Source organism: Sminthopsis crassicaudata, chromosome 1, assembly GCF_048593235.1.
Source record: "Sminthopsis crassicaudata isolate SCR6 chromosome 1, ASM4859323v1, whole genome shotgun sequence".
Lineage (NCBI taxonomy): Eukaryota > Metazoa > Chordata > Mammalia > Dasyuromorphia > Dasyuridae > Sminthopsis > Sminthopsis crassicaudata.
This window is the reverse complement of record NC_133617.1, coordinates 476480379-476552467: the sequence shown is the minus strand read 5'-3', so window position 1 is coordinate 476552467 and position 72089 is coordinate 476480379.

Below are 72089 nucleotides of genomic sequence, written 5' to 3'. Positions count from 1 at the left end.
TGCCATTGGCCAGAAGGGTCCCAAGATTATGATTCTTTAAGATTTCTTTACCTCTCCCAGGTCTGAAACATAAAGATGACTTCCCACACATTCTTTTGGGTCTTAGGTAGGTTTGCCTCAAGTTTGTCTGATTATAGGATGGATTGAAGACTAAAACTCTCAAAATAACCTTTGTCAGGCCTTGGGAGGAGGGGTGTTGGGGAGAGATTGGACAGTAAGGGTTGGAAGATAATTTGAAATATCTTCTACTAACTCCAAATACTATATTAATACCTTTCATCCCTTCCAGAAAAAAAAAAAATATAAAGGAGCCAACCTATTTTGCATCATAAAACAAAGTATGGAGATAGTGATGTCGGCTTCTGTACTTAGAGGAGATACACATTTCTATGATTTTTGAATGCATGCCATTTATCAGCAACTGAAATTAATCTTCAGCTCTTGGGCAAAGCTACAATCCAGTTCATTAATCATATTTTGCATTTTCCCTGTATTACTGTTAAGACTTGTTCCTGATAGAGTTGGAAAATATTTCTTTCATCCTAATGGCTTGATGCCCACAAATGTCTTTTAATTATATTTACCTGGAGTTATCAAATTTGGAATGGTAAGTGCAGGGGACTCATCCTTAAAGTGATCCTGCGTAACTAAGAGCAACTGCCCGGTGATGTTTCCTTTGATGAACTACCACCCAAGTAGCCCTTCCTGGAATACTTGGGGGCCCAAGCAAGGAGACTTTTCCCTGTCCTCTTTTCCTCTCCCATGGACATGACCAGAGCATTTTGGGGGGCCATGGGCTGGAGGTGGGGGATGGAGAATACCAGCTGGATGTTGGTGGTTAAACTTACACCTTTATTTGATGTATAAAAGCTGAAGTATAATTTCCCACTTCACATGTTCTTCTCTTTGTGCACATTTTATCCTATTTGCTGAAACAAGGTGTGGGATACAGACAAAATAGGATTAAACTGGAATTGTTGAAGTAAATGAAGTCAATTTGAAATACTGGTTAGGAACAGAGAGCATCATCCAGGAGCACTGGACCTGGTCCTAATCTTGGATCTGCCATTAATTCACTGTGTGTCCTTATGGGTGAATTGTTTTCTTTCTTTGGATAACAAAGATCAACTAGCAATGACTAATGGATTCTTCTACATCCCCCCCACTATCAGTGGAGAACTCTCCTCTTCCCCCCACTCTTGACTTTCCCCTCTCCGAATATATTCCTTATTAGATATAATTTGATATTATATAGTTATTCTGGATTCTCTTCTTGTATTCAATTTAACAAATAATCACAGATAGTAAAATATAATAGCATTTCTATAAAGCTTTGAAGTTCACAAAGTGCTTTGCATAAATGATCTCATCAATTCCTCATAGCAGATGGGTGGTTACCATAGGTATTATTATTATCCCCATTTTTAAAGATGGGAAAACCAACCTGAAAAGAGCTTAAGTGAAATCCAGTTTCATATAGCCTGAAAGTGTCTGAACCTGTCTTCCAACCCCTATCTTTTGGACCAAAACTTCTTAAATTGTAACTATAATTGAATGCAGAAGTCATAGAATTATGCTCTATTACCAGCAAGTGTTTGATTTGTATACCTATTTTATATACCTATATGCCCAAGGCTTGTAAATATTTCTTGAATAAAAATGGATTGCGAGTGGAAAAGGTTTAAGAAGTTCTTTTCTAGACTCTAAATTCAGCTCTCTATTATTTTTTTTAAACATTCATTAAATAACTATTTTATACCAGGGCTTGTTCTGGGTTTTGAGGATACAAGTTAGAAAGGAAAGACACATACATTAGGCACCTACTCTGTGTCAGGCACTGTGCTAAGTACATTACAACTGTGATCTCATGGATCCTTGCAACAACCCTAAGAGTCAGGAGCTAGTATTGTGTCCATTTTACAGTTGTTATCAACTGAGTGAGGCAGGTAGAGGTTAAAAAACTTGGCTAGTATGACAAAATAAGGAAATATCTGAGGCCATATTCAAACTCTGCTCTTCCTGAGTCATGTCTAACACTATTAGATGAACCACATACAGGCAATATGGAGATTATAAATTCCCTAAAGGCAAGAATTAGGTTTTAATCTAAACTTTATGTATCCTCATGCCTAGTAAAATGCTCTGTACACATCTACTTTTCTTTCTCCATTAGACTTAATATTTTGTTGGTATATACAATGTCTTCTATCAATCCAAGTATATATAGCATGTCTCTGAAAAGAGGTAAAAATGTCCTCAACCTGCATAGACTTCTTTTATTTGACTGGGATTTTTGCCCATAGCATGAGGCTAGGAAATATTTCATGGTTTGGAACTGGGACAGAACTAAAAGAAATTCTCATGATTTAAAATATATTTTAAATTGATAGACAATTTAAATTATTAACTATTAAATTAACAATTTAAAATATAACAAAATAATAATAGGAAGATTTTTTCAAAAAGATATATTTTTATAGATAGCTTTTGTTTAAAATTTATATATTTAAAATATAACAAAATAATAACAGGCAGATTTTTTTATAGATATCTTTTGTCATTACATTTTCCAATTATCTTTCTTTCCTCTTTCTTTTTTACTTTCTAGTCCCAAACCCCAAGATATTTTTTGACTAGGAAAGGGAGCATAAAGAAAAAAAAATCAAATCCTGTAATTCTATGCAGACCCAAGACAATCTTACCCCCTGTAGAGAAGGCACTATCTTATCCATTTTGAAACAATGGGGTGCAAAAGTTGACATCTTTTCTGTTACCAGATTTAGTTGCCTGGGGTTCTGAGTAGATAAGGGTTTGCCCAAGGTCCTTAGCTAGTATATATCAGAATTGGGACTTGAATTCAGTGTCTCAGATAAGCTCATTATTTCAGATTTTCCTGTAAATCTCTAAGCATACATTAGGAACCACAAAAAAAAAAAAAAAAAAAAAAAAAAAAAAAAAAAGTGTTGAAATCTTCTGTTGTTGTTTAGTCATGTCTGATTCTTTGTGACTCCATTTGGGATTTTCTTGACAAAAGTACTGGAATGGTTTACTATTTCCTTCTCCAGCTCATTTTACATGTGAGGAAACTGAGGCAAACAGGATTAAATGACTTGCCATACAGTTAATAAGAATCTGAGGCCAGATTTGAATTTATGAAGATGTGTCTTTGTAATTCTAAGCCCAGTGAGCTATCCACTGAGCGACCTAGCTGCCTCTAGATCATCTATCCTCTAAAAGATGAGGAAAATAAGATTCCTTCTGGCTCCAACATTGATTGACTTAAGCTAGGTTTTACATTAAAGGCCTATGGCAGGAAGAAAAGAAGAGCAGAGTCTTTCCAGGTGAATTTTCACTCTAACCCAGAATTTTTTCTACATGGTGCAAAAAGAGAAGGAAACCCTGTTCAGCGGCACATAAATTGATTTGTTCTTTCCCTGTAAAGCAGCTGCTAATCCTGTTACTCTGATAAGACGGGAGGCTTAGCAAGCACTGGGGCTGAAAGGTGATTCATGCTTTTATGATCTGTTACTGGAGATGAGGGCTTTTACATACTAAAGCCTTTCCAAAACCCTGGTCAATTATCTCAGCCTTCAAAGGACACTTTTGTCAAGACACTGGCTACAAAGAACTAAAGATTAGCCTTTAACTGACCAGCTGGGTGAATCTAATCCTTAGCTCAAATGGCAAAATGGAAATAACACTGGTATTGGAGTCACAGGACCTGGGTTCAAATCCTGACTGATTATGTTGTACTTTTGTGATCTTGTCACTTAACTATGTAGTGTCTCAGTTTCTTTCTGCAGAAAATGAAAGAGTTGGAATGGATGACCTCAAAGCTCTAGCTATCTAATTCAACCCGTATTCTACCTCTCATTTTAACTTCATTCAATTAATGAGGATCTTATGAAGGAGTTAGATGACATAGTTGATAGAATGCTGGGTTTAGAGACAGGAAAAACTGAGTTCAAATCCAGCTTCAGATACTTCCTAGCTGTGTAATTCTGGGCAAGTCACTTAACTTCTGTTTGCCTCAGTTTCCTCAATTTTAAAATGGGGAAAATAATAAGACCCCTCAAAATAATTAAATAAAGAAAAAGGACCTATATTATAAAAATATGTATAGTATCTTTTAAAGTAAAGAATTGAAAATTGAGGAGATGCTCATCAATTGGGGAATTGCTGAATATATTGAGGTATGTGACTGTGATGGCATACCATTGTGCTATGGGAGATGATGAGCAGGATACTCTCAGAAAAACCTAGAAAGATCTCTCTGAACCCAAGCAAAGTGAAATGTACCATGTATAAAAGTAATAGCAATGTCCAAGATGATCAGCAGTGAATGACTTTGCTATTCTCAGCAATACAATAATCCAAGACTACTCCGAAGGACTTGTGATGAAAAATGCTGTCTGTAGAACTGAGTTGTCTGAATAGAGATTGAATCATAAAAAAAGGAAAGGAAACAATATGACCAATTTACCAAGGTTGTCGTGAGAATGAATGAGATAATATTTGTAAAAGTGTTTGGCATATAACTGTTTCTTAATAAATGTTTGCTTGCTTCCTTTCCTTCCTCTGTAAGGTTTAAAGATTCCTCTCTGATCAGCAGGGGTGTGGGATGGGTCGATGGTATCTGTTCTCTAAAGTTCTGGGACTGAGCATCTTTATAGAACAAAGTGGGCATCTTAAAGTTTGTTGCTGAGTCGTATTAGTTGTGAATCCATTTGGGGTTTTCTTAGCAGAGATATTGGAATGACTTTCCATTTCCTCCAGCTCATTTGACAGATGAGGAAACTGAGACAAACAGGTAAAGTGATTTGCCTAACATCACACAGCTAGGAAGTGTCTGAGGCTGGATTTGAACTCATGAAGATCCAGAGTTGGTATTCTGTGCACTATGGCGTCATCTAAGCTGTCCCATCTTACAGTTTACAGAGTGCTTTCCTTCTTATGAAATAGGTAGTACAAATATTATTTTACCCATTGTACAGTTGAGAACAGAGAGGTTTGGAGAATCCTCAGTCCCATAGTTAAGTATTGAAGTCATCAGACTATGAATAATAAGGGTATCTCATAGTGATAATAAGTAACATTTATATAATGTCTGCTATGTTCCAGGCACTGTGCTAAGAACTTTGTAATTATCATCTCATTTGATCAAGGCAACAATGTTGAGAATTGGTGCTACATATTGGATTTAACATATATTTTAACATGTATAACATATTGTATTGCTTGCTATCTAGGGGATTAGGGGAGGAAAATCTGAAATACAAGGCTATGCAAGGGTCAATGTTGAAAAATTACCTGTGCATTTGTTTTGAAAGTAAAAAAAAGCTTAAAAAAAAGACAAGTAGGTGCTATTGTTATCCCCATTTTTACAGATGAGAAAACTGAGATGAAGTGACTTGCTTAGAATTATGTCGTTATTAAATGTCTGAATCTGGATTTGAATCCAGTTATTGATTTCAGTCCTAGCACTCTATCTCCTCTACTCCACTTAGCTGCCCTATATCCAAATTCATTTCTTTTTTCACAGTACCATAGTATTTTTTTTTAAGTCTTTGTCTCTGATCCAGGCACTTTTAGGTCCCTGATAGAGTATCATTGCAGAAATGTCACAAAGGAAGAAGTTTCTGCCCTGAGGGTCAGCCCTCTTTGGGGATCATGATTGAGGGGTAAATTTGGGGCAAGAGAAGGGCAGCATTCCTGGTTCCTTTTTAAGGGTTTTAACCTGGGTCGCTTAGGGGGCAGGTTATAGGATTTCTGTGTCTCTAGTTCTATATTCATTCTCCTCATTTCATGGTTTCCCAGGGAGGCTCTATTGGGGATAGAATGACCAATTATTTCTTTCCAGCTCAGCAGGAAGAGTGACATCAGCAATGGAGAGCTGAATATAGGAGCTTTAATTGAGAACAATTAGCAAGAAAAGCCACATAGAAATGCTCCTACTTACTTCTATCTGAGGCTGGTCTCTCACAGTGTCAGAGTTTTTGTGTGGGTGTGCATGTATATATGTCATTTCTCTGTGACCAAGCAGTTCAGTTAAGCCCCAGTACTTATGATCTCAGGTTATAGGTTTGATTTCCATGTGGACCCATTAGTTCTTGGTCAGGTATACAGTTGGTAACCCTTAGACAGGAGAGCAATCTTATAAATGTATGAGACAGGTCACAAGATCTGAGTGTTCAGGACTCACTTTGAAGCATTCTCTCTACTGGAGAAAGGAATCAAAGCATGTACCCTGTGGAGAGTCACTTAAGAATACCTTCAAGTGAGAATATTAGGCCTGGAAGGGACTTTGGAGATGATATGCTACAACTTTTTCATTCCTAAGGGTTTTTCATTCCTCCTAAGGGAGGAAAATGAAATTAAATTTGAATTTTACATTTTACTGCATTTACTGGGAAAATCAGCCTTTTTTAGCATCAGTTTCTTCATCTATAAGAGGAGAGAGTTGGATGAGATAATGTCTTTTCCAGATTGAAATTCATGATTTATTGCTTAATGAAACTGACCTGTTTTATCTTCTCTTATAGTCTTGGACAAGTCCACAAATATCTACTGAGTGTTTAATGCAGATCAGTTGTATAAACTGTGAGACCAATTTCTCCTCAAAGAGGTAACAATCTATCTAGTTGGAGAAACAAGATGAATTGTTTCATGTGTTATATTCCATGACTCCGAACAAAATTGATCTTCTCTGGCTAACTTCTCACTAGGCTCATGGCTGGATATCCTAACCTGAATTGCTCTACCAATTTCTTTTTCACTTATCTAAGCCCTTCCCTCAGGGCAATGAGGTGGCACAGTGAATAGAGCATTGAGCTTAGAGTCAGGAAGAGTCATCTTCTTGAGTTCAATTCTGGCCTCAGACACTTGTTAACTGTGTGCCTGGGCAAGTCCCTTCATCCTGTTTGCCTCAGTTTCCTCATATATAAAATGAGCTGGAGAGGAAAAAAAAAAAAAAAGGCAAACCATTCCAGTACCTTTGCCAAGAAAACCCCAAAATGGGGTCATGAAGAGTCGAACAGGACCAAAAAATGATTGAACAACAAAAATTTTCTCCCTTCCTTTAGGGACAAGTCAGAACTCTATCCCCTTTCTGAACAGTGTTTGTGATCACTTTAATTAGGAGAGAAGACTTCCTCTTCCAGATTCCTATCCACAGCATAGTTTTTAGTCTGATCATCATTTAATGCTAGTCATGTACAATCATACAATGTTAGTTCATTTTCCACATTTTATCTCCACAATTTTATGGTAAATTTCTCAAGGATGGGGGACAAGTCTTATACTTCTTCATAGGTCCTCCAGGTCCTAGAATGGTGTCTTGTACATATCAGACAGACAATAAATGTTTGCTTAATTGGGAGCTCAGGCATACATTGCAGGAAGGGGCAGTATCAGATTTCTGATGACAGATACTGGTATTCATTGTAGATAACTGCCTGGTCCTTTCTTGGATATAAAACCTTTGTATATAAGGTGCTGTGAGGGACAAGTTTCTATGTGTCATGGCTCACCATGCCCTTCAAGCAATTAAGTGAGGGAACAATTAATTTATGTAACAAGCAAACAAGGAAGTCACTGTGACCTTTCTAAGACACTTTCATTGATCTTTATTCATCTTCTGTAGCTGCTCCCTCTGCTACTGAACTTTTAATATTCTATTTTGCAGTTGGATAAATATACTATAGACATTTCTTGAGCTGACCCCAATCTCTCAGATTCTCTATGGGGTGTAAGTTCTTTTATCAAGAAAAGGTCAACCAAGCAACTACAAACTTTATTCTTCCAAGGGAAAACATTTTGCATTTTTTCCAGTCATTAATACTTGGTTCTTGTTCATTTTGGGAATGACTTAGCAGTGGGCCATTTCTGGATTGCTACCAATCTCCTAAAGAGATTTTTCCATTAAATTCCATTGTTTGGAAGTGATTTACTTCATCACTAGTCTGGACTTTACCATATTGGAGGTAGTGGGGTGAAATGGAAGGAAGGCACAAGGGATTTAAGAAGATGGTCCTAATCCTGGCTCTGCTTTTAGATCCCTGTTCTGAACCATAAAAATCTTCTAAACTCTTCTTTGTTTTACTACTGGAGGCTGGTAAGCTTGCTTCAGGCTCTAGTATTTTGTGATTGATTATTTTAGAAGTTGTCTTGGTGATTAAAAACTGTAACAGAAATGTGCTTCATGCCTGATTGTTAAGGCTAGAGCCATGATATGTTGTTGGCTGAGGGAGATAGGTAAAGGAGAGAAGTATGTTCTCTCTAACATAGTCTTTCATTCCTGCTACCTCTTTCACATATCTTCATATTTCTTCTCTTTCCTACTCTTTTCTTTTCTCCCCATCCTCTTTTCTTTTTTCCTTTCTTTCCCTCATCTTTCCTTCCCTCATCTCCCTTCCTCTCCTCTCCTTTCTTTTCCTTTCCTCTCTTCTGTTTTCCTCTCCTCTTCTTTTTGTTCCTCTCCCCTCTCTATTTTTCCTTCTCTCCTCACCTCTCTCTGCCCTTCCTTTCTCCTTTACTTTGAATCTGCCCCCTATTCTAAACTGAATTTTAAAGAGATATGGCAAAGCCCTATTCTGGGGATTGACTGTTCAGAGAAATCTCCAACCTCTAGTTGATTCCACCAGAATTTCCTGGGTAATCCATCCCATTGATAGCCGAAGGAGAGCTTTAGAGAGAGTTGGCAAGGAGAGAGTTAAGTGGCAGTTGTCTTCTGGTTAGTAATTGCCCTAGTCATCATTATAGTAATTGCAGTGTGGTACTTCAATGATCCGGGAGCTGTAATCCAAGCTCTTAATTAGTCAATGGAGAAAGCTCTGAAGAGAGCAGAGGGAAAAAGATGCCTTTAAAGGGATCCTGCTGAGTGATGCCTTAAAACTTCACATAGTTATCTGCCTCATTGGGCCAGTAACCTCCCTGTCTGTCCTAAGATGCAGAAAAATGCAGCTATCTTAAAAAAAGAAAATCACCAGATGGGCAACTTTCCCACTTGGAAAGCTCATGTGTCTTCCCCACCCCCGGACTGGAGCCCCAGCAGGGAATTTGGAAAGAGGCTGAAATCTTCCCTCTGCTATATCTCTTTCCTATAGAGAGATCTCCTCTGTGATAGGAGAGGAAGCCTGTATTGCCTCAGGAATCCACCTGGTTGAGAAAGAACTCTAATGGGGAGGGGAGGTGACAGAATTCAGCCTCCCTTTTGGTTCTTTCTTCCTTTTTCCTCCTTCTTGATGATGGGAGGCTTCTAGACCCCAGTCCCTGGGGAATGCCTCTGCCCAAGCTCATGCATTCACCAGTTTCCGGCCACTGATTGATCTACCCTTAGACTTTTGGCTTGGAGCCCAGGGCAGGAGTTAAGTGACTGACCAATGTGTAGTTGTCCCAAATTGGATATAATGGGAAGTCTGCTCTGTGACTGACTTGACCTCTAGGTGGGGCAGGTGGCTTCCAAGGTAGTATTATTGAAAAGATGTTAGGAATAGCCGGCCCTGATCAAAAATATTAACTTCACTGTTCCTTCCAGTTGACTGAAATTCCTACAAGATTGTCCTCTCTTTAAATCAATGAATTCAAGGCCTCTGTTAATGTGTTACCTCTCTCCCCTCTAATATTTTTCATTTTATCAACTATTAACAGGTTGCTAAATTTAATGTTTTAGTTAATAACAACATTTTTATTCACCATTTTAAGGTTTGCAATCCTGAGAGGTAAAAGCTATTATTATCTTTCTCTTAGTTGCTATAATTACCATCCACATTTTACAGATGAAGAAACTGGTACTGAGAAAAGTTAAATGATGTGCTGGGAAGTGTCTGAGAAAAGATTTGAACCAAAAGCTTCCTAGCCCCAAGTGCAACACATTTTTGCTCCACCACAGTGCCTTTCACAATCAGTCATGGAACCAAAAACTCTCTTAAGTGTTTAATATGTTCCAGGTATTGTACTACATGCTGAAGATTTTGCAGAAAGCAAAAGTAGAATAGTCTTGAATTCAAGGAGTTTATAAAATGGCTAGAAGAGAAAATATGCACATATGGAGGACTATATAAAATAGATATGTTACTTTTTGTTTCTAATTTAAAATATTTTATTATTTTCCACTTACATGTAAAATTTTTTGTAACTTTGTTTTTTTAAAAAATTGAGTTCCAAGTTCTCTCTTTCCCCATGAGAAGGCAAATAGTTTGATACATATTATACATGTGTAGTCATGCAAAGCATATTTCCATATTAGTCATGTGACACAGGATAATTTTGATGAAAAGGTACTAACAATAGATGATAGACTTGGAAGAATGCTACAAAAGGCCCACTTTGCTCAAAATCTCTCTGTCAATGGCTCTTCCAGTTGTCTAAAAATCCCATGAAAGAATCATCCCCTGTACTAATTCATTCAAAGCTTCCATTACTGTTCAAGGAAGCAGGTAGTTTCATATAGAAGTTGACATTTGATTTGTGCTTTTCAGGATACTAGGGATTCTTAATCTTGAGGGTGGGGTGAGGAGAAGGGAATGCATGTCAAATATGGTGGGGATAGTCAGCAAAGGCCTGGAGATGGGACATGAAGTACCATGTGAGACCAATTTGACTAAACCAAAAAGAGTATGAAGGGGGAGTTATGTGTAACAAGGTTGACAGATGAGTTTTGGTCAGGTTGTGAAGGATTTTAAATATCAGACAGAGGGATAATGGGCAACCTTGGAGTTGTATAAGAAGGGGAGTGATTTGGTCTGAAATTTAAGGAAATCACTTTAACAACTGTATGGAAGATGGGATGGTGTTGGAAGAGACTAAAGACATAGAGATTAATTAGGAAGCTATTAAAATTGTGCTGTGTAGGCATTGGATGATGAAGGCTTAAACTAGAATGGTGGCTATGTGAGTAAAACAAAGTGGAAAGAAGTGAGAAGTGTTAACGGATGCAAACACAGCACTTGCTGTTCAATAATTTGTTGTTCAGTTGTGTCCTATTCTTTTTGACCCTATTTGGGGTTTTCTTGTTTTATTTGATAATAGATATTTATTTTTAAAACACATGTGGATAGTTTTCAACTTTCACCTTCACAAAATCTTGTGTCCCAATTTTTTTCCCTCTCTTACCACCTCCTCCTCCCTTAGAAATAAAGTAATCCAATATATGTTAAACATGTGCAATTCTTCTATACATATTTCCACATTTCTCATGCTGCACAAGAAAAATCAAATCAAAAAGAAAAAAAAAATGAGAAAAAAGTAAGCAAACAACAAAAAAGGTGAAAATATTATGATATGATCCACACTCAGTCCCCATAGTCTTCTCTCTAGGTGCAGATGTCTCTATCCATCCCAAGTCTATTGGAACTGTTCTGAACCACTTCATTATTGAAAAGGGCCAAATCCATCAGAATTTATCATCATAAAATCTTGTTTTTATTATGTATAATGTTCTCTTGCTTCTACTCACTTCACTTAACATTAATTCATTTAAGTCTCTCCAGATCTTTCTGAAATCATCCTGCTGATCATTTCTTACAGAACAATAATATCCCAAAACATTCATATACCACAACTTATTCAACCATTCTCCAATTGAGGGGCATCCATTCATTTTCCAGTTCCTTGCCACTACAAAAAGGGCTGCCACAATCATTTTTGCACATGTGGGTGCTTTTTTTTTTTTCTTTTTTACGATCTCTTTGAGATACAGACCTAGTAGAAACACTGGTAGAACAAAGGTTTTGATAACCCTTTGGGCATAGCTCCAAATTGCTCTCTAGAACAGTTGGAACAGTTCATAACTCCAACAACAATAGGTTTGGGGTTTTCATTTTATAGCTTTTTTACAGATGGGGAAATAGAGGGAAACTGAGTTGTGTTTTGCTCAGGGTCACACAGCTAGTGTCTGAAGCTGGATTTGAACTCATGACTTGGCATTTTGTGCATTTTGGTGTCTCCTAGCTGAAGCAATACTTAACAACTAGACAAATATGTGAGTGATAAGTGAAGACTGAAGCATAAGGACACACAGTAGGGTCTTGACAGTGTCAAATATGAGATCAATAAGATTTGAAGAAGGAGTTAAGAAGGAGGGAAAGGGTTAGAATGAAGGATTCTGACCATGCCCAATGGACATGATCTAGCAAGGTACTGGAAGGAGTTGGGAAACACAAGAAAGGTGAGGAAAAAGAAAGGGGCAGAAGAATGCTGAAAGCAAATGCCACCAATTTGCCTTAAGACCATTTCTGCCTACAACATCCTGCTTCTTTTTTCAGGATACTTATACAGCCAATGCTGTACCTAGTGTCTATGATGCAGCAAGTATTTTGTTAAGTACAGTGGGAGGAAACAATATAAGAGGCACAGGAATTAGGAGCTCTGCCCTTAGAGTAGATTTCCATTCAGTGGGAGAAATATGCCTAAGGGAAGGGGCTGAAGGTATGTGACAGTCTGACAATTCAGGGTCAGTACCCTGGTGATCCAGGATGTAGGTGTATTTGTGCTTAAGCCCTTCTGGATAAGGACAATAGAGATGGCTATATTTCCTATTTCAAAGGCTAGTGTTAACCCAATTACGTGTGTGTCAGTGAAGAGCCCTATGTCTGTGGGAGTTATAAAATACTGAAGTGGATAGAGTATTGGATTTGAAGTCTAGGAAGACCTAAGTTCAAAATCCTTTCAGACATTTATATCTGAATGACCCTGGCCATTGACTTAGCTATACCTAAAATTTCATATTTGTCATAGGATAGCATTGGACTTTCTACCTCTAAATTTATAATTCCATGGTGGAGAAGAAAAATCCAAGAAAATGAATCAAACTTTAGACAATGAAGATGAAAATTTTTTGCTACAGGATGATGACTCTTGGGGTGAGGTAAAGGGAGCTGAAAAAAAGAAATTTCATATTTTTAGGGAAATTGAGCTAAGAATAAAAATGTTCCTGAGAGGGAGCAGTTCAGGAAGTTGTATGTCCAAAACAAAGGGAAAGGCAAGTTGTGGAAATTCTGTGGGCAGAAATCAAAGAAGATACTGAGTCAGAGTTCAAGGAGAATGCTTTTGACCTAGAGAAGATTTCTGGATCCTGTACAGAAAAGGCATAGTTTTTCCTAAAGACCACTTCAGCTGAGCTGAACAGTTTTGACTTTGGAACAGATGCAAAAGTGAGAGTGAACTAGGAAGGGGAAGAAGAAAGAACAATAAAAGGCCATGTCAAATCAACAAGCATTTATTAAGTATTTATCATATGCTAGGCACTCTGTGTACATAAATAAAAGCAAAAGCAAAGATGATTCCTGTCTTTAAGAAAGCCTGATTGCTTTCAGAATCTCCATTTTAGGGACATCTTCCATTTCCCACCTTACTACCTATGTTCTGTCCTTACTCAATCAAAGATAGTGGTGCTCACTGATTGGTCCTGATATTGGAACTTCAAAATAATGTTTTTATTTTTATGGGTATAATTTTTTTTGAAAGTTATACTTAAGATTTTGCTCCAGTTCCTCTAACCCTCCTCTCCCTCACTTGCCAATCATCTTCCTCCTAGTTGTTTGCATTTCCATTCTGTCCCATTTTGTCTGTCTTCAACAATAATAACCATGTGCCTATTTTCTGACTCACAGATTTAAATTCAGTATTGCATGACTGGGTGTATTTCACTTTCAAAAACACTCCCTGCTTTTTCTGAGTCTCCAAGACATGGAAATAGAGATTTTGCTTTGCTTTCTTCCCTCCTCCCTCCCCTCCTCTCACTCCACCCCAGCTGTCAAAATACGGATGAGCATCTCCTTCTTTATGCTGCCAGATTAGAAAAAGAGAGAAATTTATTGATGCAAACCTGTGTCAGCTTCAGGCCTGATCTCCCAGCATAGGAATGTGGCATAATTAGGAGCAGAATCCTGTTTCTGCCTAGAAGGCTATTGATGGAGTTGTTTAGAAATCTTTTATTTATCTTCTTTGTGGCTGATAAGAGAACAACCTAGATTTGTCATCCATAGATACAGAACAATGGTGAATTTGCCTTTTGACCAAATGTCCTGAAAAACGAATAATGTCAAGTGGAATTTTGATGACAAATTTAAAAAAAGTCTGTCCTTACTGCTGCAAATATTTTAAAAAGCTGTGAGTTCAAAAGATAGACTCAATATATATGAAAATATTCCTAGCAATGATTTCAGAAAGGCTTGGAGAGACTTACATGAACTGATGCTAAGTGAAATAAGCAGAATCAGGAGATCATTATACAAGGCAACCACAAGATTATATGATGATCAATTCTGATCTCTTCAACAATGAAATGATTCAAACCAGTTCCAATTGTTCGGGAAAGAAGAGAATCAGCTACACCCAGAGAGAGAACTATGGGAAATGAGTATGGACCACAACATAGCATTTCCACTTTCTGTTGTTTGCTTGCATTTTAGTTTTCCTTCTCAGAATTATTTCTTTCTTTTTAGATCCAATTTTTCTTGTGCATCAATATAACCATATAAATATGTATACATATATTGTATTTAACATATACTTTAACATATTTAACATGTATTGGACTAGCTGCCATCTAGGGGAGGGGGTGGGAGAAAGGAGGGGAAAAGTTGGAACAGAAGGTTTTGCAATTGTCAATGTTGAAAAATTGCCCATGCATATGTTTTGTAAATAAAAAGCTATAATAATAATAAAATAAAATATTCCTAGCATCACTTTTTATGATAGAAGGGACTTGGGGTGTGGAAGATGCCCACCATTTGGGGACTGGCTAACCAAATTGTGGTACATGAATATTATTTGTGCCAAAAGGAAGAAAGAATATGATGAATACAGTGACTCCTGGAAAGACTTACATGAACTGGTACAGAGTGAAGTCAGAAAAGTCATGATAATAATGTATATCTTAGCTTCAAACATGTAAATGGAATGAATAATAACAACAAAACAAATGAAACTCCATGTGGTCACAATGAAGAAATATGAGAAGACATCATTCTTTGCAAAGGTGGGGGTCCATGGGAGTAGAACACTGCATATAATGTCAGACTTTTTTATTTTTCTCCTTCTTTCAAAAAATTCTTTTTTATAAGAGATGAATATTGAGGAGAGGGAAAGGAGAGTTATACAAAAAGAAGGTAGGTGATGTAAAAACAAAAGTATTCATAAAAATCTATCTCAAAAAATGTACAAATGTACTTTCTTGCCTCTGCCTTCAGTTTCTAGTCTTCTCATTCACCTTTTATCTACCTCTGTCTAATATCACTGCCAGAATAATCTTCCTGAAATCTAGCTCTTATCATGTCACCCTTCTGTCCAAAAACCTTCAGTTATTTCCTACTAACACTGGCACTCAAAGCTATCATAATGAAGAGGAAATGATGATGATGATGATGATGATGATGATGATGATGATGATGATGCTATGTTCACTAGAGGGTGTTGATTGTACTATGCTGCCAAGAAGGGGTATGAAGATAATTTCTCTTTTCCATGTCCTAGCTTCAAGCTTCCTTGAACTCTTCCTAATCTTCCATTCTTTCTCCACAGATACCCAGTGTATTGATAAATTGGATTACTTGATACTCATTGAACATCTCCTGAGATTTCCCACCTCTGTGTTTTTGTTTATGTTGTTACCTCCTCTTGTAATACTACCTTTACCCATCTTTATCTGCTGAAATTTTATCTAGCTTTCAAAGCCCAGTTCAAATGAGTTCTTGCACCCTAATGCCTTCATCCTTATCAAATCAAGATTACAAATACCTTCTTCAAAACTTCACACATTGCTGCCTCTTCTAAAAGATTCTTAGGAACATCAATTCATTCTCCAATTAATTGCTTCCCATGTCTCATCCAACTATGAGTAGGTCACAGTTATTCCCAATTCACCAAAACAAATGTTTCAAGTAAGCATTCTTTGAATGAAGTACTTCTTGTTCTATCCTATTCCAGCAGAAAAGCTGGGGAGTTCTGACTTCTTGTTAAGGTCCCTCCAAATGAATTTCTTTCTCCAGGACACCCAGCTAAATCCTTCTTGGAAAAGTAACATGAGATCATTGGGGAGTGTGCGGTCACCACTTTTGCTGACCATGATACCTTTGTCATGGCCTGATCCAGTGCTGTGAAATTTAAATAAAAAGTGGGACTACTAATGTCTAGAATGGCATACTAGACTCCACTCAGGACATCTCCTCATTCCTTTCACATTTCACCCTTTATAAGAATTTTTTTCCCAGTGCTCTCCTGAACCTTCTACTTGTATAACTTTATGGACAATCTCCTAGGAAGTACTACTATGTCAAGGACTTAATGGTGACATTATTTCAAAGACCTAGGATTTTGTCAGTAAAGAGCTTCCTTTTAATAAAAGAGAGAGAGAGAGAGAGAGAGAGAGAGAGAGAGAGAGAGAGAGAGAGAGAGAGAGAACAATCTACCTATAACATTTAGTCTTAGAAAGTTACCTTGAAGTTCAATTCATTTTTGGAAGCAGAGTTTGAATCCAGCTTTTCCTGATTCCAAGTTCAGCATTCTGTCCATTATGCATCTAAGTCTATGGTGAATAAAGTATTGGATCTGAAGTCAGGAATCTGACTCCAAATCTAGCCTCAGAAACTTACTAATTGTGTGACTCCAGGCAAGTAACTTAACCTCTTTCTGCATCAGTTTCCTTATGTGTAAAATAGGGATGGTAATAACACTTACCTTCAGGGTTGTTGTGAAGATCATATGAGGTATTTATGAAGAGCTCATAAATTTTGAAGCACTATATCAACTCTAGTTATAACAATGAAGATGAAATGATGATTCTATGTCCTATAGAGGATGTAGCTTCTCTCCAAACCATGGCATTTGTACCTATACATGACACACTTTCAAAAATCCTAAGAGGGTTCTTGATATAAACCCATAACTGTTTAGCAATCTTATTCTCTCAATGATGCTATTGGGCACAAATCATAGAATACCTCAGTTTTAGAAGAATCCAAATTTCAAGTAAACTGAAAGGATGGAGACAGAAACAGTGAGTAAATTGGTTGTATTTTGTTGCCAAGAAGGGGCATAAAAATATTCAATCATGAAATACATGGTAGAAAAAGGAGGGCGATTGTAGCAAAGTTGATGGCAGTTGGGTAGGCCCTCTACTCAATAGCGTTTTGGGAAGGAATGAATTAAGATGGTATAGGATGAGAATCTATGTTGTAGGAAAAGCTCACAGTGAGGGCCTAGACCCATTGAAATAGAATTAAAGTTTTCTACCATGGGGGAAGGTGGATGGTAGATGAGAATACTGAAATTATTACAAATGAGGTTATTAAAGACTCAAGAATCCAGAGACCTGGCACTGCTATCATTACACCATTTCACTGAGAATGTCTTAACCTACAAACAGAACTCAGATGCTGAGTAGCCTTACAGTTAAAATAGATTGGCATATCTCACTGCAATTTTTTCCAAGATGTTTCTTCCCTCATTTACATTCTTATCAGTTACTTACTCACCTGTAGGCTCAGCCTCAGGCAAAATTGTAAAACAGAAGAAGTTTGGTTTTTGTGACTTTTTCCAATTTCATTTCCATTCCTGAAGGTTTACTGTTAATTGCTATGGTGCTAGCTGCCTAGGGCTTAAGATGTTACTTCTCCAAGGCCATTATATTATAACAGGTGACTTTGGAAGAACTTTTCCAAAAAAATACATTTCTAAGTGTGGATTTCTGCTGCAGTAACAAGTAATAAGGGAAGATGATTTGGGGCAGAAGAACTTCCTGATGACTCTGAAAGAGAGACAATTTGGTAGAAATAAGTTCTATGTCCCATGAATTCAGGGAACAATTGACATAAAAGTCCTCAAGCTTGGCTCACTTACCTGCCACATGACCAAATGAATTAGGAAATTTTTTCATTTGAAAAACTGCCTTTGATAGGATTTATTGAGAGTTTACTTATCATTCAATAGCAATTCCTCCTTGTAATTCTAGTTCCTTTCATGATCAAAGATCAAGTTGGCACATCTAATTCCTTTGAAAGAAGTCTCCATCAATTGTACTGCTTCCATCAGGTTTTTTTTTTTTTCTCAGTTTGCAAGGGTGATTTTTAGTTAGAAAACTTACAATAGGATATCAAGAATGACTCAAGACTCTGATTCCCCAGGATCCATTTTGGATTCAAGGCAATTTGTTTTTCTAGTTTTCTTAATAAATATTCACTGAACCTCATCAAACATTTCTTCATGTGCTCTTAATTCTATGCCAGGAATTGTGCTGGATACTGAGAATTATCAAGAAAAAGAACAAAATAATCCCTGTCTTTGAGGAGCTTGGGGAAACTATGTATAGAAAAGGGAACTTGGAGTCATAGAAGGATTTGGATTCACAGTCAGAGGACACTTCTTCAGGCCTCAGTTTCTCCATCCACAAAATCTGTGGTTTTAAGTAAATTTAAAGTATGTGTAGAGTAATTTTGGTGGTTGCAGTAGGGGGAAAGTCAATGGTTTAATATGAAGGGTAATTTTTTTTAACAATGGAATGGGAATTTCAGAGGGCACAATAGAAGGACAGACAATAGTGACATAGGGACAAGAAGAATGGAACTTCATGGATAAGTCTGAGAAATAGGGATCAAGGAAGGGTTTTTTTTTTTCTTTTTAAATAAAGAGAACAATAGATTATAATACTTTTCATAGTAGCATTTTGGGGATTGGATTAAGAGGTTAGAGGCACATAGGTGGCTCAGTTAATAGAGCACTGACCTTGGAACCAGGAAAACTCATTTACATGGCTTCAAATCTGGCCTCAGACTAGATGTGTGACTCTAAGAAAGTCACTTAGGGGGCAGCTGGGTGGGGAAGTGGATAGAGCACCAACCCTGAATTCAGGAGGACCCAAGTTCAAATCTAGTCTCAGACACTTAACACTTCCTAGTTGTGTAACCCTGAGCAAGTCATTTAACCCCAGCCTCAAAAAAAAACAAAACAAAAAACAAAAAAGCAAGAAAGTCACTTAGCCTTATTTGCCTCAGTTTCCTTTTTTGTAAAAGTGAGCTGAAGAAGGAAATGGCAAATCACTCCAGGATCTCTGCCAAGAAAACCCCAAATAGAATCAGGAAGAGTCAGAGATAACTGAAGAACAACAAAAATTATTGTAGGCAGATGGCAGTTGCTGGTCCCATCTAATGATGGTGGCAGGAGAACCTGGTAGAATCCTGGTGCTTGGTGATTAGAAAGAGTAACAGTGGGGACAGCTAGATGGTACAGTGGATAAAACATGGGTCTTAAAGTCACATTTAGTCTCATTAACACTTACTAGGTAGGTGACCCTAGACAAGTCACCAAACCCCAATTGCCTCACCAAAAATAATAATAGTAACAGGGAAGGACATTAATTTAGAGTCTGGGGTCCGGGGTTTGAATCTTGGCTCTGTTATTTGCTACTACTCACAATGCAGGAACAAGATAAGTTTGAGATATTTACTCTAAAAAATTTAGCCATGTCAGTTCTGTCTCTTCCAGCGTAATGATGGGGGAGTTCAGGAGCATCTTTGTTTTTCTACCAGTGGCTGATGAGGAGGGGGAGAAGAGGAAAGCAGATGGCAAGTCTCTGATTCTCCCTATTGGCCAAAGCAAATGTTATATTTGCTGGTATATGATTCATTTTGAAAAGTTAATGCAAATTCAAATCTAGTCCAAATGTTTAACCTTTAGGAACCTTTCTTTGAGGTCTCTCTCTTGTTTATGGTCATCTGCACTTAAAAGGATTAGCAAATCATTCTGTCTGGATTCCCTGAAGGTGTCAGCTAATTTTGAACTATTAATAGTAGTCAATCCTCAAAGGCTGATATTATTTGAAAATAACATAGTTGGCTTCTTCCCAGACAATAACACTATTTTGTTATGGGCCTAATAAAATGGAAATGGAAAAAAATATATCAAGATAACAGAGTCAATGAAAGCTTTCATTCTCACCAATGCTCTTTGACACGCGGTTATAAACACAGTAAATGAGGAATTTAGCAAGCTCTGAAATCTAAATTGGGTGTAGAATGTTTATATGTTGCTTGTGAAAAGCAAACACACATGTTCTATAGAATATGATATGCTTCTTTTTTAATTACCCAGGGGAATGAGTACAAGGTTGTCCAAAGTAAATGGTTACCTCACTGGGCCTCAGTTTCCTTCAGCTATAAACCTGAAGGAACTGTATTTAGAGTAAAAAGAGATAAGCATTTATATGGTACCTGCTATGCCAGGCAATATGCTAAGCACTTTTTACAAATATTATCTCATTTGATTGTCACAATAACTCTGAGATAGAGGTTATTATTATCCCCATTTTATAAAAGTTGAGGAATCTTAGGAAAAATGGGATTAAATGTCTTGCCCAGAATTACATAGCTAGTAGATTTGAACTAGTCTTTCCTACTAAAGGCTCAATATTCTATCCACTAAACCACTGGCTTTCTAAACTCATCTCATTTTAATCATTCTGAATCATTGCAATATCTGGGTTTTTTGTGTTTTATTGTATTTTGTCAAATATTTTCCAGTTACATTTTTTTTTTAATTAAAGCTCTTTATTTACAAAACCTATACTTGGGTAATTTTTCAATACTGACCCTTGCAAAAACCTTCTGTTCCAAATTTCCCCCCTTCCCCCTACTCCCTCCCCTAAATGGCAGGTACTCTGATACATGTTAAATGTTAAAATATGCAGTATCTGTTCTAAAAGATTTGCTCAAGAGGCTGATTTTAGAAAAGCCTGGAAAGACTTACATGAGCTGATGCTAAGTGAAATGAACAGAACTAAGAGAACATTGCAGATAATAACAACAAGATTATGGGATGATCCACTAGATTAGATTTGGCTCTTTACAACAATAAGGTAATTCAAGGCAATTACAATGGAATTGTGATGGAAAGAGTCATTCACATCCAGAGAGAGAACTATGGAGACTAAATGTGGATCAAAGTATAAAATTTTACCTTTTTGTTGTTCTTTGCTTGTTTTTTTTTTTTCCTACTTTTGATCTGATTTTTCTTATACAGCATGAGAAATATGGAAATATGTTTAAAAGTATTACACATGGTTTACCTATACCAGATTGCTTGCTGGTTTGGGGAGGAAGGGAGGAGAGAGAAGAGCAAGAGACTAGACTAATGTGCTTGACCAAAGTGTGAAAGCCTCCTGTCTACTTGGTTCTTAGTGCTGGTCTCTTCTGCTTTGTTTTGTGGTAGAGAATGATATGAAGTTAATTTAATCACATTCTGCTGAACAGCTTTCCACTTATCAAGTGGAATATATAATATACCATTTTAAAAAATAATTCTAAGAGATATTATTGGTAACTAGTTCTTTAAACAACTATTTTTAACATGTTAATTGTTTCTCTTGTATTAGATATTATAATTCTCAGAAGGATAGACCTCTTTTGTTAGACCACATGTCTACTGTCAGAGAAGGAGGCCCAGCTAGTGGTTTATCATCATCAACAAATATGTATTGTGTTTCAGCTGTGTATAAAGCCATCTGCCTTTAAGGAAGTTGCAATCTAGTTGGGGCAACATTTACCATTTTGACTCGTCCTGAATATAGGACAAACCTGCTAAAATAAGAGTTTGTTAAAATGGAAGTCATGCAGCTATGTATTTAAAAAAAAATACTAATCTTAGGCTACATTTGGGTTGGGAGAGAACCTGAGACTTTTACCTCTGATGCTTGCTACTTCTGTGATCTGAAGCTCAGTTTCTTTATCTGTAAAATATGGGGTCTGGGCTTTGAGATATCTTCCAGCTCTAAATCTATGATCAGCCTTTGATTCTATGACTTCTAAATTTCTTTTTAAGTTTTCGCATCTGTGATTCCATGGCCAATGCATATTGCTGTTTTATCTTGTTATTTAGCTGGGTTTTTTTTTTTATGTCTAAGTGCCAAATGAATGAGACAGATAAAAAAATGGCAATTTCCACTTCTCAGAAAAAAAAAAAAGATGGCATGCCACAGGTAAAAAATATTGCACATGACTTGACTGGTTTTTGCAGCTTATGTATTTTCTTTGTTAATTTTTTTTGTTTGTTAATTTCTTTTTTTCTTTTCTTTGTTGTAAGGAGGCATTGAGACATAAAAATGAAAAGGATTAATGAAGTATTTTAAAAAGAGAAGGGATACTGGCTTTAAGAAGAAGAGATATTGCTATGTGCCAAGATGGTTACAGACAGCTTCCTGGAGAAAGTGAGATCTGAGCTGGGCTTTGAAGAAAGGAGAGAATTTTGAAAAGGGGGGGAGGACGAGAAGAGGGCATTCTCATTTGAGGAAATGGTCTGAACCAAAGCTTCTCCACCTGTCTCACTGGAGATAATAACACTGAATTGTTTGTTGTTAAATCCATCCCCATAAGGTTTTTGGAGAAACTTAACTCAGCTGATTTATCCTGGGGCTTTGGGCAGAAGTTGAAAGATGGAAGCATCTTGGGAGGATGACGGAGGGGGGTAGTGAAGAAAGGAGGTGGGGAATATGTATAGCATTATTGGGGCTAGTTAGACCAATTTGGATTTTCTTGCTAGCAAACATCCTGGTACTAAAAGGTCCTGGCAAATGTGTTTGTGACAGTTAGATATTCAATTAGATATTTCCTAAGGTGAGAAACCAGAATTTTGACAGATTTGAAGGTGAGAAGCCTAAAAAGGAATAGTTTCATGAAACTACATAATCCAGAAGGGATAAGGACTGTATTGGGGTGTGTATGTGTGTGTGTGTGTGTGTGTGTGTGTGTGTGTGTATTTAATCTCCACATCCAGTCATAACTCCAAGAGCAAAAGAATCAGATCATTGTTTGTTTAGCTGAATTTTTATAGTTCTAATTGGCTTTTAAAATATTTTGCTTTGTCTTTTACCTTTCAAGCAAGGCATAATGTTTGCACTGTGTGCATGTCACTGCATGTTTTGCCTCTCAGTACAATGGACAATTCAAGTGTCTGAAATTGATGAGTTTTTTTGGGATAGATTTATGCTACCTACTTACCAATGAAGCAATGAGCCAAGATCATTGATTAGTGTCTGATGACATTCTTTTGAAAAATGAAAAGATTTTGGAAATTGATTTCTTTAGATGTAATTAAAATACAGACCAGGCAGCTAATTATGAGTTCTATTAAGAAAGGGAGCAAACTGGTAAAAACAAAGGAAGAATTAATTTCAACACCCATGTGTGTAAAAGTATTTCTAGCAGCTCTTTCAATGGGGACAAAGAATTAGAAACAGAGAAGCTGCCTCTGATCAATTGGAGAATGATTGAATAAATTATAGGATAAGAATGTAAAGGAATACTACTGTGTCATAAGAAATGACAAAAGGGACAGTATCAGAGAAGCTCTGGGAAATTATGAACTGATACAGAGTGAAGTGAACAGAAGCTAGAGAACAGTTTCAAAAACAAAAACAGCTTTGTGAAGACAACTTTGAAAAACTTCAGAACTTTCATATACAGAATAAGATACACACATTTGGACAAGGCCAATATAAGAATTTGTTTGACTTGGCTATGGATCTTTGTTCCAAAGCTTTCATTTTCTTTCTTTCTTTTTTTTTTTTTTGGGGGGGGGGGAGACAGAATGATATAAAGAGAAAAAAGTGCCTTTTAAATGAAAAAATTGAACAAAAATATTTTAAAATTAAAAAAACTAAAAAATTGATCTAATCTACTGGAAACAATTAACAGCTTTAGCAAAGTTGCAGGATATAAAATAAACCCACACAAATCATCAACATTTCTATATATAACTGACAAAGTCCATAAGCAAGAGATAGAGAAATTCCATTTAAAATTATTGTAGACAAAATAAAATACTTGGGGGCTCTTCCTGCCAAGATAAATCCAAGAACTATATGAATATAATTACAAAATACTTCTCACATAAATAAAGTCATATTTAAACAATTGGGAAAATATCAATTGCTTATGGTAGGCCAAACTAATATAATAAAAATGACAATTCTGCCTAAATTGGCCTACTTGTTCAGTGCCATACAATAAAACTACCAAAAAAAATATAGAACTATAAATGATGATAACAAAATTCATCTGGAAGTACAAAGGTCAAGAATATCAAGGGAATTAATTAAAAAATACAAAGGATAGTGGCTTAAGAGTGTCAAACTAAAACTATGTTATAAAGTAGTAGTCATCAAAACCATTTGGTATCTAAGATATAGAGTGGTGGTTAAGTGACATGACACAATAATCAAGACCTATAATAATCTAGTATTTGATAAACCCTCAAACTCTAGTTTCTGGAATAAGAACTCACTATTTGACAATAATTGCTGTGAAAACTCAGCATAGACCTACATTTCATACCATACCAAAATAGGGTCAAAATGGGTACATGATTTGGACATAAAAGATGATATCATAAACAAATTAGGAGAACAAGGGATAATTTATCTATCAGATCATTGGAGAAGAGAGGCAATTATAACCAAAAAAGAACTAGAGAACTTATGAAAGATAAACTGGACAACTTTGATTACATTAAATTTTAAAAAAGGTTTTACATAAATAAAACCAATAAAAACAAGATTAAAAGGAAATCATAAAGAAGGATCCACATGTGATAAAATGTTTATAGCAGCTCTTTTTGTAGAGATTACAACAAAATGTGACAAGTCCTAAAGAGATGGGAATATCAACTCATTTTCAGTTAAAGTGAGCATAGAACAATTGATTGGTTTCAGATTGGAAAAGCAATACAGATATAAGGCTGTATATTGTCACATCATTTATTTAACCTATTTTTAGAATATCATGTGAAATGTCAGGTTCCATGAATCAAAAGTGGTTGCTAGGAGAAATAGCATATATACAGTCATGTCATATATACAGATGATACCACTCTGATAGAAAATAAAGAGAAATTAAGAAGCCTTTTGATGAAAGGAAAAGAAGAGATTATAAAGTCTGGCTTGAAGCTTAACATCAAAATAATTAAGATCTTAGTAACTGAATCCCATCACTTCCTGGTAAATAGAAAGAAGAAATAGAAGCCATATCAGATTTTATAAAAGATCACTGCAGACAATAACTGTGGACATAAAACTAAAAGATGCTTTCTACTTGGAAGGAAAATCATGGCAAATCTGCACAGCAAAGTAAAAAGAAGAGATATCACCTTGTTGACAAAGGTCAAATAGTCAAAGCCATGGTTTCCTCAATATCTATAGATATGAGAGCCAGATCACAAGGAAAACTCGGTGCTACAGAATTGATGTTTTCAAATTGTTGAGCTGGAGAAGTTTTTAAAGTCCTTGGACATAAAGGAAGTCAAGTCAATCAATTTTAAAATAATTAATTCAGGCTATTCACTGATTGGTCAAATACTTTTTTTTTATTATAGCTTTTTATTTACACGATATATGCATAGGAAATTTTTCAGCATTGACCCTTGCAAAACATTCTGTTCCAACTTTCCCCTTCCTTTGTCCCACCCCGTCCCCTTAGATGGCAGGTAGACCAATACATGTGAAATATGTTAAAGTATATGTTATATACAATATATGTATACATGTCCATACAGTTATTTTGCTGCACAAGAAGAATCAGACTTAGAAATAAGGTAAAAATAACCTGAGAAGGAAAACAAAAATGCAAGCACACAATAACAGAAAGAGTGGAAATGCTATGTTGTAGTTCATACTCATTTCCCATAGTTCTTTCACTGGGTGTAGCTGGTTCTCTTCATTATTAAACAAATGGAACTAGTTTGGTTCATCTCATTGTTGAAGAGAGTTATGATTGATCATCATATAGTATTCTTGTGAAGAATATAATGATCTCTTGGTCCTGCTCATTTCACTCAGCGTCAGTTCATGTCTCTCCAGACCTTTTTGAAATCATCCTGCTGATCATTTCTTATAGAACAATAATATTCCATGACATTCATATACCACAACTTATTCAACCATTCTCCAATTGAGGGGCATCCATTCACTTTTCACTTTCTGGCCACTACAAAAAAAAGGGCTGCCACAAATATTCTTGCACATACAGGTCCCTTTCCCTTCTTTAAGATCTCTTTGGATATAAGCCCAGTAGTAGCATTGCTGAATCAAAGGGTATACACAGTTTGGTAACTTTTTTTTTTTTAATTTTAATTTTATTTTATAATTATAACATTTTTTTGACAGTACATATGCATGGGTAATTTTTTACAACATTATCCCTTGCACTTACTTCTATTCAGATTTTTTCCCTTCCTTCCCCAACCCCCTCCCCCAGATGGCAAGCAGTCTTATATATGTTAAATATATTACAGTATATTCTAGATACAATATATGTGTGTAGAACCGAATTTTTTGTTGCACAGGAAGAATTGGATTCAGAAGGTAAAAATAACAGTTTACATTCATTTCCCAGTGTTCCTTTTCTGGATGTAGCTGGTTCTAGTTCTGTCCATCATTAATCAATTGGAATTGGATTAGCTCTTCTCTATGTTGAAGAAATCCACTTCCATCAGCATACATCCTCGTACAGTATCATTGTTGAAGTGTATAATGATCTCCTAGTTCTGTTTGTTTCACTCAGCATCAGTTGATGTAAGTCTCTTCAAGCCTCTCTGTATTCTTCCTGTTGGTAATTTCTTACAGAACAATAATATTCCATAACATACCATAATTTACCCAACCATTCTCCAATTGATGGACATCCATTCATTTTCCAGTTTCTAGCCACTACAAAAAGGGCTGCCACAAACATTTTGGCACATACAGGTCCCTTTCCCTTCTTTAGTATTTCCTTGGGATATAAGCTCAGTAGTAGCACTGCTGGGTCAAAGGGTATGCACATTTTGATAACTTTTTGGGCATAATTCCAGATTGCTCTCCAGAATGGTTGGATTCTTTCACAACTCCACCAACAATGCATCAGTGTCCCAATTTTCCCACAACCCTTCCAACATCCATCATTATTTGTTCCTGTCATCTTAGCCAATCTGACAGGTGTGTAATGATACCTCAGAGTTGTCTTAATTTGCATTTCTATGATCAATAGTGATTTGGAACACTTTCATATAAGTGGAAATAGTTTTAATTTCATCATCTGAAAATTGTCTGTTCATATCCTTTGACCATTTATCAATTGGAGAATGGCTTGATTTCTTATAAATTAAAGTCAATTCTCTGTATAATTTGGAGATGAGGCCTTTATCAGAACCTTTAACTGTAAAAATATTTTCCCAATTTGTTACTTCCCTTCTAATCTTGTTTGCATTAGTTTTGTTTGTGCAGAAACTTATTAATTTGGTGTAATCAAAATTTTCTATTTTGTGATCAATAATGGTCTCTAGTTCTCCCTTGGACACAAACTCCTTCCTCCTCCAAAAGTCTGAGAGGTAAACCATCCCATGTTCCTCCAATTTATTTATGATTTCGTTCTTTATGCCTAAATCTTGGACCCATTTTGATCTAATCTTAGTATGTGGTGTTAAATGTGGGTCCATGCCTAGTTTCTGCCATACTAATTTCCAGTTTTCCCAGCAGTTTTTGTCAAATAATGAATTCTTATCCCAAAATTTGGGATCTTTGGGTTTGTCAAAGATTAGATTGCTATTTTTATTCACTATCTTGCCCTGTGAACCTAACCTATGCCACTGATCAACTAGTCTATTTCTTAGCCAATACCAAATGGTTTTGGTGACTGTTGCTTTATAATATAGCTTTAAATCAGGTACACTTAGACCACCTTCCTCTGACTTTTTTTTTCATTAGTTCCCTTGCAATTCTCGATCTTTTATTCTTCCATATGAATTTTGTTGTTATTTTTTCTAGGTCATTAAAATAGTTTCTTGGGAGTCTGATTAGTATAGCACTAAATAAATAGATTAGTTTGGGGAGTATTGTCATCTTTATTATATTCGCTCGGCCTATCCAAGAACACTGAATGTCTTTCCAATTATTTAAATCTGACTTTATTTTTGTGGCAAGTGTTTTGTAATTTTGCTCATATAATTCCTGACTCTCCTTTGGTAGATATATTCCCAAATATTTTATACTATCGACTGTTATTTTGAATGGAATTTCTCTTTGTATCTCTTGCTGTTGGATTGTGTTGGTAATGTATAAAAATCCTGAGGATTTATGTGGATTTATTTTGTATCCTGCGACTTTGCTAAAATTCTGAATTATTTCTAATAGCTTTTTAGCAGAGTCTTTGGGGTTCTCTAAGTATACCATCATGTCATCTGCGAAAAGTGACAATTTGATTTCTTCATTTCCTACTCTAATTCCTTGAATCTCTTTCTCGGCTCTTATTGCCGAGGCTAGAGTTTCTAGTACTATATTGAAAAGTAGTGGTGATAGTGGGCAACCTTGTTTCACTCCTGATCTTACAGGGAAAGGTTCTAGTTTATCACCATTACATATGATGTTTACTGAAGGTTTTTAAATATATGCTCCTTATTATTTTAAGGAATAGTCCATTTATTCCTATACTCTCAAGCGTTTTTAGTAGGAATGGATGTTGGATTTTATCAAATGCCTTTTCTGCATCTATTGAGATGATCATATGGTTTTTATTAATTTGATTATTAATATGGTCAATTATACTAATAGTTTTCCTAATATTAAACCAGCCCTGCATTCCTAGTATAAATCCCACTTGGTCATAGTGTATTATCCTGGGGATGATTTTCTGAAGTCTATTTGCTAATATCTTATTTAAGATTTTAGCATCAATATTCATTAAGGAAATTGGTCTATAGTTTTCTTTCTCAGTTTTCCATCTACCTGGTTTAGGTATCAGTACCATGTCTGTGTCATAGAAGGAATTTGGTAGGACTCCTTCAATCCCTATTTTTTCAAATAGTTTACATAGCATTGGAGTTAGTTGTTCTTTAAATGTTTGGTAGAATTCACCTGTAAACCCATCTGGTCCTGGGGACTTTTTCTTAGGAAGTTGGTTAATAGCTTGGTCTATTTCTTTTTCTGAGATGGGACTATTTAGACTACTTACTTCTTCCTCTGTTAATCTGGGCAAGCTATATTTTTGAAGGTATTCTTCCATTTCATTTAAGTTATCGAATTTATCGGCATAAAGTTGAGCAAAGTAGCTCCTAACTATTGTTCTAATTTCCTCTTCATTAGTGGTGAGTTCATCCTTTTCATTTTCAAGACTATCAGTTTGCTTTTTCTCTGTCCTTTTTTTAATCAGGTTTACTAAGGGTTTGTCTATTTTGTTGTTTTTTTCATAAAACCAACTCTTAGTTTTATTAATTAATTCAATAGTTTTTTTACTTTCAATTTTATTAATCTCACCTTTTATTTTTTGAATTTCAAGTTTTGTGTTTGTCTGGGGGTTTTTAATTTGTTCCTTTTCTAGCAATTTTAGTTGTAAGCCCAATTCGTTGGCCCTCTCTTTCTCTATTTTATGCAAATAGGCCTGTAGAGATATAAAACTTCCCCTTATTACAGCTTTGGCTGTATCCCACACATTTTGGTATGATGTCTCATTATTGTCATTTTCTTGGGTGAAGTTATTAATTATGTCTATGATTTGCCGTTTTACCCAATCATTCTTTAGTATAAGATTATTTAGTTTCCAATTATTTTTTGGTCTATTTTCCCCTGGCTTTTTATTAAATGTTATTTTGATTGCATTATGGTCTGAAAAGGATGCATTTACTATTTCTGCCTTACTGCATTTGATTTTGAGGTTTTTATGCCCTAGTATATGATCAATTTTTGTATAGGTTCCATGAACTGCTGAGAAGAAAGTATATTCCTTTCTGTCTCCATTTAGCTTTTGCCAAAGATCTATCATATCAAACTTTTCTAGTATTCTATTTACCTCTTTGACTTCTTTCTTATTTATTTTGTGGTTTGATTTATCTAATTCTGAGAGTGCAAGGTTGAGATCTCCCGCTATTATAGTTTTGCTATCTAATTCCTCTTGCAGCTCTCTTAATTTCTCTTTTAAGAATTTAGATGCTGCACCACTTGGTGCATATATGTTTAATATTGATACTGCTTCATTATTGATGCTGCCCTTTAGCAGGATATAATGCCCTTCCTTATCTCTTTTAATTAGATCAATTTTTGTTTTTGCTTGATCTGAGATGAGGATGGCTACTCCGGCTTTTTTGGTTTTGCCTGAGGCATAATAGATTCTGCTCCACCCTTTTACTTTTAGTTTGAATGTCTCACCCTGTTTTAGGTGTGTTTCCTGTAAACAACATATTGTAGGATTCTGACTTTTAATCCAGTCTGCTAACTGCTTCCTCTTTATGAGGCAGTTTGCCCCATTCACATTTATGGTTAGAAGGACTAATTCTATATTGCTTGCCATCCTATTAACCCCTGCTTATGCTTTTCCCCTTTCCTTCCCTTTTACCCTCCTATCCAGTATTAAACTGGTGAACACCACTTGCTTTTCACAGCCCTCCCTTTTTAGGATCCCTCCCCCACCTTAAAGATCCTCCCCTTATTTTACCCCTTTTCCTCGAAATTACTGTATTCCCTTCCCCTTAGCTTACTCCTTCCCTTTCACTTTTCAATGAAGTGGAAGAAGTTTCACCATAAATCGAATATGTCTATTGATACATACTATGTTCATCTCCCTCCTTTCTTTCTCTCAGATATAATAGGTTACCTTTGCCTCTTCATGAGATGTAGTACCACCACTTTACACTTATTTATGATATAATCTCCTTTCCACCTCTAGTTTCTAAGACAAATTGTACATATGTTCTTTATATATTTTTTTGACAGAAGTATAGTTCTCAAGATTTCTTTTTACCTTTTTAGAAATCTCTTGAGTTCTGTATTTGAAGATCAAACCTTTTATGTAGGTCTGTTTTTTTCATCAAAAATAGATGGAATTCATTTATTTCGTTAAATGTCCATCTTCTTCCCTGGAAAACGATGCTCATTCTTGCTGGGTAAGTTATTCTTGGCTGCATACCAAGTTCCTTGGCCTTTCGGAATATCATGTTCCAGGCCCTGCGTTCTTTTAATGTGGACGCTGCTAGATCCTGGGTTATCCTTATTGTGGATCCTCCATATCTGAATTGCTTTTTTCTAGCAGCTTCCAATATCTTTTCCTTTGTCTGATGGTTCTTGAACTTGGCCACTATATTTCTTGGCATTTTGATTTTAGGGTCCCTTTCAGTAGGTGATCGATGAATTTTTTTCAATGTCTATTTTACCCTCTGTTTCCAGAATGTCTGGGCAGTTCTCTTTGATAATTTCCTCAAAAATAGTGTCCAAGCTCTTTTTTTCCTCACATTTTTCAGGGAGTCCGATTATTCTCAAATTGTCTCTCCTGGATCTGTTTTCCAGGTCTGTTGTCTTTCTGATAAGGTACTTGACATTCTTTTCAATTGTTTCATTTCTCTGGTTTTGCTTGACTATCTCTTGGTTTCTCCTTGAGTCATTCATTTCTACTTGTTCCAGTCTAATTTTCAATGATGTATTTTCTTCACTCACTTTTTTTATATCTCTTTGTAATTGTCCAATTGAGTTTTTATCTTCTATGGAATTTTTTTCCATTTTATTTTTTAGAGAGCTGATTTCTTTTTCCAGCTCACTAATCCTGTTTTCCTTGGAGTTGTTTACCTTTTCCAGCTCACTAATCCTGTTTTCCTTGGAGTTGTTTACCTTTTCCAGCTCACTAATCTTGTTTCTCAATGATTTGATTTCTTTATCCACTCTGTTTTTGAATGCATGGTATGACTTCTCCAGGCTCTCTTGCCAAGCTTCCCTTTCCTTTTCCCATTTCTCTTCCAGCTCTCTTGTGAGAGCCTTTTTGATTTCCTCTATGAGGTTCTTTTGTATTGAGGAGCAGCTTATATCCCTCCCAGGGGATACATCTGGGGACAGTCTGTTCCTAGTCTCCTCAGCGTTTGAAATCTGCTCCCTCTCCACACAGAAGCTGTCAATGGTTAGAGCCCTTTTGAATTTTTTGTTCATTTTGTCAGAGCAGGAATCAAAGAAAACAAACTGACAAGAGAAACAATTGGTCTGTTTTGCGGGGGATGGGGCTGGATGGTATTAATGGGCTTCCTCTACAGACTGGGGGTAGGGCAGCAGAGAGCCACTAACAGAACAGCAATGACTGTACTGAGTCTGCGCTCTGAGGCTCCGAGAACGCATTGAGTCAGTCCAGGTCGGGGTTGGGGGTGGCCGGGCTCTGAGAGATGCTGGCTTTCTGGGGTTTTAATCTTCACCTCCGGTGTTTACACCCTCTCTGCTGCTCCTGGCTTGCTGCCAAGATGGAGCATCCACACTGGGGCAAAAGCCCTTTCACAGAAATGGCAGAGATCACACCCCTCCCCCTCTGGTCTGAGCTGTGTGAGCTGCCTGTCTTGCTCTGGCTGCCTGCCCTCAGTCTGCACCCAGTCTGATTGACCCTCCCCCAAGCAAACACAGACCTTTTCTGGCGACTTTCAAGGATGTCTTCTCTTGGTGATTATTTGTGGATTTCTTTCTGGGTCAAGCATTAAGTCAGAGGCTTGTCATGAAGTAAGTTCTGAGAGAAAACGAGGAGCTCAAGCAGCTGTCTGCCTCCAAGCCGCCATCTTGGCCGGAAGTTCTTGGTAACTTTTTGAGCACAGTTCCAAATTGCTCTCCAGAATGGTTGGATGCATTCACAATTCCACTAACAATGAATCAGTGTCCCAGTTTTCCCACATCCCCTCCAATATTTGTCATTATTTTTTTCCTGTCATCCTAGCCAATCTGAGAGGTGTGTAGTGGTATCTCAGAGTTGCCTTAATTTGCATTTCTCTGATGAACAATGATTTGGAGCATCTTTTTATAATAGTTTCTATTTCTTCATCTGAAAAATGTCTGTTCACATCCTTTGACCATTTATCAATTGGAGAAAGGCTTGATTTCTTATAAATTAGAGTCAATTGTCTATATATTTTGGAAATGAGGCCTTTATCAGAACCTTTGACTGTAAAGCTTCAGTATTTTTACAAAAAATTAATTACATATGTTTATATATTTATGTGTGTGTGCATATACATATATTTGTGTACATTTATATAATGAGATTTCAGATCTTCAGACCAAGAATGTAAAGATGGAAATCTAACCTACTTATTTTATAGACAAAGAAACATAAGCTGAAGGACTTGACAAAGATTGTGGTGGTAAATATTGGAGACAGATTTTGAATCTAGGTTTAAGGCATCCAGTCAATATACTTTTCTTTATTCTATACTTCTGTCCTAGAAGATGTCAGCCATTTTCAAAAATATGGCTTCTTACTCTTTCTAACTTTGTATCAAAAGCATTTAAAATGAAATTGCAAGCACTCAAAACAGTCTTTAGGTCCTCTTGAAATTGAAGATTTTAAGTTAAAGCCTAAGAAATTAGGGTAGAGAATAAAGGAAGCAAAAGCAGAGATTTTCCATCAAGAGCTGCTATAGGTGGTATGGATCTGTCCTGTAGATAAGATCACCAATCTTGACTGAATTTGGACTGTGGTTTGCTAGGCTTTGCCAGTTGACTTTGTACCCTATTACTACTTTGCCCTCAGGATTTTCAGGCATTTTGAATTGTGTCCAAGTCTATTGGGGTTTTCTTGGCAGAGATATCGAAGTAGTTTGATATTTCCTTCTCCAGCTCATTTTACAGATGAGGAAACCGAGGCAAATAGCATTAAATGATTTGTCCACAAGGTTATAAAGTTAGCAAGTTCCTGAGGCTAGATTTGAATTCAGGAGGATGAATCTCTCTAAATCCAGGCTCAGTCCTCAGAATGCTTGTTGATAGAAGATGCCTTATAAGGATGGAACAACTGGTAGACAGAAATCTAGCACTTTATCTCCCAACTTCTTTATCATAAATTCATCTATCCTCTTTATTCATTTTACAGTTACCCCTAATCAAAATGGATAGTAATTCATTTGGCTTATCTCCAAATGTGACATTGTTATTACCTCTAATCCCTGTGAAATATAAACTCTTTGAAGGCAGAGAATGTCTCTTAATGACTTTATGTCCATAATATAAGGGGTAATGTATAGTGGATAGGAAATCAAACTTATAGTTAGGAAGACCTAGGTTCAAGCCCATATGCCTTTGATATATACTGAATGTCTCACCTTTTACCTCACCTTAACCACTCAATTCTCAACTCTCTAAGACTGTTAGATACAGTTCAGTTCAGTTGTGTCTAATCTTTGTGACCTCATTTGTGGTTTTCTTGGCAGAGATACAGGAGTGGCTTGCCATTTCCTTCTCCTGCTTTTTTATAGATGAGAAAGTTGAGACAAACAGATTTAAGAGACTTGCCCAGGGTCACACAACTAGTAAATGTCTGAGACTGGATTTGAATTCTGGGAGGTAAGTATTCCTGACAGCAGGCCCAGTACTCTAGCCACTGTGCCATTTAGCTGCTTATCATAAGTTACAGAGCAGATGTCAATCTGAAAAAGGAAATTTACTTCCTGGAAGTTTCTTGTGTCAATGAAATCACAGGCCTGGTTCAATCCCCACAATTGTAGTAGATGCTTGATAAATATTTGTTGAATTAATTTATTAAATTGAAGGATACACATGATAGTGACATCTCTAATATTTTAATATTTCTAAAATCTACTAATCATCTCACAACTCTTAGGAGATAGAAAAGTATATTGATAATCTAGAAGATGTCCTGAGAGGATAATCAAGATAGGAAGGAGAATTAAGTCCATTTCAAATGAAAGAACTAGGGATGTTTAGCCTGGTGAAAATTCAGGAGGCAAAGAATAGTTTGGTTCAAATATTTGGAGGGCTGTCATGTGGAAGAGGGATCAAACTTAATTCTTTTTGGCCCCATAGGACAAGACCAGAAAGAATCCTTGCTAGTTGCAACATTGGCAATGTTAGGGAAAACTTAACAATTACAGCTGCCCAAAGTGGGGCTGCCTCAAAAGCTGGGGCCTTCCCTCATTAGAAGTCTTTGAGCAAAGACGAGATAAGCTCTTGCCAGGTATGTTATAGTGGTGATTCCTCTCAGACATGGGTGTTTTCCAGCTCTCAAATTCTGTAAGTAGGCCAAGTATTCAGAGATGGGCTTTGCACAACAGTAGGTGAGTAATTTTTGGAGGGGTTGGGGGGGTTGTCTTATTTTTTTTTCCTGAACTCCTATCACCTCCTTGTTTTTCAACACAAGAACCTGGCATGAAAATTTATGCTTAGGAGTGGCTATCTAGAGATATGTGGGGTGCATGCTGGGGAGAAACAGAAGCAGTCAGAAACCTTGAAATCCACAGATAATCCCAAATCTCATGTTAGTCTCTCCTTTCAACTCATTAACCCCACCTAACCCTAGGCTTTTTGTTAATACTGGCAATAAGTAAGCAAAACCAACTGGTTGGATATTTTATGGGGGTTTGGCAGGGGTTCGAGACAAAGATAAGTGTGAATAAAGAAAAATGACCAAGAGAGGGAAAAGGAGAGAATGGGGTATGATCGATAATCCATAAAGTGGCTACTATACTCCTCAAGAAGATTGTGTTTAGTGAACAGTTATTGAGTCTTCAGCACCCAGGAGGTGCTAGTTAGAAAGACCAAAGTAATTGAAACTAGGTGTTTATTAACAGACCTGCTCTGGAATGGTTAATCATTCACCGGTGAAGTTACACTTTCAAAACACAGAGAAAGCCAGCAGGCTTTGAGAGATTCTTCTGCTATTTGTTTAGCCTGTAGCTCTCTGGACTTGTAATTGATAGGTTTAAGCACAGAAAATCACAAATTCCCTGGATGTTTCCTTAACTCATTAGCCAGGATGACTGCTTGTGTTTGATAGCTGAGGGAAGTGAGCTTGGGGGGGAGTGAAGGTGACAAATCATTGGAACAGGACAAAATGGAATGGCAAAGAGTTCACTTAAATTTGCAATGATAAAGGGAAAATTGGGAATTTCTATAGTAGATGAGCCACTGACTGGGATCCTGGCAATAAGAATCTGTTTTGTCTACGGAGCAACCTAATACTTTCTTTCTCTCTATCTTTTTCTCCCACACAGACAAATGAGCACATATACACACACCCACTTAGGACAACTTCCAGCTTCTGGGAGAGTCACAAGGCTATTTTATACTTAGCAACAGTCTCACCCACACAGAAATAATAAAGCCTTCTTCTGGGGAAAAGTCCAAGGTGTGACTCTAAAATATTGGATTGTGGCATTGGGGATATCTGAGTTCAAATTCTGCCTCAGATAATTACTATCTGTGTAACTGCAGGCAAATTATTTAGCCACTCAGTCTCAATTGCTTCATCTATAAAATGGGGATAATAACAGTATCCATTTACCCTCATAATATTGTTTTGAAGATCAAATGAGAAAATATATAAAGTATTTGACAAACCTTAAAACATTACAAAAATGCTATTATCTTGTTCAGTCATTTTTTCAGTCATGAAAAGCTCACTCTTGGTGAGCTTATTTGAGATTTTCTTGGCAAAGATACTGTAATAGCTTGCTATTTCTCTTCTCCAACTCTTTTTACAGATAAAGAAACAGAAGATATCAGTGTTAAGTGATTTGGCCAAAGTCATACAGAGAATGTCTGAGGCTGGATTTGAACTCTTGAAGATGAATCTTCATGATTTCAGACCTGGTAGTCTATCAACTGTGCCATCCAGCTGCCATAAGTGCTATGATTATTATTAGTTGTACTGTTATTTGATAGAAGGGAACTGAAGTCATTTGAATTCATAATTTTTGGTGTTGGTTTTTTTTTTTTAAATCAAAGTAGTCCCCTTGATAATTTATATACTTATTTAACAATGACCAGTATTCACAAATATTACTGAAATTGTTTTTAGGGCCTTCTGTATATCCCTCTAAATGTACTCCATGGTGGCAGATGATCACCCTATGAGTACTTAATTTTTACAAGCAGCCAAAAGTCATTTGGGATCAAGCCTGGTGAATTAACTGTGTAATATCATTTTTGGTCAGAAACAAAGTAAAACAAAAGTAATCAGGGTTTTTCTTGTGTGTGGCTCATTAAAGTGACTCTATAGTAAAGAATAGGAAAGTGGTTCTACAGTGGATCTAAAGTAACTTCAAAAGATGAATTTCTGAATATATTTGAGAAATGGCTGCATTCCAGTCAGAGGATCATAGGAGTTGGAAAGGACTAGTGATTGCTGAATCCAAATAACTTCTCCCACCCCCATTTTTTTACAAATGAGGAAAATAAGTCTGAGATCTGCTCAGAATCACTCAACTAGTAAGTGTTAAAGAAGGGAATTTAATCTAGGTCTTCCAGATTCCAAATTCAATACTCTATTCATTGAGTGACTACTTTATATGAGAATATATGGATAGGATTTGGCCTGAATTTTTAAAAAAATCTCATTACTTTGAAGCCACATTTACCACCTTCCTACAGATTAGAGTCTAACCTGTTGCTAAAATCATCTTTTTCTCTAGGTTTCAAAATAAAGACTGGCCCTTCAGATCATCTGGGGCCTGGTTCAATTCATGGAGCCAAGTTTGCCTGCCAGTGAGCATCATGAATGTCAATGAGAATTTCGCCTAGAGCCTAGAGCCCCGAGCCCCAAGCTCCTGGTTTAAATAGGTGAGATCTCCTTGTCACAGGACTCTGAATTTCAGAATCCTCTACTATACCTTCTTTGCCCTCTGGGCTGTCTTTCTCTCTCTCTCCTCTTTCATGATGGGACATGACAAGTGATTAATTCACATTATGGAAAGTAGGCTGGTAGGTAATAGGAGAAGGTGCTGTAGCCATCATATTCATGCATTCTGCCTGTCTTCACAGCATTTCGTGAATTAAGAAGAATTCCCTAAACTCAGAGCTGCTTGATCAAGATTTTTCACCTTGAAATGTGGGGCTACAAGGCAGGTGGAGAAACCTAATAAGAGCTTTCCAGTTTTAATTTTTTCCAAATGTGACTTCCTGGAAAGTTTCCAATTTTCTTATTAATTATATTTAATATATTTGCACAGAAGGAAAGGGAAATAGTATTTTTTACACTATAGATTTTTTTTAGAAATACTGGTGAATGAGGAAAATGTGATGTATCCCTATGTATGGAATGTGTGGAAGATGTGTTTCTAAATGGGAACAGAGAGGAAACTGAAAACTAACTTCTGAGAGGATAGGGGAGGGATAGAGGGAGAGTTTTAGGCAACGTAAAAGAAAAATAAATATCAGTAATTTTTTTTAAAAGAAAAGTACTTTTGTTACAAGAGAATTTTGATAGTAGGGATTAAAGTATGAGAGAAAGGATTATGTTCTGATTTGTTTAGAGCCATTTTTGTTTATCAATTAATTCATTAACTTTTTAATATGCCTCTAATAAATAATATCACACATTAAAGAAGTCATTTTATATGTCTTTCTGGGGCACTTTCTTTCCTTTAAAATAAATGTTGGATTAGACCAGTGGTGTTAAATTCAGATAGAAATGAGAACTTCTGAACTATATGTAAATGTCCTTTGGGTCATATACTGACCTAGTCTTAAAATGTAATATTATCTATATTTTATTGTTTTTATTTATCTTGTCAAATATCTCCCAATTACATTTTAATCTGGTTTAGGCTTCTCAGAAGTATTATGAGCCATCACCCTCTAAACAAGAAAATCTCTAAAAATTAGAAAGAACGAACTTCAGGTGTCAAAGAAGCACAAAAATATTATAAAAACCATTGTATTAGAGGAAGTATTATATAATATAATATTATAGTTGGTACAAAGATGTGTCACCAGAAATATCTGAGTTCAAAACCTGCCTCAGTTGTTTACTATCCATGTGTCTCTGAGAAAGACTTAGTCACTCAGCCTCAGGCTTTTCATCTATAAAATGAGGGTTTTGGAATTAATGTTCTCTTAACTTCTCTTCCAACCTAAGGCTATGATCTGATATTGAAGTGTGTGGCCCTACTCCCATTATGGCCCAAAGTAATTGATGGAATAGCAACTTTAAGCATTCCTTGACTATGTGAGAAATGGAAATTAAAAATAAAAATTCTAGGCAAATATAAAAATGGCTTATTCCCCCATGAAGCAGTTTTAAATTGTGCCTGAATCAAAATGAAGATTATTCATAGTCAAGCTCTACTTTCTAATTTGAAAAATCCCTGAATTGTCTTGAAAGGTAGAAGATATGAGACATATTGATTAGAAAGGTCTCTGGTTTCTGTTTGAATATCTATTCTATTCCTAATCTCTTCAGTAACCTTGGGCAAAGTCATAACCTTTCTGGGTTTAATTTTTCTCTTCTGAAGGAGTTAGATTAAATGAAGATTGCCTAAAGTCCCTTACAGACCTAAATCTATACTCCTATGAATTTATGATTGGGGTTTTAGTCCTGCATCAAACCCAGGAAAGTTATCTTTTCTATTCATAAGAGAACTTCTTGAGAAGTTTTCTTTTTTCTTTTCTTTTTTCCTCCCTCCCTCCTTCCTTCCTTCCTTCCTTCCTTCCTTCCTTCCTTCCTTCCTTCCTTCCTTCCTTCCTTCCTTCCTTCCTTCCTTCCTTCCTTCCTTCCTCCCTTCCTTCCTTCCCCCCTTCCTCCCTTCCTCCTTCTCTCTTTCCTTCCTTTCCTCTCTCTCTTTCCCTCCCTCTCTCCTTCTCTCTTTCCCTCCCTCCCTTCCTCCCTCCCTCCCTCCCTTCCTTCCTTCCTTCCTTCCTTCCTTCCTTCCTTCCTTCCTTCCTTCCTTCCTTCCTTCCTTCCTTCCTTCCTTCCTTCCTTCCTTCCTTCCTTCCTTCCTTCTTTTTTCTTTCTTTCTCTCTCTTTCTTTCTCTCTCTTTCTTTTTTCTTTTTCTTTTTTTTCTTTTATACTTCTTTATTTAAAACTAAATACAGAATAAGAAAAAAACCAGAAAGACAAAAGGAAAATAAAACAAAGCATTGTCATGTGCCCAGCAGAATATCAGGGAGGTTGCAAAATATGTAATAAAAAAATTTCCCTTTCAAGAAAGCCTATATAATAATAGAAGAGATTGATTATATTCATGACTGTCCATCTTTTCTTCGTTTCTTTGTAGGTTATTCTTTTGCTCTCTACTGTGGACTTTTTACTTTATTCTTTTTTCCCATTCTCATTTCTCTGTCACCTCCTCCAAGTGGGCTACAGTTAAGCATGGATATATTTACATATACATATATGATATGCCTTTATAGTATATATATATATATATATATATATATATATATATATATATATACACATATATATTCACACCCACATCCACACCCATACTTATATCTATATACATACATACATATACATATAAATATACATACATATATGCATATATTCATTTATCTAAAACAATATTAATGTGGCTGACATACAGTGTAGATTTCTCTCTTGATTGAATCTTCAAGTTTGACTACCTGAGGTCAATGATTACTAGCCCTACCATTTTTTTTTTTTATTAGATTTTATCTTCTTCACAATCAGGATCATATTAATGCAGAGAAACAGCTAATCTCAGGGGGGAAAAACAACTGCTATCAGGAACGTACAGAATCTGCAATTGCCTTTTCTCTCACTCAGATTGGAGAATTAAAGTTATCTCAAATCACACAATGAAAATCCCATTAGGACTAATTAAGCTTCATGTCTGTGTGTCCCACACACAGCTACAATTTAGTGAAGGATTTCCTCCAGCAAGCCAAAGCTCCAAAGAAATAACCTGTTCATATAACTCTGAAGTAGACGCTTCCCTTTTGCACATCTTCAAGAACTGTTGCCTATTATCAAAGCAAAAATAAGTGTATTAATAAAATGTCTCTAGCCCAGGAAATTTCTAGAGATTTTTAGCTGTATCAATTTTTGAGCTGTACCTGTGGAATTCTGGAAACAAGTCTATATTTCAAGTCAAGACATAAAGAGATAATAAATCTTATCTCTGATACTTAAGATGATAGATCTGGAGCTGGAAGGTACCTCAGTTTGACTGTTATGCTTACAAATGAGGAAACTGAGGCTGAGAGATGAAATAACAGAGATAAAAGCATCAGAGATATGATTTGAATCCAGGTCCTCTGACTTGAGAATCAGTTCTCTATTATACTAAGCTACTAGCTAAATGAATTGACATATTGCTTGACTTCTCTGACTAAGGCCCAAAGCCTTATTCTTTCATGGAGATAAACTGGGCTTTCAAGAATTATTTAGAATGCAAACTAAGGCAGGTTCATAGAAGGGAAATCTTTTGAGTCTGAGTCTGATGATTTGGAAAGCAGACAAAAGGTAGAGGAAATCTCATCACAAAAAAAAATTAGCCTCTAGGCAATAGTGAGTGACCTATGAAACAAAAGACCTCTTCTTACCTCTTCTTCTTTGGTGGCAGAAAGAAGTGCTAAGAATCTCACATTTCTTAGACCCCTGAAAAATATTATATGAGAAAATGATCCAAACCCCTTGGAGACCTTGAGCCTGGCTTTATCTACCTGTGAAAAGGCCAGGAATGTAGCCAAACAAGTAGTTGAGATAATGCCCTTCATCTCTGGGCTTTCTTGGTCTCTTTATCTTTTCCCTACCTACTTAACTATATGGGCGAACCAAAGAGAAGTTGTGCTTCAAAAGATGGGGAACTTGAAATCATAGAACTTTTTGGGAGCTGAACAAATAATCATTGCTTGGTTTATGGTCAAGATTTCAAAAAAAAAATTGGGAGTTATATAGAATACTCAACCCAGGTCAGGGTAAGATCTCTTATAGAAGGATCCAGTATCATGGGCAAGTGTAAAGAAAAGACTAAACTAGAGGATATTAGCTAGTCAGGAGGACATTTTTTTCTATCCCTCTCAACTTTGTTTTAAAGAACTGACAATTTTCTGGGAGGTTAAGAAGTCTCAATAGCCAAGAGTCAAAAGGCATAAATCAGGTACCAGAAATATTAGCTATGCTAGAAATTGGAGGTTTGGGAGAATATAGACAAACAGCATCCAAAGGAGAGGACATGGAAGCAGTCTCCAGCAGAGTAAAATTCTGATAGTGAATCATCAGGAGTCCATATCCTATTAAGAGGTGTTCAGAGGAGACAATAAGACAAATAGAGAGCTAGTCTGAAGGGAGCATACTTGAAGGGAGCAACAAGATGACATTGCTAAAATATATCAGTGAACCTGTAGCATAGAAAACATGACTTATCTCTCTACATATATACCCTGGTCACTCATGTTCTCTCTGTGTACATCTGTTTAAATGTATGTTCTGGCCATACTTATTTCCTATATGCCTACATCTCCATTTACATTCCCTATCATACCTATGTGTGTCTACTTTTTCACTTATGATGTGTATATCTGTGGGAGAGAATGCCCCTGGTGTGTATGGGGAATATTTTGTTGCTACTTTTATTGCTGTAATATTTAATTTTCTTTGCTTTGAACCAGTTGTGGCCTCTGCCTGACTATTAAAGGCAATTGCATTGGTGGGAGTTTATGAGCTCTGGATTTAGAAATGATGAACTCATAAAGTGCCTCTAACTTGGGATAATCAGTCTCTGGGGATTCACTCTCTGAGTTAAGGGTGGGGAATCTGTCTGTGTGCTACAATTAATGTAATTGTTGTTATTCTTAAAGTTGTTTCCCCCCCCATAACTGAATTGATACATTGTTGGAAGAATTGAACTATATCTACATTGACATTACTGATATAAATGAAGCCAGAAGATAAGAAAGGAATTATAACTCAAAGATTTCCACAGATCTCCATAGATTTGGTCCATAGATTTGGTCCATAGATTTCCCTCAGAGAGGTTAGTAAAGAATTGGCAGTTAGTCTGAACACATGGCCCAAGGATATAGAGATTGTCATTTCGTGGGATATTTGACCATCTTGTCTTGAACATAGGTTGTTCATAATGATGAACATAAACCACCATGACTATAAAGATAATTGCAGAGTATGTGCTAATATCTGTTATAAAAGATGAAGAAAATTGCATGAAGAACTTGATAAAAATAGCTCAAAGTGTCCATCTTGGCTCTAATTGAGGGAAATGGCAAAAACTTGTTGAAATCTTGTAACGAGCTGTCGTCTCCAGAAGCTGCCGGATCGCTCTCTGGGAAGAGATCTGCTGTGTCTACTCAAATCTCTCTGACAGATTCTTCTTCCTGTAGTGAACCGTTGTCTCCAGGCAGTTGCTGTTAACTCTTGTCCTTAGAAGTGACTTCCCTTCCTGCAGAGAGCCCCGTCAAGCCTGATGCAATGCAGATCTTCTTCTTGAATCCTGGCTCTGAATCTCCTCCAGCTCTTATCCTTCTCCAGGCCGATCTGCTCTCTGAGCCCAGTGCTGTCTCTTTTATCCTCCCAGAGAATGGGCGTGGGATAATGCAAGGGCTTCTGGGAAGAACCACCCCAGCCAATGAGCTTGCCCCCTCTATCAAGTCAACCTGAGTTCTCACCTTGTAATTGTCCAGAAAACCTGAATTCTCACCTTGTCACTATCCAGACCACCTCAGTTCTCACTTAGTAATCCTAACATCTCCCCCTTTCTTTTGATTTAGAACATAGGACAGTCATGACCTTGAAACATAAATCCATCAATATGGGAAGTATTACAGATAATTACATAAATTACATAAGCACATAGTAACATAGTAACATAACACATGCTAGAAGTATATAACATAATCATAATCAAATAATCATAAATTGAAAATTTATAAATGTCCATAAGTCCATTGTCCATTAGTCTCATCTTGTGTGAGGAAGTCCAATGATTCCTGCTGGTTTTTAAAGTTCTTTAACAGTCTTCTTATTATCCATGCTCTTTCAGTGTCAGATGTTTCTTAGATCTTCTTCTTTATTTTGAGGTTTTTCTCTTTTTCTGTCTCTCTCTGATGGACAAGGCGAATATGACTCGTTGGCACCCATCTGATTCCTTCTCCTGCTGAAGAAATACAAGCAAACCCTCTCCCCCAGGCAGTTAACCTATCTGGTCCCTTCCATTCACCACTTTCTGGATCTCTCCACATCACCTGGCGATTATCTAAGGACAGTGGAGATGCTCTCACTGGACACTGCCCTTCTGGTGGGTTATAAAACCTGTCTGCTGGAGCCAGTGCATCTTTGTCAAAAATTAGAAAATTAATGGTATAGAGAACTAAATTTAGAAGTTCCCTAGGGCTACCTGTGGCTCCCCCTTTCTTTTGTTTTTGGAGGAGTGTCTTAATATCTCTGTTTCTTCTCTCTACTATTGCCTGCCCTTGAGGATTAAAGGGTATGCCCGTGGTATGTAAAATCTTATACTGTGCACAAAAGTGTGTAAAATGTTTGGACGTATATGCAGGTCCATTGTCTGTTTTTATTGCTTGCGGCACACCCATAATTGCAAAAGCTTGTATAAGGAATTCAGTGACCACTCGGGCTGTCTCTTTTGCTGCTGGCACTGCAAATGTGAATCCTGAAAAGGTGTCTACCACGACATGAATAAAAGATAGACGACCAAAAGATTTATAATGGGTCACATCCATTTGCCAGATTTCATTGGGTCTCAAACCACGAGGATTCTTCCCTGGAGGGAGTGTAGGAGCATGGAAAGGAAGACAAGCTGTACAGCTTTTTACTATGCTCCTAGCTTCCTCTCTTGTGATTCCAAATTGTAAACGTAAAGCTCGTGCAGCCTGATGATATTTAGAATGAGATTCTTGTGCTTCCTGAAATAAAGGACTACTGGCTAACATGGTTAGAAGGCTATCTGCCTTTGAATTTCCATCAAAAATGGGACCTGGAAGTCCACTATGTGAGTGGACATGCAAGATATAAATCTTGCCTGGATGTTTTCTCACTTGCTCTTGAAGTTCATACTTTGGGCAATTCAAAAGGCTGCTGCTAGAATATGCCTCTTTCCTCTTGGGAAAGAGGTGATTGACTAGAATATGACATACCTTTTCATACCTGGTCAATGTATTGATATATTTTGACTGTAGTTCTTTATTATAGGGAGATCTCTTCTTTGGGGGGAGGGAATAAGCTAGTGTGTACACATAAGGATAGAGATAGACCAAAAAACTAAGAAAAAAAGCTTTAAGACATAAAATACAGGGGGCAGCTAAGTGGCACAGGAGGAATTCAGGAGGACCCAAGTTCAAATCTGGTCTCAGACACTTAACACTTCGTAGCTGTGTGACCCTGGGCAAGTCACTTAACCCCAGCCTCAGAAGGAAAAAAAAAAGACATAAAATACATAGTAGAAAACAAAAAGAAATTTGTAAGACAACAAAGATATGGCAACTTTGTTTCTTGCTAACTTTGATATATACTTAAAAAACAAAGTATATAAGAGGAATTCATGATTTTATATTCTATCTTATTCTTTGCTTTTTGAATATTTAAATACTTGTGCATGTTGCTGATTATTAAGTTTATAATAGAAAATTTACAAAAACATGGCTCATTTCAAAGAAAGTAAAGAAGTACTGAACTTGTAGACTATCTAAAAATTATGTCTGAAATATATATATATTTTTTGAGTAGAGAGTCAGAAACTGCTGCACATGTCAAGTCCCTAACAACATTAAAAAAAAAAAAATTGGCTATGTTTTTGTGGACAGGAAAAAAAAAAGATTGATGACATAAGTATCAGTTCTATGTGCAATCAGAAAATCAAGTTGCTAAAGTAAAGATCAAAATCAGTATCAAATTGGAAGACAAGATAAAGGTGCAAAAATACATTGCATGTAATCACAGCACTTATTAAATTTATTTAAATAAACTTTTGATTCTGAAAAATTGACACTGATACTCTCATCCTTCCTTAGAGAAGCTCAAGCACTGCATACAAATTACCACAAAGAAGAGGCCAAGAGAGTCAAGAAATTTAACTCAATCAGAAAATAATTGATTTCTTTGTCAAATGAAGAAACGTTCACTTGACAACTAAGGACAACACTGGTTTGTGCTCATTTGAAATCCATAGAGGAGGGTTCTCATGTCCAAAAACAATCACTACCAAGTGGTTAGCCTATTGGTGAAGAGTTTCTCTTTATTTAGGCTAGTCCTTGGAAAACAGACACATTCTTATATGTCAATATTTTTCTAGAGATGTCATATGTCTGTAAGTTCCAGAATACTTGAATCTATTAAGATTTGAGATTAAAAATCACTCAATGACAATGAAGAGGTACATGCTAAGTATGTTAGGGAAGCAATAAAAAGATGTCATTGAATAAATCCATGACTGAATAAGAAGATGGTTTGATCATGAGGTGAGAATGAGATATAATTGATGAGATAGCCTAAACACTCCCATTGTTATCCTTGAAATATTACACACACACACACACACACACACACACACACACACACACACACAAATTTAGAAAGACCACTAGCATTTACATTCTCCCTTTAATTTAAGAAAGGGTATGTGAGCTAAGAATGGTAGTGTAAGTTTGTAATTCTAATTACTGGGGAAGCTGAGGCTGGTGGATTTCTTGAGCTTAGGAATTCTGAGCTGCAGTGGGCTAAGCTGATGAGGTGTTTACACTAAATCCAGCACCAATATAGTGAGTTTCTAGGAAATAGGAGGTGGGTGGGGTGAAGGATACCAGGTTGCCCAAGGAAGAGCAAATCATAGTAGGTTAGAAACAGAGTCCCTGTGCCAATCAGTAATAGGGTCAGTGTTTTGAATCGCCTCTAAATTTTTAACAAAGGTAAGAGAGGGAGACACAGAAGAAAAGAAAGAAAGAAGGAAGGAAAAAAGGAGAAGGAAGGGAAGGAAAAAGGAAGGAAGGAAGAAAGGAAGGAGGAAAAGCATGCAAGTAGAAAGGCAGAAGAAAAAAAAAAGTAAAGAAGGAAGGAAAGAACAAAAGTACTAAGGAAGAGAGGAAGGGAGGGATGATAGGAAGTTATGAACAAGAGTTCTACCAGATGCTCAGAAATGGCTTATGATTTACATCAATGGAGAGAATTGTGCTGGGTCACTATGTTGGTCAAAGTTCTTAATATTTTAAAATTGTTAACTTTTGCAATCTTGTTATAGTTAAATTGGTTCTCCTAATTTTGTTTACTTCATGTTGCATCCCTTTATACAAGTCTTCCCAGGTTTCCCTGAAACTGTTTCTTTCAGTATAATACTGTTCCATTACATTCACATGCTATTATTTGTTCAAATAGTGCCCAATTGATAAGCATCTCAAATCTTTGCTGCTACAAAAAAGAGCTGCTGTAGAGATTTTTTGTACTTTCAGAATCTTTTCTTCATTTTAAAAATACTTCTTTGGATATAGGTTATATTACTGGGTTGAAGAATGTGCACATTAGCAATTTGCAAGGCAAGTATTGACTTACAATTTTCTACAAAAGACTATATATTTAGTCACACAACTAACTGATAATGTAGAGAATATAGGATATTGTTGTGTCTATTTTGTTGTTGATTTCTTTTTTTTTTTTTTTTGCTTTAGTAGAAAATAATGTATAGTATATATAAGGTTCTCCTCAAAGAAGATAATCCCTATATGAGTGTATGTGTATGTGTGCTAAAATCATATAAATGACTTATTATGTGTAATTATTTTTGACCTCTATTTGTGATTTCATTAACTTAAAGAACTGTTAGTGAAGAAACTCCTATTAATGCAAATAAGTTTATTTGCAATTTTTGCAATATCTGCAAACATTTAGTCTAAGAAATTTGCCTGTAATACTAAGAGAGATTAGATGTCTTGTTCAAGGTCACAAGCCAGTGTGTATCAGAGATGAAATTTAAGAATATGTTTTTCTTATTCTGAGATTGGCTCTTTATCCATTACACTGTATGGTTTCTCATGATACATGTACAACACTTGTGATAAAAAATCATTTATTTGACAACTCTAACCATTAAAATAACTTTGATCAATGATTCACTATATCAAGATCAAACAAGGCAAAAATCAAGCAGGCATATGCTTATTTAAAGTATATATATAATCCTGTGTCATAGAGAATATCCTGAGCAGAAGTGGGATTCTTTATCTATGGTGAAGTTAGTTCCATTCCTTTTTAGCTCCTTAACTCTTATTTATTTATTTATTTATCTATCTATCTATCTATCTATCTATCTATCTATCTATCTATTTATTTATTTATTTATTTATTTATTTATTTATTTGTTTATTTATTTATTTATTTATTCTGAGGCTGGAGTTAAGTGACTTGCCCAGGGTCACACAGTTAGGAAGTGTTAAGTGTCCGATACCAGATTTGAACTCAGGTCCTCCTGAATTCAGGGCTGGTGCTCTATCCACTGTGCCACCTAGCTGCCCCCTCATTAACTCTTATTTAAATATTTTATTTCAAAAGTAATGAGCAGACTCACCTTTGAAACCCAAAGACATTTATTAGGGATCCAGCACCAAGATAGTCAGTTTCATGTTTTCTGTGGGCAGGATGTATTAGTTAGATAAACTCTCCCATCCTTTCTCCTCTCACCCTTCTCCCTTTCCACACCCCCCCCTGCCGTGTGTGTGTGTGTGTGTGTGTGTGTGTGTGTGTAGATATACACACAAATGGGCTCAGAGTAAAACAAGTTTACTATCTGTGTAGTATCAAGAGGCCATCAATATGACAAAGATGAGGTGCATTAGAACAAAAAGGGTAATCTCCAGGTGATATTGGAAGATTGCCCCACACATGTTGTAAGCTAATTCTCTAAAGCAGCAATCTTCCATGTGAGCTGTGTGTATATCTCAAGGATTACACAAAATGAACCACTGAGGTGGAAGAAGAAAATATCAGAATTCTTAGTTTTATTTCATTTGATCTAAAAATAATTAAACTGTACAATTATTTAGTGTATAGATTGAAGCCCATATCCTTACTTGATCCTATAATTCTACTACTTTCTCGCTATTGATTATTTCCATATCTTGTAGATAGCTTGCTTGTTCAGAGTTATATGTTGTTTCCCTAGTTAGATTGTGAATTCCTTCAGAGTGGTCTTTTACCTTTTTCCCTGTCCCCAACACTTACTGTGTCTGGCATGCAGTAGCTGCTTAATAAGTTTTTACGGACTGACCAATCACATGATGGATCCTGAAGGAAAAGTAGAAAGTCCTCAACAGGACAGGTTGCTCTTATTTGTTAGTTTTACAATGCAAAAAATGTATGTTTCAATCTGTATTCAGACACCATCAATTCTTTCTCTGGGGATAGATAGCATTTTTTAAAATCATCCTTCAGAGTTGTCTTGGATCATCATATTGCTGAGAATAGCTAAGTTATTCACAACTGATCATCTTACAAGTTACAAAGTAACAAGAGTTACTTTGTACAACAGCACATTTCACTTTGAATCAGTTTGTGTATGTCTTTCTAGGTTTTCCTGAGAGCATCCTGCTCATCATTTCTTATAGGACAATCATATTCCAGCATAATCATATACCATATTTGTTTAGCCATTCCTTAATTGATGGCCATCCCCTCAATTTCCAATTCATTGTCCCTAGAAAACAGCAGCTATAAAGGATACAAAATAAATCCACATAAATCTTCAGGATTTTTATACATTACCAACACAATCCAACAGCAAGAGATACAAAGAGAAATTCCATTCAAAATAACTGTCGATAGTATAAAATATTTGGGAATATATTTACCAAAGGAAAGTCAGGAATTATATGAGCAAAATTATGAAACACTTGCCACAAAAATAAAGTCAGATTTAAATAATTGGAAAGACATTCAGTGCTCTTGGATAGGCTGAGCGAATATAATTAAGATGACAATAGTCCCTAAACTAATCTATTTATTTAGTGCTATACTAATCAGACTCCCAAGAAACTATTTTAATGACCTAGAAAAAATAACAACAGAATTCATATGGAACAACAAAAGGTCGAGAATTTCAAGGGAAGTAATGAAAAAAAATTAAATGAAGGTGGTCTAGCTGTACCTGATCTAGAACTATATTATAAAGCAACAGTCACCAAAACCATTTGGTATTGGTTAAGAAATAGACTAGTTGATCAGTGGAATAGGTTAGGTTTACAGGGCAAGATAGTGAATAAAAATAGTAATCTAGTGTTTGACAAACCCAAAGATCCCAAATTTTGGGATAAGAATTCATTATTTGACAAAAACTGCTGGGAAAACTAGAAATTAGTGTGGCAGAAACTAGGCATGGACCCACATTTAACACCACATACTAAGATAAGATCAAAATGGGTCCAAGATTTAGGCATAAAGAATGAAATCATAAATAAATTAGAGGAACATAAGATAGTTTACCTCTCAGACTTGTGGAGGAGGAAGGAATTTGTGTCCAAAGGAGAACTAGAGACCATTATTGATCACAAAATAGAAAATTTTGATTACACCAAATTAAAAAGTTTCTACATAAACAAAACTAATGCAAACAAGATTAGAAGGGAAGTAACAAATTGGGAAAATATTTTTACAGGTAAAGGTTCTGATAAAGGCCTCATCTTCAAAATATACAGAGAATTGACTTTAATTTATAAGAAATCAAACCATTCTCCAATTGATAAATGGTCAAAGGATATGAACAGACAATTTTCAGATGATGAAATTAAAACTATTTCCACTTATATGAAAGTGTTCCAAATCACTATTGATCATAGAAATGCAAATTAAGACAACTCTGAGGTATCATTACACACCTGTCAGATTGGCTAAGATGACAGGAACAAATAATGATGGATGTTGGAAGGGTTGTGGGAAAATTGGGACACTGATGCATTGTTGGTGGAGTTGTGAAAGAATCCAACCATTCTGGAGAGCAATCTGGAATTATGCCCAAAAAGTTATCAAAATGTGCATACCCTTTGACCCAGCAGTGCTACTACTGAGCTTATATCCCAAGGAAATACTAAAGAAGGGAAAGGGACCTGTATGTGCCAAAATGTTTGTGGCAGCCCTTTTTGTAGTGGCTAGAAACTGGAAAATGAATGGATGTCCATCAATTGGAGAATGGTTGGGTAAATTATGGTATGTTATGGAATATTATTGTTCTGTAAGAAATTACCAACAGGAAGAATACAGAGAGGCTTGAAGAGACTTACATCAACTGATGCTGAGTGAAACAAACAGAACTAGGAGATCATTATACACTTCAACAATGATACTGTATGAGGATGTATTCTGATGGAGGTGGATATCTTCAACATAGAGAAGAGCTAATCCAATTCCAATTGATCAATGATGGACAGAATCAGCTACATCCAGAAAAGGAACACTGGGAAATGAGTGTAAACTGTGAGCATTTTTGTTTGTTTGTTTGTTTGTTTGTTTTTCTTCCCAGATTATTTTTACCTTCCGAATACAATTCTTCCTTTGCAACAACAACAACAACAAAATTCAGTTCTGCACATATATATTGTACCTAGGATATACTATAAGATATTTAATATGTATGGGAATCCCTGCCATCTAGGAGAGGGGGTGGAGGGAAGGAGGGGAAAAATTTGGAACAGAAGGGAGTACAAGGGATAATGTTGTAAAAAAAAAAATTACCTATGCTTATGTACTGTAAAAAAAGTTATAATTATAAAAATTAATTTAAAAAGCTGCTATAAATATTTTTGTACATATAGATTCCTTCTAAAAAAAAAGTAGTGGTATTTCTAGGTCAAAGAGTATGCATGATTTAATAGCCTTTTTGGGTATAATTCCAAATTGCTCTAGAGAATGTTGAATAAATTCCCAATTCCCCTAACAATCTATTAATCTTATTTTTACTGCATCCCCTCCACAATTTGTTTTTTTTTCCTTTTCTATTATTTTAGCCAATTTAATAGATATGAGTTAGTACCTCAGAATTGTTTTAATTTGCATTTCTCTAATTAATAGTGAGTTAGAGCAATTTTTCAAATGGCTTTTGATAGCTTTGATTATTTCATCAGGTAGTCCAATAATTCTTAAATTATCTCTCCTGGATCTATTTTCTAGGTCAGTTATTTTTTTCTAATGAGATGCTTTATATTGTCTTCTTTTTGTTTTATTCTTTTCATTTTGTTGGATTATTTCTTGATTTCCCATAAAGTCATTAGCTTCCATTTGTTCAATTCTAATTTTTAAGGAATCTTTCTTTTAGTGAGATTTTGTACCTTTTTTTCCATTTGACCAATTCTACCTTTGAAGGTATTTTTTTTCCTTGAGTGAATTTTTGTGCCTCTTTTTTCATTTGGTCAGTTTTATTTTTGAAGACCTTCTCATTGGCTTTTTATGCTTCCCTCACATTTGGCCTACTCCATTTTTTAATATGTTTTTTCCCCTTTACTAAGATTTTGACTTTTAACTCTTTGTTAAATTAAAGTTCTACTTCCAAGGAGTTTCAAGTGCACTGTCCAAAGCGTCAAAGATTTTGTGCAGATATTTTCAGAGATACTTCTATAGATGTGTAAATTTTCAGTTTTTCCATGGTGGTATGATCCAAGGAGAGATGTTTACTACTCTCTTGTACTCCATTGGTCTGTGAGTGATCACAAGCACTCTTTTTTTTTTGCCCCAAAACTGTGAGAATGATTCCTGCTATACTGTGGTTGCAAGCTCTTGTGTGTTAGTATTCTTTCTCACACTGTGGCTGCCATCCAGAACTGCAACCCAGATATGTGTATAGTCAAAGCAATAGTACCTATATAGAAACCCTTGTAATCTCCTTTTTCTCACTCTTCATCACTAAAAGTTCATTTGGCCATTGTGTGTCAAGGCTTTATTGAATCCAGATCTTCCAGTTTTTAAAGTCAATGTGAGAGAGAGAGAGAGAGAGAGAGAGAGAGAGAGAGAGAGAGAGAGAGAGAGAGAGAGAGAGAGAAAGAAGGGAGGGGAGAGGGGAGGGAGAGAATACAAAAAAAACTTATTTATGGATAGGGATGCACAATAAGTTTGAAGACTAATATTCTAGAATGTCTTAGATAGCCTTTAGCAAGAGAATTCCTTCTTACTGACACTGGACTCCAGTCATTCTCCTTCTGGTTCACATTAGTCATAGCTCAAGGCCAGGCATCACCTCAGGCCAGTGATTGCTAGATAAATGATTTTACCAGTCCAAGACATAGCTCAGTTTTCAAAATTCTCCTGGAAGCCATGTCTGTATCCACTTGGTCTTTTCAAATACTGTAGCTTATCCATTTGTTGGTATAGCCCATCCTACTATTATAAAATGTCCTTATTAAGATAATGCAAATCATTTAAACTGATCAATTCCCCCTCCCACCAGTAGCCCTTACGCAATCAGTTAGAAAGTCAGTGTTAAATATCTGAATGCAATTCTACCAATTGCCAAACTGAATATTTTCAAGTTACAAGCATCACATAGTATTATGTATGGTAAACATTGATAAACACTGAGTATTAACTCAGAATGATTAGTTTACCTACTTAAGACATGGGGTCTTCCACAAATTTCCATGAACTCAAGTTTATGGAAAACATTGTGCTGTTTGAAAGTAAGTAAGGAAAGGAAAGAAAACAGAATAAGCATTTATGAAATGACTATCATGTACCAGGCACTGTTCTAAATGCTTAAAAAATACTGGATTACCATATGGTTTCCTAATGAGATCTATGGTCATTGAAAAAGGAACCAGACTTGTCATCCTCACAAGAAAATAATAATGGGTAATACTAAGATAGCACTTTACCTATCTCATTTAAATCTTACAATAATCAAACAAAGCAGGTAATACAATCATTGTATCCACTTTACAGATGAAAAAACCGAGATCCTGAAAGATCAGGTGACTTGCCCAATGTCACTTATTAAGTATCAGGGCCAGTATTTGAACTCCAATCTTCCAAACTACAGGTTTAAATCTCTGTTACTATACCACTGACTTTTTAGCGAAGTGAATGGGAAACATATTACCTAGATTAGAACATTCATTTGGAAAAGCTTCTTATTGAATTATTGCACTAGTATGTATATCTTGGGCAGGCACTTCAAATGAATAAACAATGAGAAAAAGAGCTCTGGTAGGATCCCAATTGGGAGACAACACTGGGCTTTCAGTGATCTAAGCTACTGATGGAAGAAAAGGTTCATCTATCTTTTTAATATGAATGCTCTATTGTTATTTGACTATGAGTGTTTAGACAGCACAATCTCAGAAGATTAAAAATTCTTCATGATTCTATAAGCATATGTAGGAAAATGAATTTGACCAAGATTGCCTTGATCATGGGAGAAATGATAAAAGACATTATTAAGGACATGCATGATTCAAAAATGAGGTAGACTGGTCATGCATCTAAAATGAGGTGTAGTGAAGTTCTGTCCTCTCTCTTCCAAACCGCAGGTATGTTATAGGAAGTGGGATTTTCAGAGGTAGTCTGACTATATCTTCCCTTGGTTGTTCAGGATAGAGAGATGGACAGTGGCATTACCTTTCTCTAATGTGATAGCCTCCATTCTGGTGTGTTCTCACTTCACCATGAATGATTAGCACCCCAATTCCATTTAACCAATTAAGATGAACTTTTATAAAGTGGTATTTATAATGAAGGTATTACAGAAACAGAAAAAGAAACATTTTCTGATCTTTCTCCTAGGGGTACATTTTCCCCTATATCATATCATTCCATGGGAAGAATATGATAATATTCTCAAACTTAAAACATCTTTAGGGGAAACTGATGTTTCTTGTCTCACCTGTTATGGAAGTACCATGACCATTCATACCCCTAGTCCCATTACTGATCAGCACAGAAGATTTAACTTGCTCTATTTTCCCAAGCTGGTTAAGTAACCTGAAGTTTTCTGCTCCCAGGAATTGCCCATATTGCCCATTAGTATAAATACTCAATTGACTTTAGTCCTGTTATAATTTAAGACCCCAAACTCAAATTATCTACTGTTCTCAGTAGCAAAACCTACAGAGTGTAGTTTAAGGCATTTCCTACAGAGCATTGGTTTCTCAAAGTTCATTTCCAAATTTGGCTGCATGATTCCACATTTTAGGTATTGGAGAGCTGGGTTGAACTGGTCATTTTGCATTTTTATCTTCACTACTTGACTTTCTGTAAATTCCAACATGAATTTAAATTCCTAGATCTCTGTTGCCTCGCCATTATGACTTTATTATGACAGTCTATGGTGACTTCCTATTGCCTCTAAGAACAAATACAAAATGCTTCTTGACATTCAAAAACTTTTCAAACAGCCTCCTTTTGCCTTTCCAGTTTTTTTTTTTTTTTTTTTTTTTTTTTTTTTACACCTTCCTCTCACAGGCATTCTCAGTGACACTGCCTCTTCCCTGGTGGTTCCACAAACAAAATACTTACTACCTCAGCTCTGGGCTGTCTTCCATACTTTCCTCTTCCATTCAGACTATTGAATTCCCTGGCATCCATGAAGTCCCAACTAAAATTCTACCTTAGATTAGAATCTTTCCCCAATACCTATTAATTCCAGTGCTTTCCCTTTATTAATTTTTTTTGTCTTATATATAATGTGCTTTCAGTAGATTTGTTTGCATGTTCTCTCCCCTTTAGATTCCAAGTTCCTTGCTCTTTTTGTATTCCTAGCTCTTGGTACAATAACTAGGACATAGTAAGAACCTAAAAAAATTATTAATTGATTTTTCAAAATCATAGTATTCCTTTATTTTAAAAAATAGGAAAGAATAAATACAACATCAACATAAGTTATAGCATAGTCATGAGTTCTCAGTTTTATGCTGGCTTTGGGAGAGAGCCTGAGGCCCCTTCCTCACCTGGAGATCTATAATTAGTTATTGTCTATCTCCAATGCCTATTAAGGCCAGAAAAAGCCAGAACCAAGAGATTCATTGTGGTTGACCAGTACCTTTTAAACACATTCCAGTTCTGCCTCCACAGTCAGTCAAAAAGGCTTCCTTTCATCACATGATTAGCAGATCAGAACCAGTTACAGAATGTCTACACACTTCAAAGTCTATGGAGAAATTGTACCAACTAAACATTCTGCCTGTGCTCATAAGGACTGGGTTCATTGGATACTCACTCCTTTAGGGAAAATGGAATGGAATGAGTCTGAATCCTGCACTGGAAGCCCCAAAATATTAAAATAACTAATAGAAGTCCAGACAAGGGAGATTTTTTGGGCAGTGCCAACCTTGGGTGTTGCCTTGTAAGTACTTGTAAGTTCAAGTATTTGAGGCCTGACTCTCTAAAGAAAAGGGAAGTTCCTGAGTAATATGCCTCTTCAAAAAAATGAGATCATCACACACATGACCTCTGATCTTAGAGGATCTTAGAGGAAAATAAAAGGTAGGGGAGCAGAAGACCTGTACTTTTCTCCTTTCTACCCTTGGGAAGGGGAAGGGATTCCTACAGTACAAATTTAGTGGTAGGAACTTGTTTGCCTTTCAAAAAATCCCAAAGTATTTGCCTTTGGCATTGGGGAGGGGATAGAGTCTAAGGGTAGAAGACATCAAAAATTTGGGAGTAGTCTAGAACCCTACGGGAAGATTAGATATTAACTGGAATTTTAGAGTGTTTTTTACCACTGGCAATCCTGAGTTCAGTTCTTTCTCAGAGGAATTATGTGAGAGTTTTATATGTTTTCTATATTTATTTATAGACTTCATTGGGTCCTTTCTAGACCCTAGATGCAGTTGTTACTTTGAATGCTTGTATAGGAACTTTGGATCTTAGTCCAAAATTTTGTGGAAACTTAAGATACATGCATATTTGGTGATTTCCCAGTGCAAACTCTATGTAGCAGCATGGTGATTTGAGAGAGAAAATAAGCTTTTCTGAATACATCTTCAAGATCAGGCTTGAGTCACATGAATGCAGAGGTGAGGTGTCCTTGTCATAAGTAACAGGAGATTTATAGAAAGACTCAAAAAATATGAAAAAGTATAGAGAATTTGCACTCTGAATCAATGGAGATGGCTCCACTTTGAGGAGATCACAAATTAATTTATTAACTATAATTCTGTTTTACATCAAAGGAATTTGGATAATTTAGTCCAAAAGGTAAAAAAATATGTATTTTTTTCAGCATCAAAATTCATTGTTGTTGAGAGTTTAGTTTGGGGATTTTTTTTTCTTGAATTATTTGTATAAAAATCAAAATTAAGTGTAGTTAACTCCAAAAGTAGAATTAAAATCTTCAGGATTGGAAACATTGACTAAACAAATTCGTTTGATAGTCAGTATTCATTTGTTACCTTGAATGCTTATACAGGAATATAGAACCTCAGTAGAGGAGTAGAAAACAAGACATAGGCATATATGAAGATTTCCCACAGTATAATCTGTATGGATTTATGCTCAACTCTTATTTTTAACATTGTTTGGATAAGAAAAGCTACCCTTTTTTCAGCTCTTTCCCTTTAATAATTCTCTAAAATATTTTACCTTTTCTTTTCTTTTTTTTTTCCATATGAGTCAAATGGGTATCAAGATGAGGATCATCATTCCAAAGGCTTTAAAGAAGGTAAAACCCTATAGCATTTGAGCTTAAGCACTCTGTTTCTTCCAGGATAGAAGGCTGGACTGAGAATTATATACCTTGAGTTGACGCATACCAAAAGGGAGATCCAGAACATTTTATAATTCTTTTTTGCTGCTCTACTGAAGTTGTGGGTATAAATTTTCAGCTGAGCTATGAGGTCATTATTTGGCTTAGATGGTTATAACCATAAAAGTCACCTCCAGAGACTCACACAAGGCATGGCTTTGGGGTTGAAGTGAGATAGGAGGGTGGAACTGTTTCAGCATGTATACCTTTCCTGACCTAAGGAGCCTGAGGGATGGGTGAGGATTGCCTCACTCAAACGTCTCTTTTTTAGTGCAGTAGTCCAGAGAAGGTGGCCATTACAGGCCTCTGTATTCTATGAAACTTCTGACAGTCTGTCTCTCTTAAAAAAAAAAAAATCCCCAGTTACTTGTAAAAACAGTTTTAATATTTTTTTCCTTTCAAGTTTTGAGTTCTAAATTCTCTTTTTCTCCCCTTCCCTCCTCATTGAGAAGGTAAGCAATTTGATATAGGTTATACATGTGCAATCATGCAAAACATATTTGCGTATGTCATTCTATGAAAGAAAACATAGATTAAAAAAAAACAAGAAAAATAAAGTAAAAAAAGGTATCTTTCATTTGCATTCAGGCTTTACCCATTCTTTCTCTAAAGATGGGCAGCATCTTTCATCATAAGTCCAAAGAATTGTTGTGAATCATTGTTTTGCCGAAAATAGCTGTTATTCATAGTAGGTTATTATACAATATTGCTGTTAGATATACAATTTTCTCCTGATTCTGCCCATTTAATTTTGTATCAGTTCATGTAAATCTTTACACGTTTTTCTGAGAGCATCTTTCTCGACATTTCTTAAAGCACAATAGTATTCCATCACAATCATGTAAAACAGTTTGTTTCTCCCTCAGTTTCCAATTTTTTTTATACCACTGCTAAAAATATTTTTATATACATAGGTCCTTTCCCATCTTGTTCTTTATATCTTTGGGATATAGACCTAGTAGTGATATTGCTTAGTCAAAGGGTATGCATGGTTTTATGGTCCTTTGGATATAGTTCAAAACTGCTCTCCAGAATGGTTAATCCACTATACTTCATTAATAGTACATTAGTGTTTTAATTTTCCCATATCCCCGCTAACATTTGTCATTTCCCTTTTCTGTCATTTTGGCAATCTGACAGGAGTGAAGTAGTACCTCAGAGTTGTTTTACTTTGCATTTTTCTCATCAATAAGTAATTCAGAGTATCTTTTTCATATGACTATAGATAGCTTTTATTACTTTGTTTGAAAATTGTCTTTATATCCTTTGACCATTTACCAATCGAGGATTGGCTCTTATTTCTATAAATGTGAGTTTTCTATATGTTTGAGAAAGGAAACCTTTATCAGAATAAATTGTGATTTTTTTTTTTCACAATAATGATTATCAACTATGTATTTCCCTCCATCCTATTACTCCTTGGTTTATCTTTCTCTCCTTTTACACTGTCCATTCTCAAGCATGCTTTGTTTCTGAATTTTACTTTCACCTCTCAGTTGTCCTTCCTTCTACCAGCTTCCTCTGCTTCTCTTATCCATTTCCCTTCCTACCTTCTGTATGGTAAGATAGATTTCTATACCCAACTCAGTGTGTATATTATTCTCTCTTTGAGCCAGTATGGAAAAGAGTAAGGTTCATGTGCTTCCCTCCTCACTAGCCCCATTTTCCCTTCTATTTTAAAATCTCTTTTAGGTATCTTTTATGTCAGATAATTTATCTCATTTTAGCTCTTTCTTTCCCTTCTCTCAGTGCATTCTTCTTTCTCATCTCTTAATTTTATTTATTTTTTAAGATAATCATACTTTCATGTTCAACCCATACATCTGCTTTCTATCTATGTATATACTCCTTTCAACTGCCCTATTAATGAGAAAGTTTTTAGAAACCATAAATATCATGTAGGAATATAAACAGTTTAATTATATCAACTTTTAAAAGATTTCTCTTTCCATCCTGGAAAGATTTACATGAACTGATACTAAATGAAGTGAGTAGAATCAAGAGAACACTGTATACAGCAGCAACAAGATTGCATGATGATCAACTGACTTGGACTTTGCTCTTTTCAACAATAAGGTGATTCAAGGCAGTTCTAATAGACTTGTGATGAAAGAGCCATTCACATCCAAAGAGAACTATGGAGATTGAATGTTGATCAAAGCACAGTATTTTCACTTTTGCTTTGTTATTGTTTGTTTTTTTTCTTTCTCATTTTTTCCACTTTTGAAGTGGTTTTTCTCACACAGTATGACAAATAAGGAAATATGTTCAGAAGAATTGCACATTTTAAACCTATATTGGATTCTTGCTATCTGGGGGAGGCGTGGGGAAGGGGAAGAAAGGAAAAAAATTGGAGCACAAAGTTTTGCAAAGGTGAATGATGAAAATTGTCTTTACATGAATTTGGAAAAATAAAAAGGAAAACTAATATTTTAAAAATATTTTTTCTCTCCTCTTTACCTTTTTATGCTTCTTTAGTATCTTGTATTTGAAAGTTAAATTATCTATTCAGCTCTGATCTTTTCATCAAGAATGCTTGAAAATTCTTTTATTTCATCAAATATTCATCCCCTCTTCCCACCTCCCTCCTGCCCAAAGGATTCTACCCAATTTTGCTGGGTAGGTAATTCTTGATTGATTGAAAAAAACTTAATTCTTGATTGAGTGACATGTAGTAGATTAACCATTTTAGAGAGCCATTTTAAACTATATCCAAAGGACTATAAAACCATGAATACCCTTTGACTAAGCAATATCACTACTAGGTATATATCTCAAAGAATTCTTGATTCCTAGCTCCTTTGCCCTCCAGAATATCATATCCCAAACTCTCTGATCCTTTAATATAGAAGAAGCTGCTGAATCTTGCGTTACCTTGATTATGGCTCTTATGAATAATTGTGTCTTTCTAGATGCTTGTAATATTCTTTCCTTGACCTGCTATCTTCCTCTAGAATTTGGCTGGGAGTTTTCATTTTGGACTTTGTTTCAGATGATGATGGATGGATTCTTTCAATTTCTATTTTACTTTCTTGTTCTAGAATATCAAGGTAGTTTTCCTTGATAATTTCTTGAAAGATGATAGCTAGGTTTTTTGTCTTTTGATCATGGCCCTCAGGTAGTCCAATACTTCTTAAGTTATTTCTCCTGTATCTATTTTCCAGGTAGGTTATTTTCTAATGAAATATTTCACATTTTCTTTTGTTTCTCCTCTCCCCCATTTTGTTTGGTTGTTTCTTAAGGTCTCATAAAGTTATTAGCATCCATTTGCCCAACTCTAACTTTTAAGGTATTATTTTCTTCAATGAGTTTTTGTACCCTCTTTCCCATTTGGCCAATATTGCTTTTCAAATCATTCTTCTTTTCACTGGGTTTTTATGCCTCTTTTGCCATTTGACCTGGTCTGTTTTTAAGGTATTGTTTTCTTTAGTACTTTTTTTGTGTCTCCTTTGTCAAGCTGTTGATTCTTTTTTTTTTTTTTTTCATTTTTCTTAATTAAAAAAAAAAACTTTTTTGAGTTTTTTCGTAGCTTGAGACCAATTCATAGTTTCCTTTGAGGTTTTGATTTTGTTGTCTTTTTCTGAATATATGTTTTGATCTTCCTTGTCACCATGGTAACTTTGCATGGTCAGAATTTTTTTTTCTTTTTTTTACTCATTTTCCAACCTATTTTTTGATTTTTATTTCTATAATAAAGTGAGATTCTGCTTTCAGGGTTGAGGGGGTAATTGTTTTTTTAAGAAGCAATTCTGGGTACCTATAAGCTTTTCCAAGGTCTTCCAAGATCTAGGGAGAAGTATGTTTACTACTCTCCTGTACTGTGTATTGATTTGTGAGCAACGACAAGCACTTTTTTCAACCCTGAAACTGTGACCAAGGTCCCTGCACTCCTCTGACTATAAGTTCTGCTGTGCTGATTCTCCATCAAAACTTAGTACTGCAACTAAGACCCAAAGACTATGACCCAGATCTATGTATAGGCAAAGCAACAAGGTCCTGTCCCTTGTGCCGGTAAAAGGACCCCTGTAAATTTCCTGCTGATCTACTGTTTGATTCCTTTATCATTTGTGGGCCAAGAGGTTTGGAAACTGCCACTGCTGCCATTGATTCCATCACTCTGATGCCTGTTCTTGGTTTCCTGGAACCAGAGCTGTGTTGGCTTGGCCTTCATTGGATTGATTGTATTCCTCTCTCATCCGGGGCAACAGACCTTTCTAAGTTGTTCTAAGACCTTCTAAGTTGTCTTGGGCTGGAAAATTGTATCTTTTTGTAGGTTTTGCTTCTATAGAATTTGGTTAAAATCATTACCTAAGGATTTTTGGAGGGACTTGGGGGAGAGTTCAGGAGAGTTCCTGCCTTTGCCACCTTGCCTCTGTCTCTCAACAATCAATCTCTGTTCATGATTCTAAGTCATGGTTCCCCATCACTTCCTGGTATTGTCCACTTTTTTGTGCTTTAGTCAGTCAGTCAAATACTTATTAAACACTTACAATGTGCTTCCATCAATGTGCTTCCACCTACCCTGTCTTAAGAGGAAGAAACTATAGTTCTGTAATTTGGTTAATTTATCACCACATGTTCTGACTACATTGCTTGTAACACAACTGCCAGAGCTTTTCTCACTGAAAGCATTCTATAATACTGCTTTGAAATGGAATACTATTTTTAATTCTGTAGGGTTAATGGCTAATTGGTTGGGGAAATATAACCTTCACTTGAGGTATCAGAAATTGTGCAAAAACCCTGTACATTCTGTTCCAAGTTCAGTGACCTGGTTTTGGATGGGAGATTCACTGAGATGAGCATCAAAACCAAAGAATTCCTGTTGGTATTTAACCAGACAGAATTGTAATATTGAATTTTAATGCTGATTCTGTATGTCAAATAGTCTTACCCATCACAAATGTCACAAGAGGTATCTTGAAGGTAGAATGGCAGTTCCATCAAAAGGAGGAAGTGATAATCATGTCCTCTCTTATTTGTTTTAGCTTATCATAATGGATTACATTTTATGTGTTAAATGAACTTATATTACCTAGTTTTAATTAGACTGTTCCTTGTAAAATAGACAACTTAGAATGTAATCCTTGAGAGTAGGGATTATTTCATTCTTTGAATTATTAGTGCCTATAATTGCACTTGGCACACAGTAGGTAATTAATAAAGAGATATAAATTGTGTAAAACAAAGGGACAATGCGTCAGGGTAGAGGGATACAGGAGTACTGTTTCTTCTCTGAAGCAATTGCCTTAAGGTCCTTTATTGGATTATACAACCATATCTTTCCTTTCATGGCTCAGGCTTTTCACTCTGGTCTTTCAGACCTACCCACCCCCCAAAAAAGCAAGGTCAGTCTCTGAGGGAAAGGATCACCCCTTCCCCAGTGCAACTATTCCTGGTTGGACAGTCTCCTGAACAACTCCCCCCAGTCCTTATTCCAACTGTTTTTGCCCCAGGTGAAAATATTTCTAGCAATGGTTTCATTGAAAATCATACCCACCAGTCAACTAACTGTGAAGTCAATTATTCCTTATAGAACATATTCCTTATAGGCTCTCACAATTCCCAGTGTTTTTGAGATCTGGAGGCCTGAACTAACTCCTGTGTTTTTATCCTTCTTTGTATAGTCAATGCTTAGCCCATTGCTAGATACATAGTAAGAATTTCATACTTATATGTTATCTGTCTGACTGGAAAAATACACATGTTCCTGATGGGTATCCCAGAGAGTGGACTCCTTTTTTGAGTTCAAAGCTCAACTTTGAGGAAACCCTCTTTGCTTTTACTGGACTGTTATAGCTCAGTTAGACAAGCATTCCCTGCTTCTAAGTTCCTATTTCTAGGTACTCATGTACCTCAATTTTCCATATAGTTGCATGTCAAAATAAATGAACCATATGGAAATTCAAATGAAATAGATAAATTAGAAGTGTTTGTTCACATTACTAAACTTCCCATCTCTTAGGTTCATTGAGTTGAAAAAAAAAACCTTGGAAATCATCTGGCTTAACTTTTCCCTTTCCTCAGTTTACACATGAGAAAACTAGACTGCCAAAGATGTGAGTTGTTCATGATCACAGAGTTAATACTTAGTAGTCAAGCTAGAAAGATAGTATAGACTTCCTGATAACTAATCATGTGTTCCTCACATTAACATCATGCTGCTTGATTCTTGTTTATTTGTTTTAAGAAAAGTGTTCCATGTTTAACTTATATTGAATTACTTGTTGTCTAGGGAGTGGGGAGGTGGGCAGGGAGGGAAAACATTTTGGATCACAAGAATTTGCAAGGGTGAATGTTAAAAGTTATCTTTGGATGTATTTTGAAAAATAAAAGGGTACTATAATAAAAAAAAATAAAAGTGTTGGTTACTTGCAGTATTCATTTACAGTGAGCTTCTCTAGATACAACTAGAATAAGTTTGAGTTTTTTATAAACCAAAATGAGAGACCACACTGATTTTGGAATTTGAGAATCTGGGTCCCAATCCAACTATGACACTTATTACTTCTATGATCTTGGACAAGTAATTTAATCTCCCTGTGCCTCAGTTTCCCTAGATATAAAATAAGGGAATTAGATTAGTTGGTTTCTTGAAGCATTTTTCTTTTTTCTTTTTGTTCTTAAACGATGATCCTATGATCCCATGACTTTTCTAAGAAGCACATCAATTAAGCAAAGCACCAGCTTCCCGAAAAACAGGCAGTTTGGAAGGCTTCCAATGAGTAGTTGAAATCAAAATCTGAAACTTGAGGCTCGTCCCCACCCTTGAACTTAGCTTCTGGTCACAGAGTTACTGGCCACACTTTCTACATGATTCTGCCTGGCTTCAATAGCCATAGGCTGTTCCCAGTTCTCATTTGGCAGGTCAGCTTGGTTTAATTAAAGCGAGTCAATGGAACCAATTGTCCATGCATCCAAACTTTCTTGTATTGTTATCTGATTCTGCATGTATGATACAAATATCCAAAATACAATTTTCTCCCCAAATTGCAAACCCAATGAGGGCAGGAAATGTATCAATGCTTTCTTCTGCATTCCCATTCTAGTACCTCAAATGGCACTGAACAATTAGAAGGCACTATAGTCTGCATCTTTCTTTCTTTGTTTCTTTTTTTCTTTTTTGGTCTAGACCTATGATTTCATATCTGAAAGGAGTTTCCAGTATGGAAACTCCCTATACTCATGTACCCTGGCATTTGTTCTGAAATTTATTGTCTCAGTAACTAGGGCCACTGAGAAGTTTTAAATGACTTGACCATGTTCGTAGAATCAGTGTATGTTAGAAGCAAATCTTCCTAACTCCAAGGTCAGTTGTCTACCCATGATGCCATGGAACCTCTCAGAATAGGAAACTGCAATTTGAGAAGGATCTTGAATTCTTTCATTGAAAAGTATCCTAACAAGATTTCTGGAGGAAGTAAACAATATTTATTCTTCTACTTAAAGTTGAGGTTATGCTTCCATATTTTTTTTGCCACTAAAATTCAGAACAAGGCAAAATTTAAAAGGCAAAGCCACTACTTTGAGACCCCTGGTAGTCTCCAGAGTAGAAGTTCCTCCCATTTTAGTAGATACTCATAATGTCTCATTTACTATCAAGCTAAAGCAACAAAAATAAAATTTTGAAATATAGATAAATTAAGCATCTTAAAGTCTAAATAACTAGGACTAAGAGGTTCAAATGGCCCCTATTCTTACTTTGCCTCTAGGAAAAGGGTCATGGTTTCAGAGGGAAATGGGATCTCAGCTTTTGGAGTCCAACATATACAACCTGGCCTTGCACAGAAAAAAAAAAAATTAATTCAGAAAAAGGCTGCTTGATGTAAAAGCCAGTGCTTTTTTTTTTTTTTTTTTTTTTTTTTTTTTTTTTTTTTTTTTAAATGGCCTCCAACTACCTAATTCCTGGACCGATTTCTTGAAAGTTATTTGGGGGAAGAGGGGAATAGGGAAGGAAAGGGAGAAGGTAGCAGAAATACAAACTTACTAATGTTGAGAAATGTAGGTTCCTGAGAACTTGAGGTCAACTTATGCCAAAGGTTTATGATCTGTGGTTTGGAGAGATTACTAAATATTAACATATAATCTGGATTTTTACTATCCTTGGCTATCTATATTTTTGAGGAGGGAAAGGAGGAAGTTTTAAGGTTGAGCCTGGCAGGCTTGTGCAGAGGCCTCTGGACAAGCAGTAATACCACTACTGCATGTTCAGATCCCTGGCAGGCTTGACCCTCTATCCTCCCCAAGAAGGACAAATAAATCCAGAAGGCTGTTTGCTACTGTAGGTGCCTTGGAAGATGAAACCCTCTTTGCTCCAGGAAGTCTCAGAGGACTTTATGTAAGAGATGGTGCAGGGAGGTCCCTGAGTATCCTGGCTTCTTTTCTAAATCTGATCTGATATCTCTGGAGCCTATTTGATGTAGAGGCCCTTGGCCTTTTTCCTAGGTCCCTGAATCTTGACAGGGCTCCCTCTCCTAGTTCACTGGCTCCAAAGGATTAGAAGTTAAAACATATTTGTTTGTTTAACTTGAAAATCTCTTTGGCAGGACTGATTGACCTTCAGGGAGTGTGTAAGAGTAGGGATAGTTAGGCAAGCGTTGGAGTTTAAGTATGGGGCCTTAGCATCCTGCTTTCCAAGGGGCACTGAGGAAACTTTTTGAAGGTCATCCCACTCAGGAAGGACTCTAGGGAACCAGTCCTGCCATTGAGTAGTAATGATGAAATTGCCAGGAAGTCAGTCAGGAAGACTCAAAATTCACAGGATCATTGATTAGGAGTTAGAAGGGACCTCAGAATCCATCTTTTGCAACCTCTTCATGTTATATGTGAAGAAATGTGAAATAGCCTAAAAATATGAAATAGTGACTCAGCTATTCAATAATAGATCTAGGATTCAAACTCAGGCCTGGTGATGCTAATTTCAGCACTCCAAGCTCAGCATCTTTTTTTTTTTTTTTTCTAGAATTTCAGATTCTCCCTTCTCTCCTCCAAAGATAAGTGTCAGGTCATAGATTTAAAGTTTGAAGGGATTCGACTGGAGAGAGAAAGATTTAAAGAGTGGGTTCAATTATCAAACCTCCTGATTTCCTGATGAGTCTAGGAAACAGTGACCAAAAGTGACTTGTGCTCAAGGGTCCCACAGGTAATAGGAGCAGAAGTATAATATGAACTTGTATATGCAGCTCTCTTTCCATTGTACCATACTGACATGCCACTCATTTTAAATGGATGGCCTATCCTTGGGGAATTCTGCTAGAAGGTTTTATGATCTCATCAGGGGGCTGAGGCCAGGAAGTCCTGAACTCTAATCCTGGCAAGACTGAATGACTGGCCCTGTCATAGTAACTGAGTCACTCCCCTTCCAGTTCCACACCCCTGGTGTTATTCTCACCAGTTGGAACACTAATGTCCCCAGACCTCCTAGGGATTCTCAGTGGGACAGCTTAGCTCATACAACTGAAAGAACTGAGATAATTTCAAATACTGAGAATCATCCATCTCTTCTTGAGTCCCATCTGAGGTGTTTGAATGAATTGAGTTTGAGCTTCCAAGTTTGTATTTCTTTTTCCTTAACCAAGACTTATACCACGTATAGAACCAATGGATCAAATAAATATGGTAGGTTGTGACATGGCCTCTTCATAATCCTTTATTTTATTTTTATTTATTATGTCCTTTCTATTTTATTTTTTGAAATATGTGTGATAAGAATTAAAAATCAAATTAAGTTGAGATAACTTGAATTGCTTGACATTTCTTTAAGCCCCTCAACGTATTGAGAAAGTGATTGAGCACTGGCCCAGGAGCCAAAAGAACATTGAAAATAGAGTCATTTCTCTGGGTCACTCTCTTTCTCATCTGCAAAATGAGAGAGTAGGATTGGAGGACTTTTTAGATTCCATTCAGTTCCAGAGGTAGGATCTTTGTGATCCATACTGCTTCCAGTCTCAGCTCTGATGTTCTTTCACAGTGTACCTTTGAATAAGTAACTCTTCTTTTAGTATTAATACCATCATGGACTAGATGACTTGGGATTATATAAAGTCAGAGACAATTGCAGGTTACTAGAGGTGAAGAATCAATTTATCCATCAGTCAACAAGCATTTATTTATCATTTGCCATGTTCAGCCACCATGCAAAGTTCAAAGTATACAAAGAAAAATTAAAAAACAAACAAGCAAACAAACAAACAAAAACCTAATCCCTGTCCTCAAGAAGCCTACATTCCATCAGAGACCCTTGTGAATGAAATGACATAAGGATCTGAATTTAAATGTGACCTTTTATTTCAGCTGCCCTCTTGGCTCCAGACCTATGGTTTGTCTTGATTTCCTTTTGGCTTCAGCACAGGTTACTTAAATGTTGTTGTTGTTATTTTTTTTTTTAATTCAGGATCCACATATCTTCCAAAGGAAGAGGCAGCTCCAGAGGAGGTAGTCTGTGTACCCTTTCTTCCTGTGCAGAGAACAAAAATTGTTACCAGGTTGTCAATTTCTGGAGAACCAGTTTAAAATGATGATGATAAAGTATTATTTTCATTGTTACTGTTGCTACTAAGACTTGTTTGTTCTTTGTTGTCGAAGAGGACCACGACATGGGGAGGGAATGCCCTGACATGCAAGTGAATTGAATTTAAGTGAAGGAGGGTTGGGAAGGTCATCTGCCTCACTTTCCCTTCCAGAGTCATCTGGATCCAGTGGCAAGATATAGATCAGGATGATGGGGGGGGAGGGGTTGGATTCTGTGGGAGACCTTGGTCTTTTTAAAATCTAAGGTCTTCAATAGATCTCAGTTTGATTGAGGCTGTAGCCATTCAATGATTAAGGCTAGGTAGCAATTGGGGCAAAGAATTTCCTCTTTCACCTAGTCCAAAAAAAAATCCAAATGAATGAATGAATGAATCTGGATTCCTGAGGAATCCTCAGGATTTCTGTCCAAAGCATAAATGATTGTCATTTACATTCAATCTGAGTCAAACATGTCCAATAATGAGTCAATGATGACCAAATGAGGCTTGGTCTAGCATCTGTTGGTGGTCGATGAGAAAAAAAAGTAGTTTTGGTTTAAGGTCTTAAGAGATAAATCTAAGCTAATTGAACTAAGTTCACTTGAGTGAAGTTTGCCCCAAATAAAATAAGGGGGATGACTTTGTAGTTAGCTTCTTTTGTTTCACACTTTACCCAAATGCTTTGGTATCAGTCTTGAATAGTGAAAACAGTACTGAATTTGAAGTGAGAGGACATGAGTTTAAATTCTCTGTTACTTGTTAAGTCTTTTTTAGCAAATCATTTAATTTCTCTGGTCCTAATCTGATTTTCTCTGTTTCCTAATCTGAAAAAAAATGAATTCTGTTTACTATAGAATCTATATTTGGATTTATATGCTATAGAGTCTATATTTGGATTCTTGCCAGTTCTAAATCTATAATCCTGTAGAAGTCAGGAGATTATAAACTACTGATGGCTAGACTTATAGGATCATAAGTCTAGATGACAACATAATTTCACAAGCATTTATAGTCTTCTAGTACTATAATGAGGTGGACATAATTTGTTTTTGCTGAATAAATTTAACAGAGATTTAACAAACAGACTGAGGAAAAGAGTTTCCACTTATGGAGCCAATTGTCACCCCAACTCAGTAACTACATAATTAATTCTCCATGATTAAACCAATGATAGGAAAGCTAGTTGGGAAGATAGATGGGGAGTTGAGTTTAGGTCAAGGTCTAAGAGGATGAGAAAATTCTGACTCACCCTTTGGCACTCACTTTTTAAAGTATTGCTTTGCATAGATATAGCTTTGTTACATTTCTCAGTTTCAATTTAGTACTTTTTTTTTTTAAATACCCGATTTATTCAAATAAAGTATTGCCTTTGTGCAATTGGTGCATCTTACTAGAAATCTGCCACCTAGTGGCTTCAAAAATAACTTAACCAATTTTCCAATAGGGGGTCTGTCCAGGAGTCAGCAGGCTGAGTTGTCAGAATGTAAAAGCTGCAACAGGACTCAGTTATCATCTAGTCCAAATGCGTCATTTGGTACTGAAGCTTAGAGGAATCTAGTGACTTGACCAAAGTCACTTTGGAGGCACTTTCTATTTAAACTATTCAACCTACTGGAGCCATGTAGTCTCTAGACTATTTTAAACAAGATGTTATCTGACCAAAATTACATTTTCCAAATATATGCATCCTTTCTGCTTATGGTAAATAAATAGATTTTAATTACAAGATATTTTTATCATAAGTCTATTTTTAAAATATTACTTTTCTGTGATTCTTTTATTTATTTAGCATTATTTACTGAGAGTTTACTATTTGCAAGATACTATAGTAGGGTTCTAGGGACATAGTGAATAAAATTATACTATGATTTAGTCTTCTCTCACCACCTTGAGAAGAGGAATATCTTTTAACTTCAGCTCCAAAGTTCTTTTTACTATAGTACACTGGCTTCCATTTCCAAACTCGATGGTGTTAAAATAAGGATATGGCCTGAGAGGACTAGAATGTAATCTGACAGAGAGCAAAAGATTGAGTTTCAATCTTCTTGAACTTTAAGCACTGTCCTATTTGTTATTTTTATGCCCGTTTGATAGTTTGACAGACACTAAATAATTATTTGTATTAAGATAAGATGAGGGAGGAGGGTGGGCTGACAGGCATTTTCCTAAGAAGTAAAGATTCACAAATATTTTATTAGAGTCTCAGGTGAAAGCACTGTTTAGGTGAAAGATTTATTTATAATCCTGGAGCTGAAAGGGACCTTATAGATCATCAATTCTAACCTCAATTTATAAAGGAGCAAACAGCTAAGGGCCAAGTAAAAGGACCTAAATTCCCACAGGTAATAAGAAGCACAGATGGAGGTGAATTTACATTCTTTGACTCCAAAACAAGTGCTCTTTTTTCTCTAAATTTGATTTGTCCCTTCATCAAGAAACTTTATCACTTCCAAAATAATTTCCTGAAATCTCACTGTCAATTGATTTTAAAGAGAATTTTTTTTTTGAGAGGAAGCTTTATATACAAATTTAAACTTTGCTTTCAGAACTTCTGACTCTATCCTAATCAAGCAATCTTATTTCCTACATTCCTCCATCCCCAGACAATGAACCCCTAGACTCCTTGCTTGTTCTTGCCTCTGTGCTTTTATTTTAATATGCATTCTTTCCCCCTCATCTCAATCCTACTTATCTCAAAATTTCCACTTACTTATCTTTTCAACTACAGGAAGTGTCCAATATTCCTGTCAGAATTCCAGAATTAGAAGGAATCTGGGTGGTCATTCAGCTTATATATTACCTAAAAAGAGGATATGTCCTCCAACTTATCCAGATAGTTAGTCAACATCTGCTTAAAGATTTTGAGGCAAGAGAAACTCACTACCTTCTAAAACAGCTTATTCCATTTTGAGACAACTCTAATTATTAGGAAGTTTTGTGTGTATGTGTGTGATATTGTCGACATTTTTCTCTTGGCAAGGTTTAACCGTTGCTCATAGTTCTGCCTTCTGGGGCCAAGTCAAATAACTAGCCTCTTATACACACCAGCCCTCAAGACACCTAAAGAGAGCTATCTCCACTACATCTTTATTTTAGATTAAATATCCTCAATTCCTTGAATGGATCCTCATAGGACAGGAACTCAGTGCTCTTGGAATGTTTCATTTATTTGGTCATACTATCTAGATTACAAACTCCTTGAAGACAGAACATATCTTTTACTTCTGTACATTTCACAGTAAATGATGCAAAATAGATACTCAGTTCATATTGGTTTGTTGATCGAAGTTGCTAAGTTATAGCTTGAGATTCTTTGAAACCCATTTCATAAAGACCTCCCTGAGTCTCCTTGCCTACAACAAGGAATCTCTAGTGCTTGCTATCTAGACAAAACAAGTTAGGACTAGTACTGGTTGATATATATTCTATTCTCATTATTTCTCACACATCAGTCTTATCCCCCCAAAGATCAAAAGCTTCTAAAGAATAAAACTTTTGTTTTTATAATGTTCATTCTTCATTTTTGAAGAGGATCAATAATATCATGGGTCATGACTTATGTGTGGATTGGGTTTAAGTGAGGCAGAATCGCACAAAGTCATCAGCCTCACTCTCGCCTCCAGAAGTCATCAAAATCCAGTAGACAAAATCCTGACAAAAGTCAGGAAACTATCATTGGCCCAGGATGCAATGGATGATTTTGGCATCTTCAATGTCTGACCAAGCTCTAAGCACGCCACAGCAGCTGCTTCAGCCCTTCATGGCCATTGGAACACATTGTTCTCACTGCCCATTCCACTGTTGGAAGTCTTCATGTGCTTGGGATAGACATCCCTCCTGGCCCTAACTCACTAACAGATTTTTTTTTTTCTTTTTCTGAGGCTGGGGTTAAGTGACTTGCCCAGGGTCACACAGCTAGGAAGTGTTAAATGTCTAAGACCAGATTTGAACTCGGGTCCTCCTGACTTCAGGGCTGGTGCTCTATCCACTGCGCCACCTAGCTGCCCCCCTCACTAACAGATTTGAAGTCTGTTGGTTACCCTCAATCTGATTGGCCTGTCTGGTCACTTTTACTAGGATATGATCTCTGTCCATGCAACAACTTCTCTTCTCATTAGCACCTTAAAAAAAGGTACATTCAGTATTATATCTTATTGGCTGAGAAGCAAGATAGCCTA